General features: G+C 32.2%; 2 protein-coding genes across 2 annotated transcripts; one reads left to right on the plus strand and one right to left on the minus strand.

The window, feature by feature from the left end:
- Nucleotides 1-8,161: 8,161 nt before the first annotated feature.
- LOC148620612 (uncharacterized) lies at nt 8,162-11,143 on the minus strand. Its single transcript, XM_088573916.1, has 2 exons — nt 11,017-11,143; nt 8,162-8,389 (listed from the first exon to the last, which is right to left on the minus strand). The coding sequence occupies exons 1-2, from the start codon at nt 11,111-11,113 to the stop codon at nt 8,181-8,183; spliced, it is 306 nt and encodes a 101-aa protein (XP_088430042.1). The 5' UTR covers nt 11,114-11,143; the 3' UTR covers nt 8,162-8,180.
- Nucleotides 11,144-18,004: 6,861 nt separating this feature from the next.
- On the plus strand, nt 18,005-23,908 carry LOC148620613 (eppin-like). Its single transcript, XM_088573917.1, has 5 exons — nt 18,005-18,144; nt 20,565-20,655; nt 21,803-21,850; nt 22,204-22,371; nt 23,839-23,908. The coding sequence occupies exons 1-5, from the start codon at nt 18,019-18,021 to the stop codon at nt 23,844-23,846; spliced, it is 441 nt and encodes a 146-aa protein (XP_088430043.1). The 5' UTR covers nt 18,005-18,018; the 3' UTR covers nt 23,847-23,908.
- The last annotated feature ends 42,348 nt before the right edge of the window (nt 23,909-66,256 follow it).

Raw genomic sequence — 66,256 nt, forward strand, 5'->3', positions numbered from 1 at the left:
TCTCTTCTTTGGAGAGAGTGGTAGCAGTGTAGGTCTTATCACTGCTATAAACTTTCTACGTCTACCTCTGATAATAAACATTGGATATAAAACGTTTTACAGGCAAAAACAATGTTGTATTGGGCTTTGTCTGCTGGTATGACAACATATTTGTCATGTATAGTAGGCTATGTTTTTGCTACATCGGGGTCTTTGAAAATTGATGTAGCCTTGGCACTCATTGACCTACTTAAAACTTTCATTCGTTTCAAAATTAAAGACTTCACGGCCTTTAAACACTCTGACACGGAACCAATGTCTTCTTGTTCTCGTTCTATCCATTTTCTTGCATAGTCCTCGACGGCATCCATAAGAACTTTAAAGTTATAATTCCAATTTATGGAGCGTGGTTCATGGTACTTGGGACCTTTAAAAAGGATATTACGCAGAGATTCACACAAACTGGTTTAAAGAGTCTGTGGAAACCAATATCCAAAATGATGGCAACAAGTCTGTATAATGATGAGTTGGGGTCAGAAACAAGAGTGTCAAGACTTGTTTTGTAAAGGGAGTGTAGTAGAGTGAGAGGTATAGAATAAAGTTTTATTCTAATGTGATGAAGTCCAAGAGGTTTTTGTATGAAAGGAAGGAGACCATCTATGGAGACATCATGTAACTTAGGTGACGTGTAGTGGCGATGGCCATGACTTCTTTCTCGTCTTGGATTTTAGTCAAATAAATTCATAACATTTATGTTATTGTTATGTTGGCTTGAAAGGCTTCCTATACTTTTGATGTTGTCATTGCATCCGTAAGGTATTGCAGTAACTAGTCTGCGTATCCAGTACTCCTCTCTTTCCCTACGATAGTTTTTACTTAGAACGGGACTGTTCGTAGGATGGTATTTTTTTCTAAAATAAGAACTTTCATGGAGAGGATTGAATGATTTTGTTGATTAAAGTGTTGATAAATTGTCGGGAATTTGGTGGTGTTAATTCCCGAACGATGACAGCACATTCTTTTATTTAATCGTTCTTGCGTTTCTCCGACATATATTAAACCACATAAGTTGCATTCTAATCCATATATTAAGTTTGTTGATTTGAAATTTGAAATAATGGAGGATTTAAGAACTTGTATGAATTTAAGACCAGTGCATGTATGTCATAAAGTATCTTTATAATTGAAAACTAATTATTACGATTAGTTTTCTATGTTGAAGTCATCTGCCATGGTGCTTCAGTGAAATCACCAGAAGACGTATTTTACTTGATTTAGCAGAAATTAACTGATGTCGAATAAGTAAATATGTAAATTAATAGTATATATATATATTTGACTCATTCATGTGGTGAAAATAAAATTCAGTAGTCAATTTAATATGTCGTTTGCATTTGCACAACGTATAAACTTACGAAACAAACACATAGCAACAAATCCAATTGAGTGTTCCAAGCCAAGTTTAAAGCAAATCAGAAATAGTTATACGGATATAATTAAATAATGCCACTTTAATAATATAATTATGTTTTTAGACACCGAAACTAAATATCATATAACATCTAAATTGGCTTGACGGGAAGATAAAATAATATTCTATAAATTGTAAGTGTTTATTTCTTCTTCTTGCAATTGGGATACCTAAGTTATAACGATTGACATGTAATGCGTTCAGAAAAATGTCTACTAATTACACTGACGAATTCATGGTTTCCTCTGATATCAATTGTTCTATTAGTCAAAACTGGATGACATTGATAATTCTAACAAGGCAAAGTGTTTATTATATAGTTTAAATTCAATGGGGAGGGAGGGGGTAAGCAGTTTTATATCGAATAATATAAAACATAACTACATTATCAACAACAAACCATTAAATTGACCCATCTAATTACTTGCCTGTGGACCTTAACTGATACAAGATAGTATAAACAAATACATGTCTTTTATTTTATATATACAAGTAAATCAATATATTGAGAGATGCAAAATTGATCAAATTGCCATACTAAGACAAGTGAAAAGAAACAAATCAAATAGCAACAATACTAATACCACAAAATACTGATATACTCAGGTTCCCCGGTAGAGAGCACATGAAATCTTTAAATGTTTTCCTCGCAGTTTTAATATATTAATTCAACAAAGCTTGACTCATTACTGGGACATACTTTTGCAATTAGCCAACATGTCAAAGATTTTGATAATGCAACAGTATTTGTACGTATTAATACAAAACACAAGAAATGCATATTGTCTTCGTAATGTGCAGTCAGTGATAATGTTATGATCAAAAAAGTTACACGAATGCCACATTTGTAGCTATTTGTCGATTAAATGCATGATCTAATTAATCACTTTCTTGGAATTACCATGATTAATAAGAAACAAGGATGGCATATCCAGTGTATAAAAACTTGTAGAATCAGAACCTATGTTTTTTTATATATTAAGTTTGGTAACCGCAATCTAAACATTAAAGTAAAAACTGCTACCATCCTAAATGATCTTCACATGTCTTTGTAATTGTTCTTATCGCTGAAAGGACATCGCCTAACGTGACAACAGTATTATCAAGAAAATAATTTTAATCTAATCTGTTCTGTAGATTTTGCAGATAAAAGCATGATACGAAAATATTTGACATGTTGTTTAGATTGTGCTTTTTACTATATTTATGGAAAACAACACATGTTAATGTATAAATGTATCTATTTCAGAAGAAATGATTGCTCCTCTGACTTTAATTGGATTATCTGTTGCGTATAATGACAAGTTTAAAAACAACGACCCCTAACTGTTCATCAGGTCTGTGATTTTTATACAAGAGACTGGTAATTTGTTTGTCATGTTTTCACTCATATTTCACGTGATTTCACCTGAATCGCGAAAATCCCTGAGGTTACATTTTTTTACTTAATTTGAATATCATCTTTTTTACGAAAATATACGGGATTTAGGGACCGTCATGTATGTACATTTATTTTCACCTTCTAGTAAGGATTACTTCCCTTAAATGTCGTCATTTTGTCAATGAGCGTCAGTGTCTTCCTCACGGAACTAAATAACTTCACTGCACTGAGTCCATCAGTTTTTAGTGGCGTATCCAGAGTTTTAGGTAAGGAGGGAGGCAAAAAAATTGACAGGATCACCGATGAGGATCACGAAGAGAGTGTCTTTCATGATTTATCACACACAATTTTTCAACAATAGGAGGGGCCTGGATCCGCCACTAGTTTTGGGGTGTAATTTAGCTTATGATAAATATGTTTAATATTTTTAATGAATTGCATGAATTTGAATTGCAAAGATACTACACACACTTGACACCAATGGTGTATACATGTACATGTATTTGTAAACAGTATACAGATTTATTTACACGAGTAAAAGTAAAAGGGATAAATGTTCGTGTTTATGCATTGATAAAATTTTACCATAATTGTACATGTACATGATATGTTTCCTTTACTCTCACACATTATAACTTACATTATATTATGCCTGAAATGGTTATACATCTGTTAAACCTTTATTTTTAATATGAACTGTATTGGTTTGCAGTGTAGATGTTATTTTAAGTATAAAATTCACAAGACATGAAATGTTGTTATAGACCAGTTTGATTTTGTTAATTTATTTATTTTGTTATATTTAATCTAACTTTTCTCTTCATACTAATCAGTTCTGCATGTGAAACAGTGGCAAATTAATAAAAAAAAAACATTTTTTTTTAAAAATTAACTTTTTGGATTGAATTTACAGTTGATATTCTTATCCGTGTAGAATAATAAGAGAGAAAACAAACGTCTGCAGATGATTGGAGTTTGATCAAATTTATGTGTTGAACTGCTAGATTTAGCTGACATTCTTTTATATTTCAAAAATAAAATTAGGGGTTACCAAACTCTTTTTCTTGTGATATTAATAAAAACTCCTAATACATTTCTAAAAAATGTATTTGTCTTATATTACATATTCCTGAGCGTATATACGTCAAAACATGGAGGCTATAAATATATTGCGCTTTCTTTTTTGCTTTTCTTTTTTTTCTTTTTTTTTCTTTTTTTTTTTTTTGTTTCTTGGCAAATGAATATCATTTTTTTATTAAAAGTACAGGATAAATATAAAGCCATGTTACAAAAACACTTGTTTTTGAGGGAAAAAACAGTATGTTCATTAAAAATAACTTATCAGAAAAATGTCTATTTTGTGGACTTAAAACAAAAGTGAAAGTAGAAAAGTCTGTTTTTGGTTCGACCTGTCCTGGTGTTCCAACGTTCGTGCCTTTTTTTCTAGAATACACCTAACAATTATTCTTGACATTTCCTTAATGGAAAAACATGATCAAAAGTTAGATTGAAACTTCTTGTTTATTTTTCTTTTAAATCATGCAAATTTAAGGAATACTATAAAAGCCTACTGGGCAAAGAATACAAGACTGAGACCAGAACATTTCCCCACCAATTACCTCCCTTTGAAAATGACTTTTTGCAGTTCATATTTGTAATTTAACGAAAAGAAACCTTTATTTAATTTTTGTTTTAAATATTTTGTATACATTGTTTTAACATCATTGAAGTAGCACTCCAGCTAAGAATCATGCAAAATGTGATTCATGGGTAAAAAGCCTACATATTTTTCATTTTTGATATTTTGTTTGAATTGCCGTAGTAAACAGAAATTAACATTATTTTTTTTTTCATATAACCCGTTTTCTTAGGAGATAAAAATTATATAGAATGCACTGTAGATTTAAAAAATAAGGGAGATAACTCTGTAAATGACATCCAAATACAATAGAATCTATTGAATTTTCAATGTTGATTAACTCCTAAGAGCAGGCAGAACTACTTAATTACAAAAATAAAAATAAGTAGCCTTTTTTGGGGTGTATCACATTTTTCAGATTTTGCATGATTCTTACAAAGACAGTCACTTAAATACTAGTAGTTCATTAGAAATATATATGTCCGTATGATTTTGCAAGATGACAACAGAAGAATGCTCGGTGTCATAGGTAAACCCTGGTGGGGTTGTTGTCTCTTTGACATATACATGATACCAATTTTCGTTATATAAGTACGCTGAGGAATCCAATCTCTACAGTTTCGTATTTAAAACGCCACTAATTTTTCCAGTGTAAAGTTATAACCTTCATTTGAGATTTTAACCACTGAATAGTTTTTTTTTTAAATACAATAAATGCGGGTAGATGGAAACAGCGAAAGAAGAAAGATCGTATGTATCTATTAACTTCCCTGATATGGAATAAAAAAAAACCTGACTATTCCATATCCTGATCAATTTTGAAATCATTATATTCTGTAATAATGAATCTTTTTGAAAAATGTTATTTGGGTACCGGGAATAAAATTGTACGGGTAATGCAATGCATAACCAATACCGTTCTAGTTATACTTGATATTTGTGCACTGTATTAAACTTAGTTTGACATTGATAGGAGCTACATGTAAGTCATCTTCAATAACAAATGCTAAGTGTTGCCTTTAATACTACACACTTAAAGATAGGTACTTGATTTGAAACTACATATAACTACTATGTACTACATATAGAAATGGAAAAAAGTGACATGGGAGAGATTTACAGTAGGATGATTTGGTGCAGATAAAACAAAATTATTATAGTGTTTATAATTTAGGATATTCCATTCAAACTAATTTTACTTTATACTTTTCTGATAAGCTTTGCAAATAGTTTCATTAAAATTTCAAAGAAAACACAAACAGCTATTTAATCAAGAAAAGTAACCTTGGTAGCGATCTGCAGGGACGTTAGTAACCTTGGTAACGATCTGCAGGGACGTAAGTAACCTTGGTAACGATCTGCAGGGACGTAAGTAACCTTGGTAGCGATCTGCAGGGACGTAAGTAACCTTGGTAGATATCAACAGGGGCGTTAGAAAACTTATTAACACGAAATTCGACCTATTGATAAAACGAACAAATTATGAACAATAAATTGTTTTGTTGGAGAAAGTATATTGTATAGAACAAATCAAATATATGAAGAAATAAAATTACTGCATAAGTCCTGAAAAACAATTCGCCAAATTCTTGTTTTGTCATGATTGTATGATTGAATAATTATCGGTCCCCTTATATCTACATCCCGATACGTCGAGTAATGTCAAAATGAATAAAGCATCTCTTCCGTTTCCTTCCATGAAAACAAGTTGATAATTTGGTGACAAAATTTTTTTGTCTTTGTTTGATTATTTCGTTCTCTCTTTTTTCTTTCTTTTTTTTTTTCTTGTATGATTTCTTAACTTAATTGTCGTCTGAATATCATGCAAATTCAGATAACTGGTGACATATAATTACATTTTTACAAAGAAATAACGAATAACAGTTTTTGCTATATTACCAATCATATCGCCTATCCTTACAAGCAACTCGTATCAAAAATCCCCCGCCTCTTAGAAAGTTGGAGTGCAAAGTTCCATAACTCCTGTTAAATTTATCGAATAAAAATGGCGACATAATGTAATCAACTGCTGAAAGTGACTAACAATAACAATCCTACAAATATGAACAAAATCCGTCAAGTGCGTAGCAGAGGGATATGACAGAAATGTTCCTATGGAATTGAGAGTTGCAGATATACTTTAATGAGTTCATAGAATATATCATGGCCTCCTGTACTGTTAGGAATAATTATTTTTGACTTAAATAAATGCAGACCTTTCCAAACAACACTTGGTAGAAAATTGTAGTAACACCTTTAAGTATTAGGACGATATTTCGGCTCCAAACAACGATGACTTCAATATTTATACTAAAGATATATATGTATCATGTAGAACTGTCTTTGAGTATACCAAATAGATAATTAAACAATGTTCATTTCTTATCTTAGTATGCATATTAATAATGGTATGCTTTATCTAATATTTACGACTAAATGGATAATTTTTTATTCCCTATTCCAACTATCCGTTTTTACATGGTGCTTACATGTCACAATTGATTCGATTTGTTCATATTTGTAACAATGTTTCTTATTTTAACGAAGGAAGCTTTATATAACAGTGAAATTATACCAAGGTTTTCCATATCACATGCTCGTAATAAACATTCACAAACATTTCAACAGATACAAGCAACACATTCTCAAATAGAGAAGTGTTTGATTAATACATTCTTGTATCTCTTACCCTCTTACGTTTTAACGTTAATATTCTACACAAATCACAGAAAGCTCGATACTCGCCCAATACGTTAACTAAACTATTGAATAGGCTCATTCGTAAGGGATATATGATAGTGTTGTCTAAGAGTTATCAAGAGAACCAAAGTTCTAGCGTAATTCAAAAGAAAGGAATAAAAGGACAATGACCAAGCATGGAAATAAACATACCCAACAAAGAACATTTAGTAACTAAAGTAATACATACAAAGTAACAAAACCAAATAAGCAACTCAGACTCCACTAAAAACTGGGAGCATGAACCACCAGCCGAGTTGCTCAACCGTTACGGAAGGCTGTTTTTGGTATTAACATTGATTTGCTCAGAGGGTCTTTACATAGAAAATAACACACTATATTTAAAAGCATTTTGTGGCATGCCATGGGTTGTGTTCTTATTGTATGATTTAAGATGTACCGTTATTCACATCCCCACATGGATAAAATTGGGTCAATTGTATATACATAACTTTTTTATAGGTTGAAACTGGTCTGGACATTTTAATTAACTGCTAGCATTACTTTGCTTGTGCATTGGTAAAATTTATATACAGTTTCTTTATTTCAGTTGTAACGAGGGACTCAGATCTTTTGAACTGATTTTAAGTGTTTTTAATTGTGTAATATTTTTTCCACAGTGACCAGATTTGAAAAGGGAGGATTGGGATCACGCCAAAGTTATTTATTTTAGCCTGTGCCAAGTCTTGCTTCTGTATGTCTTGTTCCGTTTTTACCTTCAGTTTGTTTTTATGTTACTTGTGTGTATAGGGGCAACTCTTTCTCCGTATTTGTGTATAATAATGTTATGGGGTAAGCTGCAGCCAGCCCTATGTTTTGAGGGTTTCTTCGTCGTTCATTGTAGCCCAAGGACAGGCCTTGGGCTGAAATTTTCATCCCAGTGGAGTTGTTGTCTTTTTGTAATATTTACCAATTGAAGGAAAAACAGCAAAGTTATTTCCTTTCTTGATGTATATTTTTATTTTGATCATCTAAATGTCAATAGCATAAACTTTGACCTCTGCTACCTGCAAGAGGCCTACTCCTTTTATCATTAGCTTTAAGTAAAGCGCGTATCTTGTCCTGCTACAGTAGAACGCTAGGTATGATCCAGTTTCTGACAGTCCGTTGTAGTGCGCACATAATGCCATATTATTAGAGGATGTACCAAACGTGATGTCAAGGTTATGAAGTCTCTCTTCTGAAAATAGTATTTAACTAAAATATTATTTATAGAACCTGTGATTTTCCCATTTCGAAGCGAGGTTTGTTTGTTTGTAAGTGTGTTTTTTGTTGTCCGTTATGTTTATCATTATTATTATTATTATTATTATTATTATTTTAAGCCTAAAATATTTCATAGTAGATTGCTGCATTGCAGTGTATAAGAAAAAAAAATTACCATTCTACGAACAGTCCCGTTCTAAGTAAAAACTATCGTAGGGAAAGATAGGAGTAGTGGATACGCAGACTAGGTACTGCAATACCTTACGGATGCAATGACAACATTAAAAGTATAGAAAACCTTTCAAGCCAATATAACAATAGCATAAATGTGATGAATTTGTTTGACAAAAATCCAAGACGGGAAAGGAGTCATGGCCATCGCCACTATACGTCACCTAAGTTTCATGATATCTCCATAGATGGTCTCCTTCCTTTCATACAACAACCTCTTAGACTTCATCACTTTAGAACCAAACTTTATTCTATACCTCTCACTCTACTACACTCCCTTTACAAAACAAGTCTTGACACTCCTGTTTCTGACCCTACCTCATCATTATACAGACTTGTTGCCATCATTTTGGATAATGGTTTCCACAGACTCTTTAAACCAGTTTGTGTGAAAAGACAAGATGAAGAAAAACGGTGATTTCCGTTTGTCAACAAAGGTATAGATATAATTAATTTGGCTAACATCATCCATCACAAAAATGTTACCATTAGAATTCCCCCATATTTCAAAGACAAATCCATACCAATCATTTCATATTCCTATACTTCACCCATTGCATCAAAAATTTTCAATTATAAAAGGCTATTGCAGAACCTCGAGATTGAGGACTTCAAGGCTAAACCACCTGACTGTTCTTCCAAAACCTCTCCATTCAAATATGGTCCTTCTGGTCACGTCGTTAGGAGAGATTTAACCATTATCGAAAACGAATCTCTGCGTAATATCCTTTTTAAAGGTCTCAAGTACTGTGAACCACGCTCCATAAATTGGAATTATAACTTTAAAGTTCTTATGGATGCCGTCAAGGACTATGGAAGAAAATGGATAAAACGAGAACAAGAAGATATTGATTCTCTGTCAGAGTGGTTAAAGGCCTTGAGGTCTTTAATTTTGAAACGATTGAATCATCGTCCTTGGTAGAGAGACCAAAAAAGGACAGCACAGATTTATGGTTTTCCACAATCTCTTCTTTGGAGAGAGTGGTAGCAGTATAGGTCTTATCACTGCCATTACGTTCTACGTCTACCTCTGATAATAATCATTGGATATAAAACGTTTTGCAGACAAAAAATGTTGTTTTGGGCTTTGTCTGCTGGTGCGACAACATATTTGTCATGTATAGTAGACAATGTTTTTGCTACATCAGGGTCTTTTATTATGACACTTTCCTCACTTCACCTTCATTAAATTTATTCAATATACTGTCCACTTTCTTATCGATGCGTTTTAGCAGCCATATGTTGTTATATCCTGAAAATAGTTTAAAGACAGATAAAAACTGAAAGGATTTTTTATCGTGCGTGTAAAAAAATATGTAGCGTTTAATTTACCATGTTTGATTGTAAAACATGTTTTAGATAAAAAAAAAAGTTGATCACGTTATTCAACAAGTTACAATACAAGCTGATAAATTCCTCAATCGATTTTGCATGTAATGATATCAATCACAGTCTGAGATATCAAAATAACCATCCAACGGCTCTAAAATCATTTATAAAGACCTGTCGAACACAAAGTTTAGAAATATGTATAGCATACGTATCACAATTACTCTATGTGTTGCTTTCATGATACATTATATCTGGACTGAATTAAAATACAAATGTTGAACGAACTTTGTGGAGATTATTTTAAAGAAACGTAGCCCAGTACGAAAACGCCAAAACAAGTTTTAGACCTATAGTCGTCTTTGGCAAAGCAGTGTTTTGAAATCAAGAAATCGTATCTTGATACGGAAAAAAACAAAGCAGTATAAAATAAAACCCTTTTTGAAAGATATTTCAACAAAATAAAGTAAAATAAAAGTATCAAGGGACTTTGAATAATTGATGTCTGACATAATTAACATTCAGCTGCTTTATTTGTTTCATGAGTATTTCATTTTTTTTAATCGTAAACAATACAACGCATAGTGTAATGAGAAATTATTTCTTATATTAGTGTTTATTTGAAATCCGGTGATATTGTCATGAAATTCTATTGATTTCTTGACTAGAAATATTTCTGAAGACATCGCTTGCCAAACTTATAGATCAAATCAAAAATTTATGTTTACATCAAATTTCAGAGAATTAATTCTCCTTTTTTACACAGGTTAGCAGCCAGCGACTCGAGAAATGCGATAGTACCCAAGCAAATTAGTTTAACTTATTCAGAAAATGCATCCAATATTTTGTAAAAGAGAACATTGTCTACGAGACTAATCATGAGAACCAAACTTCGAGCGATAATGAAGAATATACATGTATTTCAAGGATAAAGAAAAGACAAAGGAAACGGATACATATCACAAAACACATGCGTTAGTCAATTACCGTTGAAAAAAAACAAATCGTAATGCATTAGTTGATATATATTTCTGGACTTACCCGTAGACTGTTTTAATGACAAAGCAGTAGTTCCTCCAACGAAAATACAACACTGTATGGCTACGACAGACAACTTCATTAAACTCAACCGGGACATTATGACTATTTCTAATAAGGCATCTCTGCATGTCCGCAGCTGCATTTATATGGAAAATTTCTTGTGACATAGTAACGGAACTAAGTGTTGGTTTACGACTATTACAAATAGTTCACTTATGTTGCGATATAAAACATATATCATTATCAAAATATTGAATCAGCATCTGGCTTTGTAAATATTTCATAAACGGTTTTGCAAAGGTATTGATATGCTCTTTTGCATTTATTAAACACGTTTTAAGGTCTTTTTGGAGTCTAGAAGGATATTTACTTTTATTTGTTTTATTTATCGATATTGAACGATTTAGCAACTATCAAAATATCGTGTTGAATCGTACGTTTCGTTAAAAACTGCAGAAAAAACAAATGTAAACGAGAAGTAGCACCGCTCTCATCTGAATGCAATTCAAACAATTCATCATGGATCTTAATTCGATTAGTACGACACAGCAATTACAAAGATGTAAATTTGGACATCACCTCAAGGAAGCAGAGCAGAAAACCAAGTGTACTCCAAGTTGACGTCAATAAACAGACGACCAAGGATTATTGTGTTTCGAAGGAAGGATAAACAATTCCGCCATTTTGAAACTGCACACTAGTGATTATTGACGCACATAGAGACGACATTATCACAATGGAATAAAAGGAACTTTTGTGTAACTTTGACAATCATTTTGAATTCCAAATATCCGACGGAGAGAATAGATGCTTCTGCGTTCATATGTCTCCTACAGGAAAGTTCACGGACATCCTTATGTCACAACGGGCTCACCATCCCTCCCGTAAGATCCACTCTAAGATGAACCACCATTTGTCTTAGAGGAGTCGACTTCAGTAGAGCGTTGAATGTAAAGACAATAAATAATATAGACAATAAAGTATACAATTGTCTATTCACATGTACAGCAAAAGAGCTATACTCATCAAAATTGTATCAAATTTGACTGAACGCTCATTCTTATTAGCATTCTGTTGATTTTCAAGTTTGTCAATTACTACTCCGAATAATGATATCCGACAACGCCACTACCTTCATGAGTGCAGCAACGCAGATTTCCGAATTACTCAAAACTAATACTGTTCATGACAAACTTAGAGACTATGGAACGATTTGGAAATCTATATCCAATCCAGCACCGTGTATGAAGGGCGGTGGGAATGAATAGTCAGAATCACAAAAGATGCACTGAAAAGACTCTAGGACGAGCGCATGTTGATATAGACACTCTCCATACAATTATCACCCTGAATGACCGTCCAAAAACGAGCATTTCAACTGATTAACATAACGTCGATCCGTCGATAACGTCGGGATTGTTGTAGACCTTGTGCGCGGAGGAGATTGTTTGACGAAATCGGCGAACTCGCGTAGAAAACTTGGATTAGCAAACCGACCGATCGTGGAGGTGTATCCACTGGAGATAACTGCAGCTGACGAGCTAGCGAGGAGAAGTGTAAGAATACAAATCCAGAAACTCTAATTGAGAGACTGTTCTGTTCTAAAAGACAATTGAAAACATGATTTACTTGTTTTGATTTCTGGCCAAAGTTTTATTCATTTCTTATTGGGTGCATGTTAATTTAAGGTAAATGAATTTTCGCACTCTGCAGAAATGTCACTGAGAAAGAATTTCAATAATTTATGGGCGCTATATGCATGCACTCTTACGCGTTACCGCTCTCTCATGTTACGTCATTTTTGTTTCTATGTAGTCATTCATTGGTCCTCCCAATTGATTGTTTACAGATAGACGTCACTTTCACTTCTTACGCTAATATTCTTCTATATCGTCAAAACATAATGTAGGTATTTTTAGAAAATTTTGAATCACTTTCGGTTACGCGGAGGCAAACTTAATTGTAAATAAGCAAGTATTTTATCAAATAATTTGAGACCTAGTGAGTGATTTCATTCTCAAGGAATATAATATCGATTGTTTAACATATTCGAGTACTACAACCCCTATATAATGACTGCTTGATACACTTCCTGTTTAGGGGGGTTTGGTGTCAAAAGCAATTGCAAATATGCAAGTCTTATGTCACAACGGCCCTGACCACCTATTTTGGAGCCCTGGTTACTTATTTCCCCGACTATCGATCTGTAAGCGTTTAGAATTCCTATTCATTCTATGCAAGTGCAATTAATCTCCCAAACCGACTTTTCTGAAAAGGAAATGAATGTCAGACAAATGTCAAATAAATATCAAATGAATATCAAACGAATGTCGAATAAGTAACCAACTTTACACTTTTGTATAAGTTTACTAAGCAAATTTATAGCAATGAATTAAATGGAGGATTCTGAGACAAGTTTAGAGCAAAACAGAAATGAGTTATATAAATATAATGAAATAATACCACTTTAATATTATTTTATGTATATAGACAAGAAAATAAAATACAAAATTCAAATTGGCTTGAAGGGAAAATAATATTCTCTTAACTGCAATTTTTTTTCAGAACCGTTGATAATTTAACGATGTTAACTGTATATCATGTAGTTTAAATCGGATCAAGCAATACAATACTCGTTTTGTATAAGAAATAAACCTCCCATTTTATGGAATATGGGGGTTTGTTATTTGCGTTTAATTTAGTAAAGAAACTAGGAATTTGAACGGTAGGATGCATAGACCAATTTAAAAACTACCTTTGTATATCAAAACGTATACAGGAATCAACTTAAAACATAATTTTTAATGTAGAAGAATTTAAATGTATAGAATTTTGGTTGAACAGTAATATTATGAAAATGAGAATAAAAATTGAAGTACCGTAACTGTCTTCGGAAACACATTTATTCTTTTTTGTTTTTTGTTTTTGTTTTTTTTTTTTTTTTTTTGTTTTTGTTTTGTTTTTGTTTTTGTTTTTTTGTTTTTTTTTGTTTGTTTTTTTTTGTTTGTTTTTGTTTTTTTGTTTTTTTTGTTTCGTTTTTTTTTTTTATTGAAAGATTAAATCCCTTCGTTATTTCCAGGTCAGCGATCGAAGGCATTTCATCACTTCATCATATATATATTGTTACTTACTGTCGATGATTAAATGAGTTTGTAATGTGTTAATGATTATTTTAAATTGCTTTTAGTTTAATGACAAGTTGTGTGTTAGGAGTAGATGTAAAGAGCTCAATACATGGATATATCCTAAAAACAATAAACAAATTGTAATGCTATTATTGTTATTTCGAATTACATAAACAAGACGCTCTTGCTTATGATATGTCTTATCATAAAACAAATACTTTCTTGTGCCTTACTGGACGTTACCTTGATCACAATATACTGATGATGTACACAGGTGCACCGGAATCGTAGTACATCAAATCTTAAAATGTTGTAGTTACAGTGTGAATATCTTTCACTAACAAACAATTGACTCATTATTTTGACATACTTTTGCCATTACCAATCTGTCAACAATTTTGATAACACAATAATATTATCACGTATTTAAACAAAACATAAGAAATGCATATTGACTTACACAAATACATTCAATGATAAAGTTATGTATGACAAAGTTACACGAATGCCACACTTGTAATTAATTGTCCATTAAAAAGCATGATACAATCCGTTAATTTATTGGAATTCTTATTACATTTCCAGAATTAACAAGAAACAGGGATGATATATCCAGTATATATAAACTTTTTGAACCAAAATCTACGTTTTTCATGCATATAGTTCGGTAACCACAATCTAAATGTTTAATAAAATCTGTTACCATCCAAAATGGTCTTTACATGTCTTCTCGTTTTGATTTTTCTATGCGCCGAGGGAATATCACCTAACACGACAACAGTATTGGTAAGAAGCATTTTATCTTAATGTGTTCGGTAATTTTTTCAGATCAATGCATGTTCAAATATCCTTCATGATCACAAAAAGATGAAATGTCTTCGTCATTGATTTTATATTATATTTCATATTAATAGAAAACAACGCATATATATGTTTTTATTCCAGAAGATAGGTTGTGCACCTCTAACTTTAATTCCCCCATGTGGTGTGTATGATGATCAGTGTAAAAATTATGACTCCAACTGTCCTTTAGGTTTGTTTTTTGTTTCATACAATACACAGTCATGATCATTTCACAGATTGTCACACATATTTCACGTGTAGTCCATTTACATTACATAAACATACTAAACTGAATGTTAGTAAGCACGCAAACATGAAACATTAAATTTAATCCAGGTGAACATCTGTCTAAAAGGAAAGCCATCATCAAAAGGATATGTAAGTTTAGCCTTATGACTCTCATCGTTTTTGTATTCCATTCTGAAGCATTGTAATAATTTTTCTGCTATTTTTTCCATTCAAGTCAGCAGACATTATATGCCTTTAAAAATAGTGAGATACAATTTGGATCGTTACTGTATATCCATCTGCACTATAAAGGCTGATTTGTTCAACGTGTCATAGTTTTCCTTTCCTCTTTTGTCTACCTTGGACTTGACTTTTTATGAGCAAGTCAGTGGATGATTCTAAAAAATCATAGGACGTTAAGCCTACCCGTGCACCTGGTCTATTTTCCTTGTTTTAGTGGAGTTGCTCATTTACTTTTGTCACCTTGTATGTATTATTTTAGGTTTTTATGTTGTGTTTGTCTGTTATCCGAGGTGCTCATTTACTTCTGTTACTTTGTATGTATGATTTTAGTTACTTTATGTTCTTTGTTGTGTTTTCCATGTCTGGTCTTTATCCCTGGATTGCATTCTTTTGATTTCAGCTAGAATATTGGTTCCCTTGATTACTCTTTTAGGTACAATTGATATTACTGTATGAGGGTAACCATATATAAAAACACGCGGTTTAATCAAAATAAATATTACTACTAATGGAATTACCTTGTAAAACAGAAGAGTGCTAAAGAGGTGTACCATAAAAGTTTTTGGGGAAGAGGATGATGGGACCACGCATTAGCGTTTTGTTTTGTTTTGTTTTGTTTGGGGGGATTCACTTTGCAGAAAATGGTATAACCACCGCCTTTGTGGGTTTTTTTGGAAAACTAGCAACAATATTTCAATATTTGATATTTTAGGTGAAATTTGCTGTAAAGTGCATTGTGGTACCGCTTGTAAGAAACCAGGTAAATATTTTAGTGGTTTATCTTCAACGATTATTTAGCGCTAAAACTGTTATCAACAGGTTGGTTCCCTTGATTATTCTATCATAAAGTTAAGACTAGCATGATAATCACTAACGTCGAATGTTACACACCATCTTTTGGTCTCAGTGACGGGTAATATCATTTTAAGATTCTTCGATGTAGCACATGTGTTATGTGTAGCTTATTATTCCCTTTTCCTTTATTCATGTTTCCAGGGTTGCTTTGTGTACACAAATATCAACAAAACCTCAACCAAAACACAATAGATTAGTGTCAAGTGTAAACAATAGATGTAATACCTGTAGACAAACATAGTGATTGCCTACTCAACCCTTTGACAGCATTTCTAAACTAGAAAACTAGATATTAAAAAAGCAAAATTATGTGTATCACTATAGTTTAAAAGAATGTACTGCCACAAGACTGATAGAACTTTACATTCCTTAGACAAACGCATGTGGTTGGAAGGTGCCAATCTATTTTCAGTTAAATAATTTGCAACATTAATTTTATATTGATTACTGTGATCAGGACCCGTTAGTAGTAAACCTTGGGTTTACCCTACACATGGTGCTTTTATGCCATGTGGCAATAAGTGTAACACCGACTACGATTGTGAAGGTATCAAGAAATGTTGCAGTAATGGATGCGGATATGAATGTCTTGAACCACTTAAACCAAAGCTAGGAGTTTGTCAAACATTGCCTCCTGATACATCTGGAATTTGCGCTGACTATTGCTACGAAGATAAGCACTGCCCAGGTGCAGAAAAATGCTGCTCACACGGATGTGGCAAGTCCTGTCAAGCTTCAGTCTAACTTAACAATGCAAGTATTTGTTTTGGGATTACGATATATTTTTCTCTTTTAGAGAATGGAGTATATTACATACTGCTCTTTTTCATATGAATATATTTACTTATTTTTATGCATGATAGTATACAAATATTTCTGATTTTTTTTTTGTAATAAGACATATAATTTTCAACTAAAACAAAAATAACTTTTACATTTTTCTTATCACACTTATGTGTTAGTAGACTACAAGATTATGCTGTTTTTATAACATGAAACCTATTGAGTTGACATAAGTGCCAGATTTGATAGTATGTATACACGTATGTTTGTGATACAGAAATGTTGACATCTTCAATGGCATTGTATATCCGTGTAGAAAATGAAGAAAACTGCCTTTATTCAAGGTATATAATACCACAATTACAAATGTATGTGCTGCAATAATAACGTATCTTCTTTTTTTCAGGAAATTGATGTGTTGCTGATATACATATATAGATATAAATATTACCTGATGAAACGCCGTTTGTTGTTCTTTTAATCAATTGAAAAATTGCATGCGCTTAATATTCCATATGTCACAATAGCTTGTCCATAAGACTTTGTGAAATAAAAGGCAGATATTTTAGATGTATCGCTTTTCAGTGAATGTCGTTGTTATAAGTAACAAGTATACTTTGCTGATCTTAAAATTCTTATCAAGGTATAATTCATTATACCAATATATGTAACTAAAATGTTAAGACCTTATGATTTATCGATACCCTTTTGTTGACTTCAGTTAGAAGTATATGGTTGAATATCAAATGATGAACTTTGATTAAAACTGTGATAAAGCGTATGTGTATATGAACTTCTACTTTTCAACATAATATTTCAGTAATATTTTATAATGAATCTAAATTACCGTAATTGTGATATTACAAGTAAAAGAGAAGTGAATGATACTTGCCAAATTACGATACTGTCAATCTACACTACTATAATGTCTGATAATAAAATAAGATTCACTATTGCTAACTTGTCAGCCAAAATGTTAGTTTCTGTATTGCTTATGATTATGACTTGTTTCGGTGTTGAGGGAAGATCACCAATTGCACAGGAATCATTGGTAAGATAAATATATTAAGTTTTTCCTGTGTATTGCGTTTTGCTATTTTTTATCTGTGTTAATTTTTTTATTTTTTTTATTTCTTTTATTTCTGTCGTTTGTTTGTTTGTATGTTTGATCGATTAGCGCGAAAAAACAATAGATTTTTAGCACTTCTCTGTCTATTTTCAAAATCTCTAAAATAGGTACCTGAGAAAATATTTTTTTTTTTACACAAATTCTCGAAAATAAATATGTATACAGTATATATACATAGGACATTGTATCATTGTATCATATGTAAGCTACTGAAGATTTTAAATAGTCCACATGACTTTATATGTAAACGTGTTTTTTTCCCTTCACAATTTCAACAAAATGTCTCTTACAGCGTTTAAAATTCTAACAGATAAACAAATTCGATATTAATAGACAATTGTCATTCCTTATCATAATTTATATTCGGTGCACATTGAAAATTGTTTCAAATTATTTTTGATAATGATTAATTTACTTACACAATTATCATTAGCTTTTTACTCCTCAGCAAAAATTTCACTGACATTTCGAAAGTACATCTTTAAATTTAATATTCTAAATGTATGATAATAAGTATAAAAAATTGAATTCATATGAAATTAAAAGATATTTTCCATCATGAATTGTTTTAGAAATGATCGTTACATATCAGCAATATAGGTTAGCAACTAGCGGTGGTGGGATTTAAGAAAATGAAACTTTTACCATCGGCATAATGTTTTGCCAAGACGACATATTGTATTCTTGATTACTTTAGTTACTTTGCATGTATTATTGTGGTTATTTTATGCTCTTTGGGGTGTGTGTCCGTTTTCCATGTCTGGTCTTTGTTCCTGAATTATATTCTTTTGTTTTCCGAAAGAATCGTGGTTCCCTTGATTAATTTTGATCAACATAAACCGTGTGTTCGAATAATAGTTGTATTTTTATAATAACTTATTTTAAACAGCACTGGTTCGTGGGTGTATGTGAGGGAGGTTAAAACAAGAACAAATAAATAATCAATTTAAAGTTCTATTAGTCAATATCTAGGCCGCACTCAAAAGAATGTCAGTATATATCGTGAGTGGATATGGTGAATTTGAATCGTGCTGGCAAGATTTCTTACTGTGCACACTTCAAAATGCATATCATACTTTATGGAAAAGTTATTTTTCATGTACATACAGTTTTGCTAATTTTAGAATTACACAGGCAAAGGTAAAGGATATTTCATTCAAAAACATTTTGTTCTTTGGATATCTTGCAGAAGGCTTCCAATTTGTTTTGTTGTGTATCATGTTAAAAAAAAAGTAATGTTTTCTAAAGGGAGTGCATATTCTCCATCATAAAAACATAAGAAAATAAAAGTATTTTCTGTTCATTTTCGTGTGTCAATTTTACACTGAAAGGACCTCAACATGTTGTCAATGAAGAATATATATTTTTGCCATTTGATATTCATTTTCATGGGAAGAACTACCAAATCACCTGAAATAATATATACACAAAGCCATATTATATATATGTCTCACTCGATATATATATATATATATCGAGTGAGACATGTGGGTGTATATTGGTATACAAACGTTTCAGAGGGTCTCCGTCCTTATTTCATCAGACCAATGAACATGTGGACAATTTATTTGTATGCGTCTTTGACTATTCAAACGTTTTCGGGGTGATTGATTACTTTTCAAATTAAAAAAAAATCACAGAATCTGAGGTGCTATGACAAATATTAAAACTTGATTGGTCCTATATTAACCGAACTACCAATTAAACCCGAAGCCTAGACATCAAACGCATATACAAATCAAATCAACTAATAACTTGGCCTTAACCCACATTTCCTGTAGCACCTACATCCCGGGACGCCTATTTCCCAAACACCTAGCTTACGAGACATCTTGTCTTTGAAACACTATGTTTCAAACAAGCCCATAGATAGTTACAAACCACTTGCTCAAGGGACTGCGACCATTCCCTAGCTAGAGAAATTACAGCATCTGGTAGCTTGCAACTATTCATAAAGCTTCTTAAAAACTGCTAGCTTTAAACCGCATCTTACGAACACAATACGAATTAAGCAGTCCAAACAATTTTAAAAGCATGGAAACATGCGTTAGGAGGTACACACGGATAAGGTCAGCAACAACACGTAAATAAAACATAAACTCGATATACACATATAAAGAATGAATCTTTTTTATCAGCTGTAATTAATATTGAGGATCAATGCAATTTGTTGGTTTTGATATAACAGCATTACATCAACTTCAAAAATGTTATTGTTCAAGAATGAAAACTTTTGTTTAAAAATATGCATATGAACAGCATTCCTTTTTTATATTTATTTTCCTTTTTATACTTAATTTACTGTTCCGTTTGTATCTAAAAGAAATTATTTTTGTTAACAGAAACCCGGATGTGTTCCACCGATATTTCCAGACAGGTTTTGCATTTGGTTTAACGATCAATGCAGCTTCAACGACGGAAATTGTGAAAATGGTGTGTCATAAAGTATAAGTAGTAATTTTATAAGAGCCCGTTAAATTGCATAAAAAATTCAAACCCCGAATATTTGAATCTACTTTTTTCAATAACTCAGTGGTATATTTTGTTCAATATATCACAATAAGTTATGCACATTTCCATCAATATCTGCAAAATAGTATAATATGTCTCAAATATGTACGGAAATTATGCTTTCACGGGTGTATTTGAATAATGAAATATGCATTTGATAATAATTTGTTCCTCTATTATTAGTAATAAAACGCCTTTAATTCTATTTTGGAAAGATCTCTAAAAAGATTTCGAAAAAAAGACCTACGCGAAAATTGTATCTCAAGAAAAATTAACACCGGCTTCTTATAGAAAGAGTAATCAAGGGAACCAAGGTTCTAGCGGTAATCAAAAGAGATTAATCCAGGGAAAAGACCAGCATGGAAAACAGACATACATAATAAAAAACATTAAGCAAATAAAATGATACATACAAAGTAACAAGAGCAAATGAGCAACTCGGACTCCACTAAAAACTAGGAGCATGGACTAGGTGCACCGGTAGGGTAAGCGTCCACTGCTTTTCTAGAAACAGCTGCCGACTTGCTCATAAAAAGTCCGGTATAAGATGTTCCAGTCAGTTCTGATGACAATATTCGTCTTTCAACGATCACCATTTACCACTTCTTGCATTTAGATAGCCTTTGTGAAACAGCTGTGATGCAATGTATGAAATAGTTATATATATATATAGAAGGGTCTGAAAAATTCCCAACGATGTTAGAACTGTCAAATTTGCGATGCAAATTTTTGTCGTTCCCTCCGCGGGACTGGAACTCGTACCGCTGTGACATCTATGGCAACACCGCCTGCACTAAGTCCAGCGCCCTAGACCACTCGGCCAGCTAGGCTTCTATAAGTTTACGTTATCTCCCTGTATCAATTTGATCCGATGGAGCAGTGTAGTGAATAGATTCGTCACATTCTGAGACGTTATATATATATATATATATATATATATATATATATATATATATATATATATATATATATATATATATATATATATATATATATATATACATATGCATTTTACACAAATACAGATATATTTAACGTTACAATTAACATATTTTTACCTTTTTTTCAGGGGAGGTTTGTTGTGGTGATAACTGTGGAACATCATGTACAAAATCTGGTATATACTAACCAATGAAAAATGAAATGTCATACAATGAAAAAAGAGATATTTCTATAATATAAATATTCATTAATCACACTATAAGGAGACTATGTAAATGACAAATGCATTTCGACTTGCGCAAATATAACAGTTGTACCTCAAGCAAATACAAGCGATTTAAGGAAAACAAATTTTTCAAAAGAAAAAGAAAAGCATGGTATTATGAATAAATATATATTTTGCAAATTTAAAATGAGAGATCTAGTGCGGTTTGTTACATTTGAAGATAAACTCTTCGTTTTAACGGCAATGATCATTTACATCTCCTTGCACATCTGTATATACCCCAATGTTTTACTTTTTACTAGTATGCGAACTTCCTAAAGTTGTTGGTGAATGTGTATTCGGAACAGTTCCTCTTTGGTTTTACGATCGGGACAGTGATACATGTCTTACGTTTGACGATGGCGAATGTGGAGGAAATGCGAACAGCTTCACATCAATGAAGGACTGCAATCAAGTGAAAGCAGCTTGTGGTAATATGAATATAAACCTTTAAAAATATTGATAAATTTGATGATCTGATATAAAAATTTGAAATTATATTCTTCTTCTTTATGAAACAATTGGTATCATCGTATTCAATTTAAATGTTTACATACATATTTTGGTAATATTTTAGATTTGATGAGGTAAATATACAAATTGAAACTGTTGGTACGCAGTCGTTTAGTAACTAAGCTTAATATTTGCTTAACGTATTGAAGAAGAGAGTGGAAACCAAATCGTCAAAGTTTCATATTAGTTTTCACTAATCAACCCCTCCGATGTCGTGATATTTCAAGATGAGAAATAGTTTCCTGCTCGATGTTTATCGTGAGTTCCCGAATAGGCTTTTGCTGCTTATTATCAGTCGATTCCTGACCAATTCCAGCATGTTTCATAATTTTCTTTTCTGTATTATGCAAGGTCACAATTCGCTCATTATACTGCGATTTTATTTATGTCAAACTATTGACAATTATTGATAACATAAAAAAACTAATTCCAGAAAAAAATAGACACTTAACTCTTTAAGGAGGTAGACCTAGAGTAAGGGACACCACTCCTAAAAATCATTGGAACGTTTGTATTCAGCATTTAACATCAATGTCATGTAAGTATCCAAGTAACTGAGACTTATTTCATTCTGTGTCAAATGAAAGCTTGATAGGTTTTGGTGAAATTGAATATGATACAAACATATAACTGACTTCATGAGTTGTGTCCCTTACCGTAGGTCTACCTCCTTATACAGTGTATTTCATAAACATATTGCACGTCGATCTATGAAAGAATAAGTCTGCAATATGAAACAATCTAAAGGAATCTGACAACCAACATAATCTAGAAATTAAGACATGGTGTTCAATACTTTTTTGTAAAATTAGAAAAAAAGAGAATTACAAACGAACGTTTAAAGAGCATATAACTCTGTCAAAAAACACAGTTACCTTCTTGTTTTATTGAAAAAAATTCCAAATATACCCAGGAATGTAGTAATGTAGTTTAGTTTTTGGTCATATCAAATAGGGAAAAAAATCTTGAGAGCAATTTTGTTGTCAGATTGGCGTTTTTTTTTTTTTTTTTTTTTACATTCATGTTGTAGATTTTTTCCTTTTTGCCTTGTTCTAAAAGAAACATGTATAGAATTTTTAAAACGATAAACTTAAAATCTTGTAGGTACACAGGCAACACATGTTTTTTATGTGTATAAAAATGGTTAAGACCACCATGAAAACATATGAAAAACATGTTTTTAAAATTTAGACATATTTTAATATTTTCATTAAAACATAATTAGGAAAACAAATGTTTCCCATATGATTTCAACCATCACTTGCAAAACATACAATTCATGCGTTTTAATGCGCAAAATTAAACATATGTCCATAGTGAGCTTCAACATATAAAACAAAATGTTGGAGAGAATAAATAAAAATGCTATTTTTTTTCCTTTTCAGCCCACTAGTAGTATTTCAAGAGATAAAAGGACATATTTTATCAATAAAACTTCTATTTGTTTTTGCATTAGATTGTGTTACAATGATTTAGTATAAATTTTAGAATAGTGCATATAGGTTCATTATTTCCGGGAGAATTTCAATTCAAAATATCTGATTCAAGAAAACAAGAATTTATTTGAACAACTTCGATAATTTTTTTTTATTAAATGATATGATTACCTTAAATGCTTAACATAAAAGTCGACATGAAGACAAATGTATATCGACATAAAAATTGACGCATCTTAGAAATTTTCACAAATAAACAAATAAAAACAACCTTCAAAAGACTGTGTAAAAACTATTCATTAAAAAAAATATTACACTTTTTCCCCTATCTAACATTTTTCCTGACTTGACGGATGATCAAGGAGTAATAGAGGGAATAGGCTTTTATCGAATTTCAAAAGAATGTAATCCACAAACAAAAGACTAGACAGGGAAATCAGATACACACAACAAATAGCATAACATTACTACAATAACATGCACAAAGAGAAATTAAAGGAACCAGGATTCCAACGGAAAATTAAATAATGTAATTCGGGGACAAAGACCAGACATGGAAAACAGACAAACACAATAAAGAACATATGATAACCAAAATATAAAGTAAAAAATTAAATGAGCAACACTGGGAGTATGGACCAAAATCACCGGTAGGATAAGCGTCCTTTGTTTTTATAGAAACACCTGCTAAGTTGCTCATAAAAAGTCAAGTCCGGGGTAGACGAAGAGGAAAGAAACACCATGACACGTTGAACAAAACAGTTTTCATGGTGCACATGGATACACCGAAACGATCCACGAGTTCACGATGACGACGATAAAACTTCTGAAATGATGACTTCAATCGTGTAGCAACATAACTGTTCCTGAAGCCTAAATGTAAGAAGTCTAGAGCGCTACAAAAAGTCTGCGTAGTTACGGCAAGCTAACGTATGAGTTGTGGTATGAAAACTCCATACGCATGTTCTGAAGGGATGTTGCCGCAGATGAAAGGAAAGTTAATATTACTGAATGAAGTCATCACATTTGTCGTATAGTTAGGTCAATTGTTTCCTTTAATATCGATCTCTAAGTAGGTCAAGATATGAGGCTGACTTCAAAGTGTCTGTAGTATTCTTTATCTCAAGTACTTTGGGGTGATGCGATGTATCAAATCCCCGACATTATGATTGGTTAACGATAACACGTCATCTATATGGCGGAAACTGAGATTTAAGGATCTAGCTAAACGATGTTCCTTCTTTAGGATCAGATCAGCTATAACGTCAACATCATAAGAGTGAAGAAATAAATCAGCAAGTAAAGGAGCATAATATGTTCATGTTGGAATGCCCAATGTTTGTTGAGAAAAGCGTCCATCACACTGGACAAATATGTTGTCGATTACAAAAACTCCAGCATTTTGAAAACATCTTTTTCAGTATATTAGGAAGATGATTTGGAATTATGTTATACAAAGTATGAGGAACCTCTACCAAGAACTACATATTTATATCTAGGTGTACCGTTTTTGTAAGTAACAACGATCGATGTATACTGTTTTAAGTCGGTATTTTTACTGAGTATGAAGAATAGAAGTATAAAGAGTTGAATGCTATTATATTATGATAATTATCTTGAGTTGTCAGTTTTATGAAGATCTTTCGAATTCTCTAGGATCCACTACGTGAGAAACAAGCGATGTGGTAGGATTTGAGAATCTCTTTGACAGCTGTGAGTATAGAAGTTAAAGGTTTGATAGAGGTTTGGTGGTACATTTAGCAGATCCAGTTATTAAGCGTTGTTTGTATGGATACTTGTTGAGTTAAGAAATCCATTACAATGACGGTAAATCACGGAAACACTCTAACGACAATGACGGTCTTCATACCTCTTGTAGCATTGACCTTTCCCGCGTTGGAGTTATAATAATAGGATCATTGGTAAGATTTAAGATTTGTTTTTATTTTCTTTTCTGCATGAATATTACTGTCTTTTGGTTTTTTAATCTATTATTATATTTTATTTTTTGTGGCCTCTGTTTTTCAAATTTGAATAATGTTGCTATTTTGTTTTTGTTCTTTATGCATGTTATTTTCTATGGCTATTTTCAAATTTGACATTGAAAAAAATCATCATATTTGCAAATTCAGGTTACGATGTAAATATAATTGCGATGTCTATTGTCTCTGTTTCCAATGTTATTTACATTGTGTTACTTGGACTTTGAAGATTCTTAATTGTCTTTTGGTTTTGAGGTGGGAATATTTGGTTGGAAGTCTAAACTAAACATTAAAGACCAAACTCTGGGAAAGAAAATCTGGCATGACAATCTACACGAACCTCATAAGTTTATGCTTAAAAAACCTTAACAATTATTCAGTTGAACAAAGGTTACCATCTATTTTCGTTGCGGTTGTGAAAAAATCAATAGAATAGTTGATTGCTTTTTTATGATATATAACGTATGAAACAAAAAACCATGAAAAGCTATTTTCATTCAACTCTGTAATTTGTTATTGTATGATAGGCTATTGTGAAATACGTGAGAGTTACGCAACATCTATGCCTAGATACAAGTGCAAGTTTGTTTCTTGCAATCGGTTTTAAAAGAACATTTTAAACAACCTTGTCCACTACCAATTGATTACAGTCACATGAACGCGCATGGCCTTATGCGTGTCAAAATCATTTTCTAAAAATACTTTATATGTAGTGACAGTTGGTTGGGGTTAACTGAGTCCAAAGGTTTATTTCAAAGAAACAAGTTTAGTGGCAACCTGCAATTGCTCATTTCGCTCATTTTGACCAACTTTTAGGCTTAATAAGTTTTCTTAGAAGTTTTCTTAGATCTCTATATCCTCTATGAACACTCGGTATGGTAGGAACAGTTACAGTGTCAACAATCTGAACTTGGCGTAAAAACTTATTATTCTGTCAGTTTGCCTACCTCAATTTGAACCACTTGCTCGTCGTTCGTTTCTACTAGTCTCGGTTCGGAGACAAGTATTACAACTCCTTTGTTCTGATAAGTCTTTTAGTGATGGAAAGTATTCCTGCATTGATCACAAATACATTCAAAATCAAATACGACAACATTTCCAACAGCTTAATTAACAGGCTTGGATTTAAGTCTTTTATAACAATAAATCTCATTTAATCTATTCAAATATTCCTCCTATTGCAAAACATTTAGAATTTCTGAAAGGATGTGGATGCACCAAAACATTGCCTTATATAAGGAGCTTTTATAACTGAAGATCATGGCTAGCGGTTCTTTCGAAACTTGACAAATTTGATTTATGTTGACCTGTTTGTTGTGTCATTGGTCCTCATCCTAATGAAAGTATACCATGTAAATCACTATTAACCATTTAAACACTTCCATGAAATTATAGGTGACGTGGTTTGCCAAGCACAGTAAATAAATCAAGCCATAATTGTTCGAAGCATCCTTGAGATCGTTAGCGTTCAAACATTAATTTTCCGATTACATTGAAGGTGAATTACCTTCATGGTATAATAAATTTTCACTAAAATGTCCTCTTATTCCAATAATCTGAGATAAAACAAAGTTGCATAAATGGAAACAAAGGATATCAATTTCGGAAGCCAGGATGTGTTCCTTCTGATTCAGGTATTCGATGCATTAGGTTTAACGACCAATGTAAAAAAAACAATGATGCAAATGATGCAAACTGTCTAACTGGTAAGTTGTCACAAAAGATGTACTGTTTAAGGTCTTTCCCATTTCAATGGGAAGACCTTGTATTTCTTCTGATTATTATTATTCTTTTTTTTCTGCCGCCCAATTTCCCCGATGCTCTTTAAATCATATCGCGACAAGATTTTGACCATCTTTTGCAATCTGAGATATAACTTTGGAATTCCCCCTAAGAGACGTGATAATTTGTCGTTCCAGAGTTATCTGCCCCGTAGCGGAAAAACTAATTTTGGGAAAATTTCTTAAACTGTTTTAGATACACACAAACCGAAAGCTCCATATTTTACAGAAACCGGGGGCAGTACTATTTGACAAAGTTTCGAAAAGATTTGAGGTTTCTCTGGTTACGCGATTTCGCGACCTATAATGAAATTGTTCGGTTGGTCACTAAACTTTAAAACCGTAAGTCGTATAGACTTGGGACCTTCACTGTTGATCTTAAATGATTTGCAGTATGATATGCAATTCATGGTTCTTGTCAAACGTTGATAGGATATTTTACCTCATTTGTATGGTCATTTCTGAATCTTTATTAGGCACTGTTTCGCTGTAGATTTTTCTTTATGTCTTTATAATATGAGCTATAACTACTGGTAAGACAGTATTTACAGTCCAAATATGTATCTATATAGGAAAACTCTCCATCGAGATTTGGAACTATATACAACGAATTCCTTTAGTGGTGTCTTTGTCTGTTTTGGTTATTGAATATCACCGCTCTCTTTGAAAATTGGTGCACACGTTGAAAACAACAGTTCTTACCGTAATTAGTGCATTTGTTTCATAAAACTAATCTAAAAAAGAATATGGATAATGATTTTTCTAAAGTAATCCAACGATCATGATTTGTGTAATGAAAATGTGAGTATGATTGCCTCGTGCTCAAGGGTAATATCTTAGCTGCTTTAAATTAGAAACCTTCACTACTTTTATTCAAAGCTTCAAATGAATCCATGAATGCATGTTTAGTTGCATGACAAATATTTATTTTGTTTGAAACAGCCTACGTAATCGTTATAACATATGCGGTCAAAGCGCCGTAACTCAAAATTTTAAGTGGAAAAATGAATCGCGGAAATAAAGATAATGAAGTTTAAATTTCTTTGTATGTTCTTACTTTTCAAACTGATGACTATCGTTTTCCACGGCAAGGAGAATTTAATTAGAATTCAATTTGTTTGTTGCGACCTCCAGTATTACTTTTTTGTTACCTCTCCCCTTCGTCGATGTGTTCAAAAAGTTGTAATATGTATTCTCCATTTGCGTATCGTTTCGATAAAGAGAACAAATTAAAATATTGTATTTTGAAAATATTAGTGAAGTAATAATTCTGCAAAAGATTGTAATGAATTTTGAGCATTTCTAGTATTCTCACACTTATCCTTTAAAAATAACAACAATAACAAAATCAAGTACCATACTTGAGTAATGATGAACCATGGTGCAATATTATAAAATAGCCGCAGTAAGACTTGACATCTCTTAAACAGATATTAATAAATCTTGTTATATAGTAATAAATATTTTCCTATTCAAATCAATAGAAAACAGAGCATGCAATATATCCCGGTATTTTCATTCGTATCCTGAAAAATTCGGAGACGTTCCGAATACGTTTTTAAATTTGTTGCACTGTTGTCGTCTGCTTAAAGAAATGGCTGAACGGGATATTGACAGGTTGTTACAAAATGCGGAATTTGAAGTAATACCACAAGAGGAAGCAAATAATGCTGTATTAAATGTTTACTGACAAGGCGTCAAAGACTTTATAGACAAGCAGAAAAAGAAATCTGTATATGAAGGTCAGCGTCAGCGCCCGGTGAACTTTGAATCGTTACCACCACCCGTAAAAAAATCAACCAAATACTTCCACTGGATTTATCACAGTTCCCAGGAATAAAATTCACTTAAAATGTGTTTTGAACTGTTCAACATTTTTCCGTGTTTGGTGACAGTTATTGTAATTCCATTTTTCTTTCAAATAATACAAACAAAAAATACATTCCTTTCAATTTCACTACAATTTATCAAACATTCATAAATTCATATTGCACTAGTTCATTTATTCATTCATTCATTCATTCATTCATTCATTCATACCTTTATTTCCTCAAATACAAGAGATATATGAGCAGTTTATATATATAGCAAATAACAAAACATTATTACATGTAAAAAATGGAAAAAGATATCAAATATTTACAATATTTATTATGCATCATATTTGAACTAGTACTATAAAACACATACAACATTGCATTATATCCAACAAATTAGTTTAATGTTAACTGAAATATTTATTACTATATAAGCTCGCAAGCTCGTGCAAAATAATATTCTGCTCGGAACAATATTCACCAGTATTCATGCAATAACCCTATATTATAAAATAATAAGTAAATAATGTTAATACATGCGTGAATGTTAGTTTCTGAAAACTGTCTTTAAAAGTATACTTCCAATACATTTTTTTAAAAGAGGTCTTAGACCTATCATCGGCACCTAAATCGGGGATGTCCAGATTTTATCAGTAAAAACCACTATTTACGATCTTTAAATGCAAAACAACCCCATGCATGGCCTAACATTTAAACAATAGCATAGCGAGAATTTCACGATAAATTAACATGTGTTAATAATTTCCAATTGTCATTAAAATAGAAAAATCAAAGTACTCATGAGCTGCATCAATTTACATTGACTCTTTTAGTTGCCTTAAAATAGCAAGAACAGAGACCGACTTCTTGGTTATCAAAATGTTTAAACAGTTATTGTACAGTAATTTTGTAAAGTCACTTTGTTCCGACATTGTTGTTCCAACTTACACAATGGAGGCACATTATTCGCACGTATACACAATACTTAAAGACTTAAAAGTACGAATTTAGAGTTTACAATCAGAGTTTTATTTTGACCACATTTGTTCAATACACACTCAAATAATACCTTTACAATGCATAATTCTAGGTTAAGTATTTTTTTAGTACCTCATGGAGGGGTGGCCATTTGACCTGGATGTGACAAATGAGATCTTTTGCTTTGGGATACTTTATAATTATCTCCCTTTGATTTATCTATTTTCATAAAAATCACAAGTTCATTTTGTTCTCAACTAATTGTATTGATGAAATTGACAAGAAAAAATAGTTTATTACAACACAGTTACTACAGAATTCATCTTTCTTCTAAGAAATAGTACTCTTTTGCAAATTTAATAATTGTCAAAAACCTCGCCTTTTAAAATATATACAAGAAATCAATACTGTCGATCGAGCCGTCTCTACAGGCTAGAAAACAATAAGCCATTAGCCGTGAGGCAAAGGTCATTCCTCATCAACATGATTGTTGTTAGGAGAGCATTGGTGGGAAAGACCTTTCAATTGATCTGGGACAATTGGCCTTCTAATATAAACTTTGGATACACGTGCAAGTGATGTTGAATAAATCGGTTTTCATGGTGCAGATGGATACATCATAACGATCCACGAGTTCATGATGATGACCATAGAACTTCTGTAGTGATGTGTTTAATGTAAATAGTAACCATGTTGTTTTGATGAATTTTAGAAGCCGGGTTGTTTGCCTCCTGAGCCAGTAATTCCGTGCTTTATGTTCAATGACTTCTGTAAAGGGAACGATGAGAATAAGTAAGTTTTGCCAAAGAACTGATTATTTAGTAAATTAGTAAAATATTTATAATTTTTTTTAAAGATATATCATTTTCAAGTAAAGCATGCTGTTTGATGTATGCTCTTCTGCAGTTACATACATTTTAAAAGCTTAAGCGTTTTTGAATTGTTTTTTTTTATATGGTTCTTCTGCTTAGGTAGTTTTACGATTAAATAGTACAAATTGAATAGAACATTAACAAGTATGCTCACCTTTTTTTTACCTTTCAAAAATATGACTGATGATTAATTCTTTGCAATCATAATCTAATGAAACAATATTTATTGGCACAACGCTGCAGTGATACGGTTGTTTAACATAAGATATGAAGTAATTTAGAATGTCTAAGTTTACCTCTTACCTTAACATCACTATTTGACACCATACGACCAACTTGGCGATTATTTCAAGAAACAGGAGAACGTTTTCTAATATCGACAAAAATTCATAACATTATGATCAAGTAACCAAATACAAAAAAAAAGAAACAAAACATTGTCATATTAATGGGTCTACAAAACCAATATGTGGAACGCGGATTAGTGAACAAAGTAACAATCAAAATTACATGAACGCTACAGCGTTTAGAAAGCTTACAAGGAAGTCCGACAAAGTTTCTATAGAAGCTAATATCATTTGGAAGCTCAGTTCAATCTTTAATGTAGCCAAAATTGTAAAACTTATTTAACACATTAAACAAACTATTTAATATATCTACATATGAAATTCGTCAATACATTTATAAAATCGTAAAGATATATCACACCAAAAACTATAAGAAACCATTTCTAATGTATGAAGCTTTAGCATTGAAAACTCTTGACCATGACAATGATTCAATAATAAATGTTTTGACGCGATTTGTACATCTTATCCCAAACTTATACAGGTACTATAGGTGCAACTGACACAATTTTCAAGGAATCATCTAGAAATGTACAGTGACAATATTTTTTGTAAGTGCGAACTGGTTTTGGGTTTAATTATAAATATGTATGTTTGTATGTTCCAAAAAGTAATCCTTTACATTTTTGAGAATATTAATTTAAGTACTAAATCATATATATGGGAAACGCGTATAAGCTGTATGCAAAGTTATTTGGACCTTTGAATGTGTGCGCAGTACTTAGGAAAATCAAACAATCGCATTTTTATTTTTTTACATTAAAAATATTTTTCATCTATGCAGTTTGTCTCCTTCCTAAACAACCCGGACTTGCAGAGGATCTTTTCCAAGATACTATTACAACTCTAAGAGTGGAAAATGTGAAAAGTTCATCTATGGGGGTTGTAAAGGGAACAAAAATAACTTTAGAACCCCACAAGCATGTCAAAGAAGATGCGGTAAGAGTGACAATTTGTTTTAATAAAAAAATTTTGTCTAAAGACAATAATTATTACAAATGCCAGCACAGCGAGCAATACTTCTAAAGTTGTGTACAGTTATGATATTTTCTTAATAAACGACCCAGCATCGTTATCAAAGTACAGTTGGAAAAGCAAAGTAATTTCGTTACATTGAATCTGATCACCTTAATCCTGTAATTAAACTAATTTCATATGTGTACAATGTGTTCAATACAAAAAGTACTTCTGTTTAGCAGGACTCCAGATAAGGAGCATACTTTGTAATTCATGGTTGGCAAGACTGAATACTTCTGATACTTTGTTTAAAATGTAATAGTAAACATAAATTAACACGTGGTTTGCATATGACCTTTGTTCTTAGGAGATGAAATATATAAATTTAACTGCAGAAATTAAAATAATTCTGGAAAAATTACTCTGTTAATGACATTGATATAAAACATGGAAACTGTTTGATTTTCTACATTAATTGTTTTCCTGAGAACAGACGTACTGGACTGAATAATTGTACATTTCATCATATAGCTATAGACCAATACTGCCAATCAATAAGGATGATAAAAATGTAAAAGCTTTCCAGGGTGTTTCACCTAGAACTTGCATGATTTCCACCTACGCTTGAAGTTAAAATATATTAACGTATTGTTAAATAAGAAAGAATTTTAAAAGATGAATTGTATATACGTATTGTTAAATAAGAAAGAATTTTAAAAGATGAATTGTATATACCGAACAATATTACAGTTTGTATGCTAGCACATATCTTTTCACTTTGTCAGGACTCATTATGCACTTCAATAAAGATTCCTAGTTAAAACAGGATTCTTGTAATATTACATCAAACATCTTTGAAGTGAAAGAAAGATAAATATATTAGGGGGAAAATACGTATCGTATTTTTACTGTCTCCATCAGAAAGCAAATAAAATTCTATACATCAAAAGAGAATGACTTTTCAAAATTCAACATCATTTTTTCAAGAACATGGTTAAAACGAGAGAACTGGAAAATAAGATATCACACAAAACACTAAATCATTTCTAATGAGGATAAACTTCCACAATAAAACAATAAAACTAGACACGTAGTAATCAAACTCACTAACGAACACTTAATATTGCAAATACAACGGTTGTTAACAGAATATTACAAGTGTATATTTGTGACACGCTCACCATTTTTATACATTAAATGTATTGAAATATTCAAAACTTTGAGAAAGTAATTTTACTCTCAAGTATCAAAGATGTGTATCAAAATGGGTAATGGGTATGTAAATTATCCTTTTTCGGGAAGTGAGGGTAATAAGATATAAACACAACCTCAATTAAAGAGTGTAATATCAGATCTAGTGACTTTCTTGAAGACAATTAAGAATAGACACAAAGATTGGGAATGTTATATCGTAAGATATCAGAACTGGTTCATCAAATTTCAAAAGATATAATTTGTTTATGTGATATGAAAGTTTATATTGTAAACAAATAATCAAATGAGAAACATAATTTATTTACTTCTCACACTAATTTAAAAAGATGAATGACACATTTTTTTTTTTTTTATTTTTTTTTTTATTTTTTTTTTTTTTTTTTTTTTTTTTTTTTTTTGTTAGTTTTTGTTTTGTTTGGTTTTGTCGGGAAATCTAAAAAACTAATTTTCTTCGATGTTTGAAAGTATAACTTTTATTTCATTATTTTGAATTCTTCAATACATTTATATTGTACTCATCAGGGAAGTTTAGCTCGGTTTCGGGCTCGATATACCGTTTCCCTATTCAATAATTTTAGGACTTAGAATCTACGAATAGCACAATAATTCTTTCTTTTTCACAGGTCTAAATTTTTATTAGTTAAGTTGTGTCTTAACTAAATTAGGTCTATTTGTATACGCAAAAGCCTGTTAACATATATATAAATTGTGACAAGTAATGTGTTTGTACATGTATTATAACTTTTTCAAATATGAAATTTTGTTCACTATTGTGTTTCAATATGTCTTAAAGACAAGTCAAATGTGATCTGAAGATGTCTTAAGACATGAAATTAATGTCGTCTCGGGATGTCTTAAAACATGATTTCAAGACATTTATTCATGTCTCAAGATCTCTTAAGGCATGTCTGAAAGACATGTCTTGAAGACGTGTCTTTAGACGTGTCTCAAGACATTAATTTTAAAGTGTCTCAAGACATCTCAAGATGTCTCAAGATAGTGAGGTCTATCTGCTATGATACTGAATTGCAGTTTCCTAGTACTAGATTATATAGTGAAACCTCAGCAATTTAATTTTATTCATTCATTCTTTTTACACTACCAGGAATTTAACTACAGATTTTATGTACTTTTAATGCCGATATAAAATCAGTACATTTCTTTCTAATTACATTTCAGTAAGGAATTTCTTTCGGTAATTTCAGTACTTACCTTTTTTGTCATTTTACAGTACTTTATTTTTTTTATTTTACAGTACTTTGATTTTTTGTTATTTTACAGTACTGTAAATTTTAGTCAATTTTCAGTACTGAAAATTTCAGTAACCTTTCGGTACTGAAAATTTTAGTAAAGTTTCGGTACAGTAAATTTCAGTCATTTTTTAGTACTGTGGTTTTCTGTCGTTTTTTAGTACAAATAATTTATTTACGATGATTTATCGAGAAAAAAACCATTAGACTCGTGTTGTCGGAATATTTAACTTCGCTCATTTTAATGTTTATATAAACAAAACGAAGGTGCAAAATGACGTAATTTGTTAACAGAGCTTTCGAGCGTTTTACCGAGAAGAAGATAATTGTGAAAATCCAAGCGCATACGAGATACCGACGAAAAAGTGGCGTTCAAATTTCATTTGGAAACGTCGCCGGTTAAATTTTTCTGACATCTGACTGCCACACAGACATCACCAGAAGAAGAAACTGTTCTTTTAACAAGTTTGTAGAAGAACTTGAGCTTGGTATTGGCGCAATATCCGATGTAGATACAAATGAAACGTACACTATCTGCATTCACCAGCTTGGGAACAAGTCTCAAGTCCTGATAAAAAATCCATGTTTTTGCTGTTTGCAAAGGAAACAATTGTTTTTTGTTTTTTGCTTTTTTTCAGTATGTACTACTAATAGTTATTCTCTACATGTAGGCCCAAAATGCAATATTTCAAGACCACACAATGATCAAGTCGTTTTGTCCATCCAAAATAAAAAAAATAACCTTCCAAGATGGCAAACTTGCAATGTATTTGGACTACAAAGTACACTACATGTACATTGTGTATTTCAAAACCTCTAACTTTTTAGATACTAAATTACATACATGGATGTATAAGTGAACCTTCTCAGAAAAGATATTGCTATTGCAAACACAATAAATTAGTATTCCCACTTTTATCTTAACTATGATTTTTTTTATTTTAAAAACCCACCATTTATGGGCACATTTAATTTTTAAAACAAAAGGGGGAGAACTCTATTTTAGAACCTGTTCACATACAATGTACTCCAGAAAAATTATTCATGCTGCAGCCAGGGCCTAGTCCTAATATCTATATAGTGAGCAAATCGGCTTGGGTAATTAACAAGTATGTAATCTTAACAAGATATTCCATTATTAACATTAATTGAGGGGGTACTCAATACGGACAGAGAGGCGTGAATGTGATAGGGGAATGGCACACTGCCTCCTCCATTTTCCCCGAGCAAGAACATTGTAATCGATTTGAAGTAATTGTTTTAAGCCTCACTTTTATATTTCAATTTACATAACATGTACATTACTGTCTCTTTTTACCACAAACCAGGTATATGTAATGTCAATTAAAAATAAAAAAATATGAAGGTTTAAAGCTAAGTGTTGTATATTTTTTTCAGGGTGAAATGTGTATTTTTTTTCACGGTTTAAGATTTTTCTGTAAAATAGTAGGACCAAAGAAATTTTTATAGACATTGGGTATTTCCATCTGAAAATCATTTTTTTAATCTTACTTTTTCTACATTTTCATAGCAGGCTTACGCCATAATGGTTTGTAGTTCTTAAAAAGTCATGTTTTGTGCTATTAGGTTTAAAGTATTAATATAATGTGTCTATGAAATAGTTAAATCAGTATGCACTTGTTTTATGGACGAGATAAGTCAGGGTCGAAATTGCCTTTCTATATTTATATGAGTTAAAATTTGCTTCTATTAACAACAAATTTATTTGCAATTTTGTGGACACTTAAACCTAAGCTGAATGTTAAGATTATGTTCTTTTAAGGTAGAGACAAAACTTTTAACACTAGTGTCCTTTATTACCCTTGACTCAATCATTTAACCCTTACTATGACAAAGAGCCTATATACATGTATAGGCTTTTCGTAATCCCGTATTTTGCCAAGAGCCTATATATAGGCTTGGCAACTGTTGTCTACACTTTCAACAAGTCAATTGTTCTGAACACGGTGATGTATGGGGCGTTTTACAAAGTAAATTGAAAAAAGAGACAAGTTAATTTCTTGCAAGTTTTGATCTTTGTCTACTTGTCGTTTTGTATTGACCAAATCTTCTTATTTCATTTACTTCTCTCTTTTTTTACCTTTACTGCAATATATTTAAATCATCCCACTTTACTTGTATTTTGTATAGAGGAAAAACAGAAATACTCTTAAAAAACAAAACTCTTAACAATTAAAGCAACATAGATAAATAAATTATCTAAACATACAATTTCAACCATGCATTACATGTATATACATGCATATATGTATTTTGATAAAATTGCAAATATTTCAAAATGTGTTCACTCAAAGTTGACACCTATCGCACGGAACATTTTGTTAGCTGAAAATATTACGAAAATCAATTTTGCTACATGCACATTTTGTAACAGCGAAAGGTATTTTCTGACTGGGAAAAATTAACTCTGTATACAAGTAATAATTGTAATGAATGAAATTCGGGGATTCCTTTAAATGTTTTAAATAATAAGCTTAATCCAAAAATTTCAAGATCAAAATCAAGATTATGAGAAAATTGTACGTAGAAAGAAGATTAATTTGTTTCCCATCTAGTCTAACAGGAAATGAAATACAAAGTCATAACAACTCAAGTTAGACCTGGTCCAGCAACGTTATGAATTGTTAACTTGATAACAGAAACCAAACCATTCATCCAGCATATCAAGCTACATCAGAAGAAATAAAAAGAACGTGCTGTGAAAGAGTTGTGAGAGGAAGCCTGTCTCCATTCATGGCTCTGTGATTTCATATATACCATGTTATCAACCTTGGGGGGGCTGCCCCCTTTTGGATCGACATATGAATTTAAAATGCTGTATTGTAAACAATTTTAATTTTTTGACATTTTTAATACTTGGAGTAGAGACTTGAAAATGGTTGAATTCACTTGTTTCACATCACATATTAAAACTGATTTTTATTCTCCCGCAACGATAAGTTGGGCCATATTGTTTTACCCCTGTCCGTTCTTCTGTAATTCCGTCCGTAATTCTGTACGTCCCATAAGTTTTCCGCACTTTCTTTGAAAATCCTTGAATATATTGAAGTGATTTTTTGTATCTAAGTCGTTCATGATTAGTTAGAGATCGAGTTAAAGTTTCGTTCCGCTACGCCAAAATTTTGGACTCTGGACTCAGAAAATTCCATGGAAATAACAATTTTCCGCACTTGTTTTGTAAACCCTTGAAGATATTGAAGTGATTTTTTGTATGTGAATCTTTCATGATTAGTTACAAATCGAGTATAAGTTTCATTCTTCTGCGCTGCGTTTGACCACAATAATGGGCCCTGCACTTTAAAAATTGTATTGAAATAATAGTTTGAGGATATTTGACTGGTTTTTGGTATGTGAATCTGTCATGATTAGTTACAGATTGAGTTTAAGTTTTGTTCAGCTATGCTAGGTTTTACTCAAAACCACATGCGGGGGCTTCATTTGTGTCTCACAGACACAATAACACATCTGACAAAGTGCTTTTTGCAATTATGAGTTATGATATAGCTGTATAAATGTTAAATGCGGGGGCATCACTTTATCTAGTCAAGAAATGCTTTACTACACCAAATTTCCAAAAGTTGGCAGGTAAGGAATGAGAATACTGACTGAACACAAACATATAAATCAGTGTCCCATTTTTGTTGAAAAAATTCATGCTACACGTTAGAGTGCCCTCTTCCCTGCGCCCCTCTAAAGGAAGCACAATTTATTCCCATTGGAATACCGACCGCTTGTTGAAAAACACGTTCACCACACTGCACAAATATGTTGTCGATTAGAATTTCAGCATTTTGTAAACATCTTCCTCTGTATATTTGGAAGCTGATTTGGAATTATTTCTTACAAAGTATGAGGAATCTCTACCAAGATCTATATATTTGTATCTAGGTGTACCATCTTTTTTGGAAAAACAACGATGTATAATGTTTTTAAGTCGGGATTTTAACTGAGTATGGAGAATAGAAGTATACAGTGTTGAAAATCATAGGTTTTAATGCTATTATATTCACGACAATAGTCTTGAACTGATTGTCTCCAAAAGATCTTTCGAATTTTTCAAGATCCACATTGAATTAATACCACTACGGGAGTAACACGTGTTGTGGTAGGACTGCAGACCCTCTTTTACAATTGTAAGTACAGAAGTTCAAAGTTTTGAAAGAGGTTTGGTGGTATATTTTGCAGATCCAGCTATAAAACGTTGTTTCTATTGATTCTTTTGGAGTTTATGAATCCAGTACATAGACGGTAAACAACAATCATCGTCCTTGGTAGAGAGACCAAAAGTGGATAGCGCAGATATGTGGTTTTTCTAAGTAACATTCATACCAAGTTCGGTACCAATTGGTCAAGTAGCGTTAGAGGAGAAGATTTTAAAAAGAAATAATATTAAAAATAGCAAAATATCGAAAAATGGCAATAACTCAAACATGGCTTCAGAGATTCAAAGAAAAATTTTACCCCAAATAGGTTTTCACCATACTGAACACTTTTACCCTATGTCAGAATTTGGCGAAACCTAACGATTTTGGAGATAAAATAAGCAAAAAACTACTCTGATCCATTTTGATCTATTTTTAGTAACGGCGGTCATTTTGTTCGACGAATCAAACATTCCTACATCAGTTCTTCGCAAAATACCCCAAGGAACAATCATGTTTGGTTTCAAGTGGTCAAGTAGTGTCAGGGGAGAAGAGCTTTGAAAAAAACTGATATGATTTTTGTTGCATGTCATCTTTTTGAATATTTTATTGAATGTTTGTTTGTTTGTTTGTTGGGGTTTAACGTCCGAGCAGCAATATTTCAGCTATATTCAGACGATGAACATGAAATTGATGATAAAATGAACATGAAATGATGATGAAATGAAAAAGGGATGGGACACAAAGATAATGGGGTCGACATATTTTGATTGCCACTGGAAATAGGGAGACATGGGTAGGGTCGGGCAATTTAGCCTGTTGTGACGGAGCCCTATGGTTCCTACTCCGGGAGAATATCACAGTAGGATTCTTTAACGTGCAAGGAACGTGGCATCTTTCCCAACACGGTGCACCACTTTGGTTTCCGGTCAGGTTTTCCGTATTATAGCCTGACAACCCCAGCATTTAACACGCCAGGGGTACCCCATTCCACCTCCTGGGGAACACATCCCAGTTGCTCTGTGGGCAGAGCGCCCTAGCCCCCGGCTAGGGTTATGAGCACTATTTAGTCGCCTTTTACGACAGGCTTAGCGCTGCTGCAGGCCTATTCTTTTAACACCCGGACCTGCACGGGGCAATATTTTATTGAAATGCGTATTTAAAGAATAATACAACTGCTTTCTCATTATGCATTAGTAGGAAATACTGGCATAATCACATTATGGTTAGTAAAATATCATGCTTTTATAATATGTTATAATGAATTTTCTCCTTTTGTCGACTTCGATTTAAAAAAAATGTCATATGAATGTTATTTTGTTGAAATAGTGTAACAGGCTTTCGTAAGACACAAATACGGAAGTTGTTTCTAGTATTCTTTAATTATTTATTGAATGCTAAATTTAAACACCAACTACAAAGAAACAAAAATATATATAAATAAAAGCATGTATTCATATACTGTCATAATACATACACATTAGGTATTAATTGTATCAAATTAATAACTTTGAAAATGAAATATGAAATAATTTCAGTTACAACAAATACTTGTAAATTCTAATGGAAATTTACAGATCTTCGGATATTACAATTATACATGTCATACGAAATTCATGTAACACAATAAGATAAGGAATAATATAAAACATATTGTACCATCAGTGTGACGAAGTGAATTAGCGTAATATATGCGTCATGGATTTACATCGTCTCTAAATACACAGATCCAATATAATCCTATATAAAGGAAATCATATGCCTTACTGTTAAGCAAAACAAGCATTTACAGAATAAACAATTCAGACTAAATAAACATTAACACTTTATATTCAGTAGCAATATTTATACAAAGTACTATATAAGAACTTTAGCCATTACTATTGAAATACATAAAGCATTTATCATGCTAAATTAAAATCCAGAAATTGCTTTACAATAAAGTTACAAATGTTCGTACTAAGTACTTACAATCACAGTAACAGTATATTCCAGTAAATAGTAGTTTATCAAACAAATCCAAAAAAGGCACTGATACAAGTTTTAAAAATGCACAGTTTATAAAGCAAATACAAAAACCAGATAGAACTAGATATTTGACATAAGACAACTCAAAATATCTTAATATTAAAATTAGAAAAACTGACTGTCTATATATGGTTATAATCTTGACGTTAATGGAAATAGCCAAAAAGTATTCCCAAATAAGAATTAACAGAAGACAGGTTAAAGCGTTCTAATTAGAATAACACTAAACATACAAAGTGAAAAATAAGGATGAAAACAGCTCACTAACTCAGTCAACTACGACTAAGTTTACCAGCAATTAAATGTTGTGTTAATTACCTATGTGATATAAATAATAAAGTAATTAGATTGATGAAATAAAGATAAGAATTAATTTACAAATCATATAAAATAATCATAATCATTCTGAAATATGATAAAACAATTAATTGTCAAGACAAGAACACATATGTATGATAATATACATGTACATGTATGTACATATAGAGGCTGCAAATTCAAAGTTTAGTTAATAATCTGAAATGGAATTGTACATTTCAAATGCAAATAAATATTTATTAAATCAAATTTAAAAAAACACATAAAATCTAGTACAGGCACAATAGCAAATTTCGTTGAAGCCTGCAATTAAGGTAAAACCGGGAGCCTGGAAACCACTTAAATTGTCCTGACGTGCTGTAAGCATTTCCGACCTTCCATTACGTTCAATTGCTTAAGGTAAACTAAATTAAAATAAATACAAATAAAACAAAAGAAAAAATAAAGAAAACAAAGCAAAACAAAATACAAAACAAAACAAAACAAAAAAGAGTGAAATCAGACGCCGTCGAAACCGATTCACTTGGCCATAGTTTTTCAATTCAAGTATCATGATGTAAATAAAGTAAATAACGGAGAGAACATTGTCAAAAGTTCGATATGTAAAATCAAAGGTTTACTACATTTCATCAACCCCAAAGAACTTGAGATAAAGGATACTACAGAAACTGCGAAGCCAGCCTCATATATTGACCTTCAATTGAGATCAATGGTAAAAGAAAACTATTGACCAAGCTGTATGACAAACGCGATGACTTTTCACTCTGTATTGTCAACATTCTTTTCATTTGTGGCAACATTTCTTCAGCACTGCGTATGGAGTTTTCATATCACAAGAAATACGTTATTACAGAGCTTGCCGGAACTACGAAGACTTTTTATATCGTGCTAGACTCTTACAAACAGGTTTCTGGAACAGGATTATGTTGCTTTAAGATTGAATTCACCACTACAGAAGTTTTATGGTCGTCATCATGATCTCCTGGATCGTTACGGTGTATCCATCTGCACCACGAGAAACGATTTGTTCAACGTGTCATAGTTTTCCTTTCTTCTTTCGTATACCTTGGACTTGACTTTTTATATGAGCAGATCGGCGAGTGTTTCTATAAAAGCGAAGACGATTATCATATGCACCTGGTCCATGCTCCCAGTTTTTAGTGGAGTCCAAGATGCTCATTTACTTTTGCTGCTTTGTACGTATTATTTTTGGTTATTTTATGTTCTTTGTTGTGTGTGTCTGTTTTCCATGTCTATTCTTTGTCACAGGATTACATTTTTTTTTATTTCCGCTAAAATCTTGGTTCCCTTGATTATATTTATTATAGAATTTTGGCATGAAACTCATCAGAAAAGTAAATCTTTTCACTTAACTTTTGTACAGAAAAAGTTATACGGAAGTGCAACAATTTTTACTATTTACATGGTTAAATAGTGCCGTGATAAAATTTTGCTGTTTTCTCTCCTATTTTTATTTCATTGGCTCATCAAAGTAAAGATGTTATCGGGTTTTATCCTTGAATAAGTTTAAATTCGATACAGTGAATCAACAATTTCCTAATGGATTACAGAGACATCATTATATTTCAGTATAATAAACATTTGTCGACTGTTCGGGAACAAGTAAACTTTTTACCCTCAATGCACCTTTTTACCTTGGGTGTTGCCATGATAATTGTATGTACCATTTGGTAATGAATGTACTGTTCCCCTCATGAGCATCCAACAAATGTGTAATGTTGGATATCAAAGGTTTAATTAAAAACGTGTAATTCCTTTCCTCTTTTGTCTACCCTGTACTTGACTTTTTATGAGCAACTTGTCGAGTGTTTCTAGAAAAGCAGAGGACGCTTACCATACCGGTGCACCTGGTCCATGCTCCCGGTTTTTAGTGGAGTCCGAGTTGCTCATTTGCTATGATTTTAGTTACTTTATGTTCTTTGTTGTGTATGCCTGTTTTCCATGCCTAGTCTTTGTCCCTGGATTACATTCGTTTGATTACCCTATAACCCTGGTTCCCTTGATTACTCTTTGATTTATGAAATAATAACTAACCACTAATTCTTTAGATTGTATTTTGTTCCACGATAAAGATTTGCATTTTATTGAAATCATCGAGACAGTGGTTTGGTAATCTGAAGTGTTGACTCACGGGGAGTAAAGGCTTTTTTGTTAAGTCGCTCCTGTGTCCGTTCAAGCGCTGCTTGTGAAAAGGCTGTTTAGATTCACCAACACATTGAAGGCCACTGATGGGACAGTGAATCAATTATATTACATTAGCACTCTTGCAGTGCACATTACAATATATTTTGTGGCGTTTCCCTGTGACTGTGCTGGCGAATGATGACGAGTGTTGCATTTGGTTGCAACATTTACACCTTTTGTAACCATAGGAACGACTCTTGCCTGGAGTCAAGTTGAGCTTAGATACTTCAGCCCTCACAAGCAGACTACGCTAACTGTCTGGATGTCTGAAAGCAATCATAGGTGGTTCGGGAAAGACTTTGGTTAATGTTGAGTTTCTCTCGACAGAGGCCCAGTGATCACGAATGGTATTGTGGCTGTTTTTAAGGCGGGGGTGGTATGTCAGAACACAAGGGGTCTCTTTTACATTTTTTATGTGCCTTGTACTGTAACAGACTACGTCTTGGGATATTGTGAGTCTTTTGGAACCCTTCTTTGATTGTCTTGTATCTAAATCCTCTTCTTCTTAAATTGTTCTTCAGTTAACCTAGACGTTTTTTATTTTTGTTTTTTTGTTTGTTTGTTTTTTGTTTGTTTTTTTTTTTTTTTTTTGAAAGATTCCTCATTTCAATAAATGCGCCTTAGCCTAAGAACTTGATTAAATGGTACACTCTCAGTCAGGTGAGGTGGATGACAGCTCTTAGGCATAAGAAAGATATTGATGTTTTTCAGTTGGTTTGGAGTATAGGTCCGTGAAGAGCTTACCCCCCGATAAGGTGATGAAGGTATCGAGGAATGAGATGTTAGTTGTAGATGTTTTGTAAGGGAACTTAATGGAAAGATGTTGATTGTTGGTACGTGCGATGAAATTGTTTAGTTCTTCTTTGTCATATGTCAACTTTATATCCACGTCGTCAATAAACCTATGGCAGGACAGAGGTTTTTCTATAGAAGATTCAAGCAGTTCTATTTCAAATTTTCTCATGACTATTTTTTGGTACCCATAGCTGTGCCATTTATTTGTAAATGATGATCTCCATTAAAAATAATATTATTCTTTATTAAAACCATTATGAGTAAATTGACTAGGCAGTCAGTAGGTGGAACTTTGACCTCCCGAGAATCCCATACTCTACAAACCTCGATACCATCAGAGTAAGGAATGTTTGTATAGAGAGATGTGACGTCCATAGTGTAGTGACAAGAGTGGTGTTTGGTGGAAGGGGATTGAGAGCCTGCATCTTCTGTAAGTAATCAATCGTATCTTTTATAAATGATGGAAGTTTTTCAACATGTGAGCGTAGATGAAAGTCCACGAATTCCAAAAATTTTCTCTATTGGATGGCCGTTAGCAGACTATAGGTCTACCTGGGTTGTTGACTTTGCGAATTTTGGGGAGTAGATAGAATCGACCAGGTTTAGGATTTTCAGGTTTGAGATATTCAAGAGTTTTAATGTCAATGTGGTTATTTTCGTACATTTTGTTTAATCAGTTTTTACGATATTTTAATAAAACCTGCAGACAAAGGCAGCGCTGTAGTGATCATGAACAAATCTGCCTACATTAATGAGGCCGAGCTTCAACTTAAAGACGACCGTTTTTATTTCAAATTAACAACAGACCCAACTCAATCCTTTTCGGACGAAATAAAAACTTATTTTTCCGCCTGTCCCAATTCAGGAATTTCTGGCCTCTGTATGTCCTGTTTCGTTTTCACCTTAATTTTTTTATGTTACATGAGTATATAGGGGCAACTCTTTCTTTCTAACTGTATAATGATGTTTTGGGGCCAGCTGCAGCCTGCCCTTTAGTATGTGGATTTCCTCGTCTTTCACTGAAGACCAATGGAAGGCCTTAGGGTGACATTTTCATCCCGGTGGGTTGTTGTCTCTTTGACTTATACACGATGCCTATTTTCGTTATACTATAACAGGGATAAAAAAGATCATGAAGTACAAGTTATTCCTTCTTCATGAAAAATGATTTTATGATTTTCTGTAACCATGTTGGACATTGTTGTCCTTTGTTAGACAATTTCCCAACCATGATTTGTACTAAGTTTCTAGTTTTTGTTACATACGAATATCCTACAGAAGTTAATGAGCAGACATTTTTGAACTGCCACTTATTACTTGAAAACTGATAACACTATGACATATCCGAACCTAGGTAATCGGTGTAAAATGCAAGGTTTCGCCGAGCATTTTTCCGATTCGTGCCGAAGGCATAATTCGTTTTTATTTCTAGTAATATACTGTTATTGTCTTTTTACTGCAATCCAAATTATGTTTTTTGTAAATCAAGTTTAATCTTTATACGACGTGTTTATAATATGTTACATTTCTTTCCTAGTAGTGCTCCCTCCTCTTCGATAGCGACGCAACGATAAACAGATAGTTCATGCAAGGGTAGGACAGTAGGCGGAGCCAAAGTGTTGTATACTGTCACTGACTATATTTCATTAATAAATATACTGGCATTGCTATTTGGTTGGTCAAATAGAACGATTACAGTATAAGTATATGTAAATGAACATGGTAAATGCACGATTTAAAGTAAATTGTGTGAAGTATGACATTGAAATTTATCAAACTTTATTTTGTTTTTTTAAAAACACTTTATTAATGTTTTTCACATAAATCTAAACCGCTTTACTTATACAATTGGATTAAGTACAATGCTGTATACGATTCATAGAGACGCAAAATACTTTAAAGAGAAAAAACTAAAACCAAAATTGCAAAATGCATATGTCAATAACCTTCAGCAAAATCGAATGATAGACAGAAACTGGTTATGAAATCATACAAGAAATGCAGTAAAACCAGAATCATTGGTAAAATAGAACGATTCATCCGTAAATATTGTCTTTCGAAGAACGTCAACCATATTCATCGCTATTAAAGACTTATATTACATCAAGTCAACATCAGTTCATTAGTCCCGATAGTTTTTAATAACCGGTAATGTTTAATATTCTGATTTGTTACCCGTTTTTGTTGAAATATACCGATAATAATATACCGCATTTGGTGCGGTAGGTTTAGCACGCTATTAAAGCTGTTTAAACTCACCTTTTATTTTTGCCTGTACACAATCAATACTATTGTGGTGGTGTCCCGGTTTTTCCCAATATTGTCAATTGCTATACGGGCTTTCCTTTTGACTATTTCCCTATTGCCTAGACTTTATCTGTCCGGTAGTCTTGTTATTACCTTTCATTATGCACACATATAGCAAATAAACAAATATAGGAAAGAGCCAGACTCGAGTTTCAAAGCTTTACTGTAACAATGAATGTCAGACATTACTGTCTTTCCTACTATTTCTGCTGCTAATTTATGCACTTTTCCTCTATCTATTTTAAATATTTTTTCTACATATTCTGATGAAAACTTTCACCTTGTTCTTGTTAGCTTTTAATATGTCACCATGGTTATTTATTGATTGTATTTTGGTGTTCAGTATTGGATTGTATCATTATTTTATATGTTTAGTAAAAAAAAAAAACTTTCTCAAGAGGCATTGAAAGGTTAGAAAGTATTTATCTTCCTTTTAGCGTCATTATTGCGTAAAATTTCAGTGGTTACTTATTATTATTCGAAATGAGAAATTCTAGTTTGGCGTGAAATTTAAGAAAGCATTTCTTTTTCAATAATAAAACAAATAAATATCATTTCAATATAATTTTCCGATTTGCAGGTTTCTCAACAATGCATACGTTACGATCAAAACTTTCGTAGAAAGTTTGAGTGAAACGATAGAACAGGAATATTTATACAACTCTTAATGTCTTTTCTCCATTCCCGATTTGACCTTTTCCCCTTTGTCCCCTTTATGTATAGTCTATCCCTTATTTCTGCACTCCCAATTTGATTTTCCCCCTTTGTTCCCTTTCTATATACTATTTCCCTTATTTCTCCATTCCCGATTAACCTTTTCCCTTTTTTACAATTTCTGTATACTATATCCCTTACTTCTCCATTCCCTACTTGACCTTTTTTACTTTGTGCCCTTCTGTATACTATATCCCGTACTTCTCCATTCCCGATTTAATCTTTTTCCCCTTTGTCCCCTTTCTGTATACTAATTCCCTTACTTCTCAATTCCCGATTTTCCATGTGATTATCAGGCAGATTGGAATGAACAATTATATATTTCATCATATAGACCTATAAAGAATATTAATAGCACAAAAGAAAATATGTAGCCTTTTTGGCCTGAATCACATATTACAGAATTTGCATGATTCTTATAAAGACTAATACTTAAATTAAAGTCCTCATTTAGGAAGTGCTACAGGCTTCCCCTTTTGATTGACGGCTCAGTTAAGTTAAAATTGTATATTTCATACAATTAAAATAATTTTAATAATAATATAAATTCGGTAAATGACTTACCGTCAGTAAGAATGTACACTTTTTGCCCATCCTCTTAAAGTTTTTGCTCTTCAAATATCTATCAGGGTAAATCGTTTTGATATTAAATAATAAGTTAAAAACCGACTTATATATGTTACATACATGTAGTTACAACAGCTGTATTATGTCTACTTTCGAATACTTTAGTGGGTCTAGTATTTAGGTGTATGCAGGTGTATTACCATGATTAAAGACATGTAGTACGTCGTGTGTTAACTAAATGTAAAATGTTTAATTCTAGGTATGGCATTGAAATACAATAATGTTTTCAAAAAACAGTATTTAATGAAAATAAGTTGACTATTATATTTTTTGGTCTATGACGAAATGACCTAAATGGCGTGGTGCACACTCAATCAATTGCGTTAGTTTCAAGTGTTCAACTCGGGCATTTAGGTTATTACAAGTAGACTGAAAAATTATAAGACATATTCCTTATGATTTAATTTTAGTATCAAACTTAAACAAAATTATCATCAAGAAGTTTTGAGGTCACAGTCACATTACAAACTTTGTCTATGATATGATTAACGAATTTCATTAGTTAATCAAAAGCATGTTATTTTTTAAATTAAATTATCATGGTATGAATATCGTGGTAGCGTGGGGTTATCATCACATAAAAACTGCACTTAAGTATCTCTTTTGACACAGACCAAATTAGCTAGGTCATAGGATTTAAATTTCTCTTTTACAGTTATAAAATCTTGTACCTGGAGTGTGCGTTGAAATAACCCAAATATTGATTGTTTGTCGAGTTCTTATCAAAATTAATATACTCTCATCTAGAGAGATACGATTTATTTCATCCTCTACCGTTGAACATTTTGTATATTGACTTTATTTTTTTTTTTCAAATCTTATCACACTTCAATATGATAATGACTTTGCTTTTGTATCAATGTCAAGGCTTTCCACTCTCAAAAAGCATGTTATTTTTTTATTCTATACACAATTAAAAATGTTATGGAAATATTTCCCGCATTCAAAGTACACGATTATTCAAACGCAAGTCCGGATGAAATATTATTATTTTCGATTGTATCTATTATTTGGAAACGTCATGCTATTTTTGTAAGTGCGTCAAGGGAGATACAGCTTTCGTAAAATTTTGCCACATTGCCACAAAATCAAAACAAATTGATATTGGCAGATACTTTATGTTAATTTTTATTACCTTAATCTAATTTGTCAATTTCTGATATTGTTTCACAATTTCCTGGTTATTTACTACGTTAACACCATAATACTTAGTTGAAATGAATGATTTTGTCCTGGTGTGAATAGTATTTGACACGTGTTGCGTAGCTGCAATTCATCTCTAAGTTTTAAACAAAAAGCTTCTTTTGGAAGCATAAAGAATACATCTTCATGACTTTATAGGATAATGTACCAATGTTACTATCTTTATGCCAAATACACCGATATCATTTTCTCGGGCATATCATTGAACTTGACTTCTATTTAACCAGTATATACAGATAATTGCAGTAACATACTTATTGCATCCCGTATTGGAGCAATTGACCGAGTACACTTGCAATAGTGGACGCGAGTCTGGTGGCTAGAGTAGAGATCTAATACTTATCAAGGTTGAGATTGTAATTTCAGATTGCCTGTTTGTCTGTCAAATCGTCCTCTTTCCTATTAATAACCCTTGCTTACCTTGATATGATATTTATTAATGCTATTATCTTTTGTTTTCTTAAGGTTTGATAAATTGATTGTAATGACTGCCATCAAAGTCGGATCTACTAAAAAAAATCGAGAAAAAATCTTACGCCGTTTTATTTCGACAGACAAAAGATATTTTCGTAAAATTTAGTTATGATGTTCCCATCACTCATTAAGTTTCGGTTTCTGCAAATGCGGATTCTATCATCTTAAACAAATCTAGTAAAATTGCTCGTAAAATCATTGGCATTTGCTAGTAAATATCGTTGCATGACACTACTAAAGAAATTAAAAAACCGAGATTGTTTTCCAAACCCCTTATCAATACGTCTATAAAATATAAATTAATATACTTTTTCTGCTCCGTTCTTACAGAATTCATCGTCTATGTTAAATTATCATTTTAGCCGCTATTTCAGAACAAATGTAAATACTGAAAGGTTCGGTTCATAACGACAAGTGAACACGTGTAGTGTGCATGCTGAAAAAATGTCGACTACCTGTGACATAGCAGACCATATACTGGCAGTGGAAAACTTACACAGTTTAATAGTATTGTAAGAAAACACGTGTCCATATTGCTATGCCTTTTGAAACGAGTTATATTTGTTTTATTCATTAAACTTTGAACTGCAATGTTTTGTTAAGATAGGAATGTTCTTTGTTGTGTATGTCTGTTTCCTATGCCTGCTCCCTGGATTACATTCTTTTGATTCCCTTGATTACTCTTTCATAATATCAATATTCAGTTGTTGAGTTAAACGTTGTTACTAGTAAGCTATTTGCTGCATATTTTAAAATAATATTTAAGAGTTAATTGTGTGTTTATTAATGTATTATTTTTCTCTAAAATGTATTGTACTAATTTTATTTTCTCTGCAATGTTCATTGTATTCATAAATGTAATAGTTACCTCTCTTTTTATATTTAATGTCATTTCAAAAGGCATCGTTGTTGAGTTTTCCTGGGATATGAATATGAATATGGACACTTAATCGTTATGGTGTATCCATCAGCACCATGAAAAGTGATTTATTCAACGGGTCATAGTTTTCCTTTCCTCGTTTGTCTACCCCGGACGACTTTTTATGAGCAACTCGGCGTGCGTTTCTAAAAAAGCAGAGGACGCTTACCCTACCGATGCACCTGGTCCATGCTCCCAGTTTTTAGTGGAGTCCGAGTTGCTCATTTACTTTTGTTACTTTGTATGTATGATTTTAGTTACTTTATGTTCTTTGCTGTGTATGACTGTTTTCCATGTCTGGTCTTTGTCCCTGGATTACATTCTTTTGATTACCGCTATAAACCTTGGTTCCCTTGATTACTCTTTTAATCTATTCTTTACATTCTTCGTTTACAAGTAGTAGAACTGATGGATGCTGAGATCTCTATTATGGTTATTGGACCACTACTTAGTCTTCTTTGGCAAAGTTATAACTTTGATAAATGAATATAAGAAGGCATTCAAACGTTTTAGTGAGTTAAAATTTGTTAAAAGTAAATTACCGCCCCTACCTAAGGTCTACTTCCTTTATAAATACGAAATTTCAATAGTTGTTTACATTCTTTAAGATGTTTAATTATGCAATCTCAAGCATAACTTGTATGTAATTTTTTCTATAATTAAAAATATTATAGTTTGTCTTTATGCTTTGCTGAGAAATACAAAAAGAGATTATGTGGATCAAGCAACTTTTTCGTTGTAAATGATAGATTTTAATTTTTGACAAAGTAATAAATAATTTTGGGCAGTTTACGATTCATGAACCGCGAAGCGGTTTATGAACAAGCGTAAACTGTCCCAAAAAGGATTATGCGAGCTTAACTAAAAAAAAAATAAATACAATCCTTATAATTTTTTATCATGTTATGCGAAATAAACAACTTTGGGTCAGTTTACGCCTCATGAACCGCGATAATTTAATTTCTAATCGATTAAAGTCAAATTACGATTTGCTCCTTCTTCAAAGCCTTATTTAGTCTGTCAGTTTGGGTTTATTTTTTTAATTGCAAGGTGCTGACCGATCAACGTTAAAAACGTCACAGTACCAAGTTAGTTTATGGAAAATAACCTATCTTGCCCGGACGAAAAATCAATAATCAAATTAAATTATTTATTTTACAAAAAACTGTCATACAGTAATGTAATACTGCAATATTGTTAGTTAGTTGTATATGTAAGCATATTTTGTTTTGTTTTGTTTGTTTTGTTTGTTTGTTTTTTGTTATTATTATTTTAAAAGCAGACGTTATTTTTTTTTTTAGTTTTAAGTGTTTCATGATGGGAAAGGCGATAAAGATAGTATTATATAACCTTTGTAAGTGTGGGCAAATAGAGTGATACATCAAACCAAAAAGTAAATTTCATAGACTTCAGAATTCAAGGAGTAATTAAGAGAACTAAGGTTATAGCGGTAATCAGAAGAATGTTATCCAGGGAAAACAGACATACACAACAAAGTTGTTACCTTGCTCCATATGACATGCGTGGATGTAGAAGTAATTGTTAAAACAAGACTATTCTTTTTATGGAGAATTACTGTTTTCGTGTGCAATGTGAACTTGATTGACTTTTAATGAAATTGATTATTATTTTTTTTAAAACTATAACGCACCATATATGTTAATTCAATCACTTTAAGCAATGACTCTTCATCTCATTACATATTAAATTGCTTACAACTTATATCGCTTTTTTCTCATGTAGACTAAAGAGTACAATTCTTTGTTGTGAAAGAATGAGAAACTTGGACTCTGTCGTTAAATTATTCAGCCAACAGTTTGTACAATCGCCGACACCATGAAAAAGAAGTAAAAAAGCTGAATGTACTATCAAGAGGAAATCCAGAGACAAAACAACAGGAAAAACACCAAAAATGTATTCTATACGACGGACCTGGTGAGTTTTCTATTATATGGTTCGTTGAACTTGAACCAAGATAAGTGTTTCATTCTTGTCTCAGACAAGGAACCACACAGACCAGAAGTCAAATTTGATGAAGTAGGAAAACAGATCTGCTTGATTTTTTTATTTCATTTTTTCAAAAACTATTGCAGCACTAGATACGCATTTGCCTAAAAACAGAACAGTTATACTTTACAAAGCTTTGATTTAACGTGAAAATGTATATGTTAAATTACATTTATTATGAATAGTTAACAAACGACATTTTGTTCCTAAATTGTTATTGTTATATCACATAGATTAGTTTACGTTTATCTGATTAAAACTTATAATCGTCTCTGATGAAAATAAATAATAAAGGCACCTTGAAGAAATAGGTTTTCCTTTTTTTCTAGTAAAGGCAACTGCGTTATATTTCTTTATTTAACTATAAAATGTACGTTCCTTATCTATTTTTACTACATGCAGTTATTTAAATGTATATATTCTGAGACTTATGTATTATATTTATTTGTTGTGCCATGTATCGTTAATTTGATCCTGTATCACACATAATAACACCAAGATGAGCTGTCTTGTACTACCATATACCGTGTGCTGACTGTAGGCGGTGTTGCCAGAGATGTCACATTTCGAGACCCATGGAGAAAACAACCAAGTGTGTGTGTGTGTGTGTGTGTGTGTGTGTGTGTGTGTGTGTGTGTGTGTGTGTGTGTTATTATATATGTACCAGTAAATGTTTGGTGTACATGGTACAAAGAATTAAGAAATCGATAAATGGAGTTTTACGGAGTTATTGTTTTTCCTTCGCAAATCAGGTTGTCTAAAAATAAATAAGCTATAAATAACTTGATGAAAGGCACATATCTTTCGCAAGTATGTCCAACTGTAGTTCGGAATCAAATATATTGTCAGTGATACAATGTACAAAGCGTGCATCAACATTATCTGACTGGCTGAAAACGAAAACGAAAATCATTTCATACTCATAGGTTCAGAAATGGCAAATTTGAAATGACTTACCTTATTTCTTTGGACAACAAAGCCCTTCAATACTATATTGGTCCATTTTACACGCATAACCTTCTGGACAATCCGTCTTCCCTTGACATATCACTATACTGCCATTAAACAGTGGATCACCGGATTCACACCACCCTATAAAATGCGCCAAACAAAAACAAACAAAAGTTAAAAAATATTTTTGCAAGCTCACAAAGCTCTTTGTTTGTGAATTTCATAATTTCAATTGGATTTATCGACAATTTGAATCCTTAAATAAATAAAACGGGAGTTCAGGCGTAAAGCTCAAAATGCTTTTATCAAAATTTCATTGACCTATGCATTGATTATGCAGCTTCGCTTATATGAAAAATATTCACAGTAGATGTTGCTTATACCGAGAGTTTACAAGAAAAGTCGTTTTAAAAATTTGATATGTATAAGTCAAAATGTAAATTTAGGTTTTGTATGGTTACAACATGGCAAAAGTTATACTTACATGGAGCGGTACATTCATTTTTACATATACCAGGGCAACATATTTTACCTGTAACAACAAAAATGGAGTGTCGGTCGAATAGCATAATTCAAAATAATCAATTGATTATGAAATTCATCGATTACGAAAGTACAAAAAAAATCCATAAATAAAACAGGAGGACACGAATATTGCTGAAATCCGGTGTGAAATTGAGTATTCCGGAAAGAACGAGTAATCTCTGATTGTTCGTTGAAGGTCAATGAGAAAGAATATATGGCAGATAAAGTCATACAGATTTAATCATACTGGTAAAAGGCCCTCAATAACTGTCTGTAGAAAAGACTGGTAAACTATTTCATTGAAGAATGACGAGCGTTTCAAATTTATTTTGTATTAATGACCTTTACTGATTGATCAATAGACGAGTGTGTTCTGGTCAATTAGCGTGTGTACAAATTGACGAGTACTACTAGATGCTCGATGATTTTGTATCATTGTACTAAATGAGTCTTAGCATTACAGTTATATAAAGAAGGACCTTTAATCTCTTCTAAATGCGTATTCTTACATTATTTTTTTTCAGTTATCTACTTTTCTGGCATTTCCGTTGCCTTATAGAAGTTAAATTTTATAAAATCATAGACTTGTGTCTTGTAAGTACATTACTATTTTTTGACACCAGATGTCATCTAAGCAACGAACATTAACAGAGCTTTCTTATCCTATTATTAGATATAACTGGTCCATTATGAAACAATTATACAATTATTTCACCAATAACCTTATAGTAAAGCATGCTCGAGGAAAACAAAACGTCTTACCACCCGTGCATGGGTTAGTATTATCACATTCATCTTTCCACTGTTCACATATAAACTCAGTTGGAATCGGAGGACATTTCTCCATCTAAAAAGTAGACCTATTGGAAATGATACAGCATATGGTGGAAAGTTTATTCCTAAATCGGTTTACGACCACAAGATATTAGTATATACTGCATATCTAAAGCTTTATTTCTATTTTGATGTGTATTGAAACTTTGGATCTAATTTTTAGATATATTGACATTGCACTTCAAACAAAATCTTGACTTGAATCCTTCCACAGAATTATCCACTTTAGAACCAACATTATGGTTGAAACGCCACAAACAAAGAACAAAATTTGTTCACGTAGAACATAAATATTAAGGACTTTCGCTCATTCAATACGTAATAATCATTCAGGTTATATGGGATATAATATGAGACAGGTGTAACCTTATATGAGGACGAAGCTGAGGATATCCATATTTTTAAAAAATCATTATGCCGTTGCTCATTTGCTTTTGTTACTTTTTATGTATGATTTTAGTTACTTTATGTTCTTTGTTGTGTATGACTGTTTTCCATGTTTGGTCTTTGTTCCTGGATTTCATTCTTTTGATTACCGCTATAACCTTGGTTCCTTGATTAATCTTTTATAGTTTCAAATTTGATTTTCTTCCTGTTTAACAAAGACGCGAGCTATAACCATTTAATTTTGTTAAAGATACAAAGATAAAAAGATCTTTGCTTTGTATTAAATGTGATATTACAAGTTAACTTCCCGTCAGACTGAAATCAGGCTCTCAGTGCTTCTTACATTAAAGGTGCTTCGCATTGACTACCATTATGCGGAGTTCGTCCTCATAAATTAAGGATATTCTCGCAGTCAATACATTTTAAATTGATCAATTAGATTAAATTGATCTTGGACATCGTCCTTAGTCGATTTGATTTGCACAAGTGCTGGTAATATATATTTGCTTATTCAAACGTCTATAACTGAAAATTATATTAAGTAAGCATGAGTTAACTCTCTAAATGTCGCATTCACCAGGAGTAAAATTCAGTAAGTTTTTTACCGTGTGTAGACATTAGATGCAACAACAATAATTAATGTGGTATTTTTGTAAATTATTGTTGTGCTTTTTATTATGAATGCAGTTTAAAATATTTTGTAATATATATAATCATTGATTTTCATTAAAGTGTTTATTATATCTAATGTTTTGTAGTTTAAAGTTAACATGCTCTGAATACGCAAATACCAGTATCCTCGAAAATGAATTGATAAACAAGTCACTATAACTTGATAATGCTCAATATTTGTTTACTGAACGTTGTGTTTCTAGCAATTTATATAGAAGAAGTACAACATAAAACATTTAAAGTTATATGGTTTTTGTAATCAAACTATACTCGGCGTCACATAAATAACATACTGTTAAAATTTGAATAAAAATATTTTCTACGACTTTATTGACACCAACCGTCGTTTAAATTGTCTTAAATGACTTGCTCATTCGTTTAGCCAAACAGCTTCTCAAAAACAAGTCGCTTATTAGCTTAAATCATGCGTAACAAATCCTTACGGGAAAATCCCATACTAATATCCGCCATGTTGGTTTTTACGGGACGATTTGTTTACAAACGAAGTTCGTAAGTTCCCGTCGAACTCCAGTGACAATCGTTTGCTTGATCAACTTCTCGGTATTGTACGTTGTTCGCGTAAAATAAATCCGAGATATCCGAAATAACGCCGAAGTGCATTCTGGGTTCTTCGGTTTTTTGACAAACCATTTAAACGTAAACAACATCTCTTAGCAACCCGATCACTGTAAACATGGCCGACTTTTTACAATGTAAATATTGGCACCTAGAATTAAAATCTGACCGGAATTTAACGATTCAATGTTTAGGGAGAAGCCGTTTGGCTAAACGAATGAGCAAGTCATTTAAGACAATTTAAACGATGGTAGGTGTCAATAAAGTCGTAGAAAATATTTTTATTCAAATTTTAACAGTATGTTATTTATGTGACGCCGAGTATAATGTATTTCAGAGGGTGGCGATGAAACAACTAGGCACTGAGTAACATATTATATTTTTTTAAATGTGTCATTATTTTCATATTACTAGCGCATACTTTCTCTTCTTTCTCATGGTAGGAAGTTGGTTTTTGAATAACTGCAACCAGCAACCAAGAAAGAGAAACGAGTTACATAGAAAGCATTGGAAATCATTGAAAAAGAAGAGATAACTCTTTATTTTGCACACGATTTGGTTGATTTGTTAGGGAAGTTTAGTATCATTTTCTGAGCCATCCATTGTCGATTGAAAAAATTCTTTATACTATTTGACGTACATATGATATAAACATAACATTGGAACAAAAATGATTGATTGATTGATTGTTGGGGTTTAACGTCCGAGCAGCAATATTTTAGCTATATTCAGACGATGAACATGAAAAGGGATGATAAAATGAACATGAAATGATAATGAAATGAAAAAAATGATGGAACACAAGGATAATAGGGTCACCAAATTCTGATTGCCACTAGAAAAAGGGAGGGATGGGCAGGGTCGGGCAATTTAGTCTCCTGTGGCGGAGCGCAAGGTTCCTACTCCTATGGAATACCACAGCAGAGTTCTTTAACGTGCGAGGAACGTGACATCTTTCCCAACACGGTGCACCACTATGGTTTGCCGTCAGATTTTCCGTATTATAACATGACAACCCCAGCATGTAACATGGCAGGGGTACCCCATGTATAATTTTTTTTTTAAATCATTGGGAAAAATTATGTTGTTTCACATAAATCATTGTAGGATTTGCTTTATCGTCTTGATAGCCTGTAAATGATAAAAAAAACTTACCTCACTTAGACCAATACCTATACTTATCCAAGGTAGCAACAATAGTGGTAAAACGATAAACGTGTTAAAAAGCATTATTGAAACTCCTGTCATCAATTCTATTCAGTATACAATAAGCAAATAGCGAAAACGCGCATTTATACACTGTACGTGTTTCCTACTTTTCAAATTCTTCAATTGATCTATAGAATTGAGTAAATCATATCTTTAATTTCAGAACACACATTTTGGACACAGTGAACTTTAGTTGTATTCAAAGGACAAAGAGATACGACATCCTTATTTTATCTCGGATAATAGTAAATTTCTCCTAAAAAATTATTCTGTCACGTTATCCAAATTTTTGCTAACCATCATATTTTTTTTGTCATTTTAGTAAAAGAATAATCAAGAGAACTACGATTTTACCGAAAAATAAAAGAACCAATCCAGGGACAGAAGACACACACATCAAAGGACATAGAATAACCTAAAATAACATGTACAAAGAAACAAAGGCGACAAAGGAGAAAAGGAAATCTATCACACGTTAAACAAATTAGTTCTGGTGTGGTGCTGATGGTTAAATGGCAATTTAATGAAGAATTAGCGTGCCTGTTGAATAATAATAGGTGTAAATAGTATATGAAGGATGGTGTTACAATTAAACATATCTAAATTAAACCCCTTTTTAGACTTTTAATTCAACTTGGTTTGGTTTAGACAGACGGAATTCGGTTTATATTGGCTCCAACTACATTTAAATTGGGATAAGAAGACGTTGAAGTGTCTGGTTTAGATAGGATTTATGATATTCAGTATTCGGTAAAGACATGTTTCACTGTATTAAACAATTAAGTAGTGGTTTTTGTAAGAATCATAAAAAAAACTCTCTAATATGTGTTACACATTTTTTTTTTTTTTTTGTTACTAAGTTGTTTTGTGAGTTTATAAAATGAAATGTATTATAATTCATTCCAATCTGTCTGCTGTTAAAAGATAAATTACATTGTAAATTCAATACTTTCTACTGTATTTTAGTGTCATTTACAAAGTTATCTCCTTATATCTACTATGAACATGGGTTTTATGTAAAACCACTTGTAAAGTTCTGTTTGATATAACATCTTAAACAATATAGCAACAAATAGTAGGCTTTCCAACCATGAATCATATATTGCATGATTCTTATGTAGTGTACCTACTTAAGATTTAAGTGTAAGTGTTTGCAAGAATCCGGCAAAATGGGAAAAATCAGAAACCTGCATGTCAAAACCCCATTGATCTGACAATGTAATATCACTCAAGGATGCTTTCTCTATTTGAAAAGACAATTATTTGATTGATGCATCACTGGCTTTGCTCAGAAATTATTCAATAGAATGTTAGAAAAAATGAGGTTTATGACAGTTTCTGCCCTTCATTTTCAATGCATTTCAATGAAATTATAACTCAATGCACCAACATGATAAGGAACATATTGTCTTTTTTCCTTGATTCCGAAGGTACAAATAATCAAATAAACTTTCAATATGGTGGATTTTTTTCATACCATATTTCACCCACTGCCTGATTCTTACAAAGACTAACACTTAAATATGTGCCCTAGATATGAACGCATCATGTAAATTCTACTTCTCCGTCAAATGTACTTTATTTTGAATTTATTATTTTATTCTAAAATATGTCCTTTTAGCTAAATTGATTCCAATTAAATTTAATTCACCTTATCCTGACAATAGCCGGTTCATGTAATTAATCAATTAGTTCGTAAAGTACGCGAAATACATTTCCCTGCAACTTGTGCTACATGTATGATGCAATGATTATTTCTCATATAATAAAATAGACAACATCAACTTATGTCGGCAGCTGTTTTGTTTTCCTTAATGATAAGATCACCATATTTTAACAAAATAAAATGTATCGTTACAGGTTTAAGTATTCTTCGCTTTAAAAAGATTTTTACAAAAATACAGAACTCATATTCACAAATAGGAGGGCCATATTAAATAATACATAAAATGGCAGTCAAGAATAAAGCGAAAAAAAATGAAAATAGCCATAGTAAATGGCGGATCAAACCAGCTTTTATGGCGTTCGTTGCATGTAAACGACAAAAAAAGGCAATATGTTTCGGTACAATATATCTGTAAAGGATATCGGTCTGAATAATTCGTGGTTATTGGAAACGTGAGGCAAACATTCATGCCAACAGTTTAAGCTTGTACTGTGATATCCATAAAATGAAATAATTGTTGTTTTATTAAGATGTTAATACATTTTTTCAAAATTGGTTGATCCTGGAATGACAGTTTCATACAGTCAAAATGGCAAATGCATAGTGTTACAAACAAATTTTATTAAATACTTCAAGTAGCAAATGCAAAAACAGATCTGTATACACAGTATAGGGCTGAAGCAGAACTGTATATACAGTATAGGGCTGAAGCAGATCAGTATACACAGTATAGGGCTGAAACAGATCTGTATACACAGCATAGGGCTGAAGCAGATCTGTATATACAGTATAGAGCTGAAACAGATCAGTATACACAGTATAGGGCTGAAACAAATCAGTATACACAGTATAAGGCTGAACAGATCTGTATATACAGTATATGGCTGAAGAAGATCTGTATACACAGTATAGGGCTGAAACAGATCTGTATAAATTCAGTCTTTTATTAAAAGTTTTACATCATTTATTTTGGGCCTTTTACAGCTTCCTTTATGGTACGAACTTTTCCCATGGAAAACCGCTTGGTGACCTATAGAAGTTTATTTGTTTCCGGCATGGCATTTGGCTGATGACTATCTCATTGGCAATCATACCACACCTCCTATTTGTATACTATTTATTATCGAAACAGCCAATTAATATAAACAAAAAACTACCGTTTCAAGTTCATTCAACATATTCCCAATTATAATGCGAACTATTTCCAAATATCGGCAACAAAAGACCAAAGCATAAAAATAAAAAGGAAATTTAGTGACATGAAAGTCCCGGTACATAGCTTAACCTTAACCTTAAGCTTTAATTTAAGAAACACTGATGCACAAAAACAAACCTTTGGATGAGAAAACATGGCATTACGCAAAAAGTACATGTCATGTAGTATTAACTCCAAACAAACGGACTCTCATCAAGTCCTCCAGATGCTGATAATGTCCTGCTTCGTCTCATTAGAAATAAACAAATTCAGTAAGTTCCAAGCAGGAAATAGTTTAAGTTTAAAATTTATTACTAAAACCCAAAAGTATCGGGTATTCACAAGAAAAATACAATAATGCAACCTTAGAGTCTTCGTGCGAAAAAAATTAGTATGATATCCATCTAGTTTGACACTTACAGAGGTTCTCCTTGCAAAACCAGGCTGTGGGTGGCACACGAAAAAACAAGTTATCAAACAATTTTCGTCGATCGATTTTGACTTACACTCTGACTCAATAGTCGGTATGCATGGTATAATAATCCTGACTTACTAGAACTCGTCATCCATTTTGTCCAAATGGGTGATAAAAGGTGTGACAAACTGAAGTCGTATCATTAATAAAAGTGTCATTTCAGGTATTTAAGGTAATACTTATGTCATCACTAATTAGTAGATTTTAACCTAACATGAAACTGATTGAAGTTCGAGAATGTTCTGGCATGATGAAAACATCAACGAAAATTACCAAAAAAAATTATTGACCCACGAACTCGAACTCTGAAAGCTTTAAAGCAAAAACATTACGTTTTAAATGTCTTCAATACAACAAAACCTTCTGAAAGAGTGTGAGAAAAAATACAAAAACTAACTTAATTTTTCGAACTCCAGATAACTTGAACACATTTGAATGGGTCCTTTGAGTTCGAGTTATCGAGGATTGACTGTATTTGAATCATATGGTAATGTGTAGCTGTAGTCAGGTTTATGTACGTGAATAAACTGGCGAGTATAAATTAAACATAATATGATACAAGTCTATAAAATCAAGCTGTGGTTGCAGTGAATTTTCTTAATGTCAGCTCAGTAGGTTACTTGACGCTGAGAATCGTTAAAGTTGAATAATTTTGTTATAAACAGTATGATATAATAAAGTTCATTATCTTTCATCTTCAAATCACATGTGTTATTCAAAAACTTGGATGTATATGATCTTATTTGCCAATATATCTATACAAAACAGGATGTAGAAGATATTCTCATCCAATAGTACGTAGAAAATAGGTTTTTTCATAAAAAAACGTACTAATTTTATTAAAAAAGGATTTGTTTGCATTGCTTTTCTTCTTAATGTCAACTACATATGTTATCATGGACTGCGAATCGTTTCAGAGGTAACATCTGTAAAATTAAAACAGTAAAAAAATTGTATGATTATCTTAGTGTTATTCTATTAATCTTCATTTGACTTGCTTTTTCCAATTATATTCTCCATTAGAGAGCTAAGATCGTGTGACCACCAATTTATAAATTCAAAATTCATTTGACCTACAGTAAAATGCAAAAAAAAATATGTACCCTATAAAAATTATATTTTGAGGAATGTTATTTTTTTACACAGAAAATGTTCATAACAAGCACATAATGAGAATTTTTAAATTATTCGCCTGCACATAATGGTTCAGTTAAAGTATGAGAATTTTATGATATCGTATTTCTTCAATGGAAATCACATGGTAATATCCTGTTATCTATAACCTGAAATTGCATATAATTAGAGAATATAAATTACATAAGTAAGATTTCCACAGTAATGGTTCTTTACAAGAGAATATAGTATTTCAAAACGTTGCGCTAATTATCTTAGCAATTACATGTATAAAAGACGGTCCCGGATTTTCTTCCAGAGTTCTTGTGTAGAAATAATGCGTTTTCGGTTTTCGTGCTAGAAATTCAGACTGTATTTAAATTATACAACAAAAATCGTACTATAATGAAAGTTCAATCACAAAGACGACTGGCTACTGGCTTTATCATTTTATTACTTCTTTCAAACGTCCGTCAGCCATTTGTTGGTGGAATTTTAAATCGAACCCCATCAAGTTCAACGTTTGACAAACATCGAACACCAAATTTTGTTAGTTTTACGTCGGCACAGGATACCACGACTTTTTCGACTTATAAGACAACTATACGTAAGCCATTTGGTTGGGATGTTTCCTCCGATCTCCGCAACAGTAGAACGTTTTATTTTGACAACAGTGCAGGCGATGAAGACAAAAACTCTGATTACCTTTCAAATCAAAAGACAGTTTTCGGAAATATACCTATATCTATTAATAACACCACAAAGTCGGAAAACTCCAAGTTAATGAGCACATCAACAAACAGTCCTGCAGTTATTAACACAAATAAATACCAAGTGGATCATATACTTAACAACCTAGCAACGAATCTAAGTGACAGGACAGATAACTTAGCAACGGGAATAAATGACAGGACAGATTACCTAACAAGGGACATAAGTGACAAGAGGGATAACCTAGAAACTAATATTAGTGACACGACAGATAATCTAGCTACTGATATAAAAGACAGGACAGATAACCTAGAAATGGATATAAGTGACAGGACAGATAACATAGCAACGGATACGAGTGACAAATCAAATAACATAGCAAAAAATATAAGTGACAGAAAAGACAACCTAGCAACGAATATGATTGCAAGAACAAACAACCTAGCAACGAATACAAGTGAACAAACAGATAACCAAACACCAAGTATAATTGACAGTAATATAATTACTGATTACTGTAGAAGATATGGGACATGCGATTTTGTCTCCAAGATGCCAGAAAGGTACAGATTCTGTCATTGTGATGAATTATGCACTATTTTTAAGGACTGTTGTTGGGATGCTAATGTCACTTCTGTTCAACAAATGGACAAGCCAAATATTGAATGCATACCATATACCTACTGGTCTCATTCTAATTTCGGGAATTATCTCATTAGAAGTTGTCCTTTGAATTTTACAGATGTAAATGTAACAGAAAAATGTCACTCAACAAACATACTTAAAATTGGACCTTGGGTAATAGGCCAACACGGCTTTCTCTATCAGAATAGATACTGTGCAGAGTGTCATCAAGATTTAGATTTCCAGGCATTCGCAGTGGACTTATCAAATGTTGAATTAAATTCATTTGATAGATTAAACAATCATACATCTCCTTCCTCTGAACTTGAGTCATTACTGTATTCATTTTACGAATTGCCTGGTAACGGAAGTCCATTTCTCCAAATGTTTCCACCTGACGGCGTAACTGTACGAACTTGCATATTCATTGATCAATCGACACTTGAAGATAATGAAATTGATAAGTGTCTACAATATCCAACTAATCCCGTGTTTACGAAGGAGCCATTGGTGGTTTCAAGAAATGCGTTTTGTATAACACAGCAAGGGAAATGTGTCGGAGCACAGACAAATTTTGACTTGTTCGACGGACCCGTTCACGGCGTATTCCCATTGTCAGTCCTGTTTCCTTTCAAAACGAATGACGAAGGGTGCAAAGAAAAGGTAAAAATGATATAACCAAAGAAAATATTTCCATGAAACTTCCTACTTGATCCGCTACTATTATAATCCTAATTTCTACGCCCGAGCACTTCACCAACCCACTAATCAGTTTTGTCTGACCCCGAATTATATCAGATGATATTCATCATATTTATCAGATTTTGCAGTATTAAAATTTCCAAAATACCTAAAAGAGTAATCAAGGGAACCAAGGTTACAGCGGTAATCAAAAGAATGTAATCTAGGGACAAAGACCACACATGGAAAACAGACATACACAAAAAGAACATAAAGTAACTAAAATCATATTTTTTTTTTAAAAACTTATGATATTAATATGAAATGGCTTTCAAAAATTATAATGCAATTTTTTTTTTTTTTTTTTTTTTTTTTTTTGAAATTTCCTTTATATTTGGTTCTAATGCTTTGATGAGAGGTTCTTCATTAAAAAACGTGTATAGCATATCGAAATTTGCAATATATATGATTGTTATTTCTGTATACAAGCTTCTAAAATGTAATCATTTTGTTGCACTTTAAAAGTAACTCATCCATAAAATAAAAAATAACAAAAAGTGATTCATACGTATCCATCTTTGGTTTTCATACTTGCATTTAGTCTTATTATATTTTAAGGGGTTTACCTACCTACGTATTTAATCCTTGTATGACCGTGGACATATAGTGCTTAACTTAGTAATCCCCATTCATCTTTGTTCTTTGCCGTCTTTTCCAACTCTCTCCATTTATACGTAACCTTGTTCGCTTTTCATACTTGCATTTAGTCTTATTATGTTTTAAGCGGTTTAAGGTGTTCAATTCATTTTTTTAGAGTAAAGAGATGCCGTGTTTTTTTTATGTGTCTACTTTCTAATATAAAACCTGAATACTTTCAAGTTTTTTATGGATGATTTGGAGGACTACGCAAAAAATGAATAAAACGAGAACAAGAAGACATTGATTCTCTGTAAAAGAGGGGAAAAGCCTGTGAGGTCTCTAATCCTGACACGCGTGAACGTTTTAAGTAGGTCAATGAGTGTCAATGCTACATCAGTTTTTAAAGACCCTGGTGTAGCGAAAACATTGTCTACTATATATGACAAATATGTTGCGTTTGTCTGCAAAACGTACTACATCCAATGTTTATTGTCAGAGATAGACGTAGAAAATAATAGCAGTTATAGAAAAAACACTATACTACTATAACACTCTCCAAAGAAGAGAATACTTTTTTTCTTAAATATAACCGTCAGTCATATGGACCGGTAGGAAATTACCTCGTTTTTTAAGAAGAACGTGACATCATTATCTCAGAAGTTGTGTATGTTTCCTCTACTCTCGTCTTCCAAACGAATGAGAGTAAACTGTTGATTAAAAAGTATAATATAGAAAATGGTTAATTTTACTTCAGGTCAAGTTGCAATATATGGACTGGTTGGAAAGAATAATCAAGGAAATCTAGATTATAGCTGAAATCAAAAGAATGTAATCTAGGGACAAAGACCAGACATGGAAAGCAAACAAGCACAACAAAGGAAATAAAATAACCACATGAGCAACTCAGACTCTACTAAAAACTGGGAGCATGGATCAGGTGCACCGGTAGGGTAAGCGTCCTCTGCTTTTCTAGAAACACCCGCCGAGTTACTCATAAAAAGTCAAATCCGGGTAGACAAACGAGGGAAGGAAAACTATGACCCGTTGAATAATCAGTTTTCATGATGCTGATGGATACACCATAACGATCCACGAGTTCATGATGTAAACCATAAAACTTCTGTAGTGATGCCTTCAATCTTGTATCAAC

This window comes from Perna viridis, chromosome 3 (genome assembly GCF_037379345.1).
Source record: "Perna viridis isolate PV_CMFRI_1.1 ecotype Kerala chromosome 3, ASM3737934v1, whole genome shotgun sequence".
Classification (NCBI taxonomy): Eukaryota; Metazoa; Mollusca; class Bivalvia; order Mytilida; family Mytilidae; genus Perna; species Perna viridis.

Coding starts and splice junctions, on each gene's coding strand:
- LOC148620613 (XM_088573917.1), top strand. CDS start 18,019: ATGTCTGATAATAAAATAAGATTCACTATTGCTAACTTGTCAGCCAAA. Junction 18,145..20,564: donor CAATTGCACAGGAATCATTG/GTAAGATAAATA, acceptor TTTTGTTAACAG/AAACCCGGATGTGTTCCACC. Junction 21,851..22,203: donor AACATCATGTACAAAATCTG/GTATATACTAAC, acceptor ACTTTTTACTAG/TATGCGAACTTCCTAAAGTT.
- LOC148620612 (XM_088573916.1), bottom strand. CDS start 11,113: ATGTCCCGGTTGAGTTTAATGAAGTTGTCTGTCGTAGCCATACAGTGT. Junction 8,390..11,016: donor GTCATTAAAACAGTCTACGG/GTAAGTCCAGAA, acceptor TACTATTTTCAG/AAGAGAGACTTCATAACCTT.